A 59,038-nucleotide genomic window follows, 5' to 3' on the forward strand; every position below is an offset into this window, starting at 1 on the left:
TCCTAATGGAATCTCTCGATAAATTCTAAGCTCTCTGCCCTAAGTGCTCTGAAGTTCCTATAACTCTAGCACTTATTCAGCATCTCCGCTATTTCTCTATAAGAGTGACCTGATTTTGGCATCGGGAGACTGCTGCCCCACACTTTTTGGCAAGAGGGCTTTTTTGTGTTCCAGAATCTGGCCGATCATAATTTTGGTCATAGCTAATTGTGTACTTTAGGTAATACACAACTCAACTTTGAGTCATAACTAATTATTCATGCTCAGCAACCCACAAAACCAAAACAAATGTGTTCGTGCGCGGGGAGAAGGAAGCACAAGTACCACTGGCAGGCTGGTGAAAGGCAGACCATCCGGCGGCACAGCACCTCCTCTAGGACAAACATATAGCTTTTGGTCTTCTTCCATGACGTCTGATCAAATCTACCACACATGGAACACCATTACCGAAGAACACCCTGACAGCAAACGTTCCTGTAGATTGGCAAAAATCAGTGGCTCCATGGTTGGCATTCCTTGTGAAAGTAGACTCGGTGCTGCACTCCAATCCCATGAAGTCTCTAGGCTCATTCAGGCAAAAGATGAGCAAGGTTCGGGTTGTAGTAATCTGATGGCCCGCAGGCCCATGCAGGTTCATACGACATCGCAGAAACCGGGCGGTGAAGAGAACGAAACAAAAGAAACATTCGCAAATTAGACAGCAACTCCTACTTATTTTTCCCCTTATCATCAAGCAGCTTGCACGCTAATAACCATCATGGTCTCCGGGTCTGTAATTCCCCAAAATGTACGACTTGCTAAAGTCGCAGTGCCGGACTGCCCTTTGCTTGGTAACACCTTAGTATGCTAGGAATGAACATGGTTTTGGATCAACCTAAGAACCGAACAAATCAAATCTTCTTGGATTGGTTTGGTTGAGTTCTAGATCGATTACGATTACAAATTCTCTAAGCCCAATTGGATTGGATCGGGTCCGGTTTTAAGGGTCAAGTAACCTAACCTTGTGCACACTATCTGTTGGATCGGAGTTTGTGACACCAGAGAGAGCTCCCACCATTATTACATAGCATTCACCATTTTTTTTCTTTTTTGGATGCATGGTTTCAACTAAATATTTGCTTATGTCTAATCTAGATATTTGAATTGTGTCATCTATAATTCTCTTCTATCTATTTAGATTCTCTAGTAACTTTTAGACACATAGAAAATAAATTTTTAATTAAGCTAAAGGGCACATATTTATCTTTATTTATTTATTTTGATAGGATGATGCAATATATATTTATACTATTCTAGTATGAATACAATCAAGAATATTAGAAAATAAAACATAATGAAAACCACATGAAAATAAGGTCATATTAGTCCAAATCACATCTCCCAACTGCTCCATCCCAAAAGAGACAACTTAGTCTGCTACGGTGTTGGCCTTCCTGCAGACATGCTTGGTACATATGATGAAGGCCCCCCTCAGTAGCATTGCAATATCCCTCAGAAGCAGGTGAGCTGCATCCTTTCTATTCTGTGTTTGAATTCATCTGCCCATCGTGGCAGTCACCCTCAATGATGAGCTAATCTATCCTAAGAGCCAACCTCGCATAAATAATACTAGCCCATGCAGCCCGCAGTTTCACTCTCGGGACTGTAATGTCCATGAGACAGCTCCCGCCTGCTGCCATCAATCTCGAATCCGAACCAGGAATCATGAATCCCACTCCTCCCCTCGAGCTAGACACATAGCCATCAAAATGGATCTTGACGAATGTTGGGCTGGGGTGGAGGCTTCCAAGAGATAAACATTCGATGGGTCACTCAATGAGCCCAACAAAAGTTTCAGTAGTTCACCATCCTCAATGTCAAATCGGGCAGGGAAGAGTGAACAAACTCTGTTGCTTGGGCTAGAGCTATCTCCACCACAATAGCCACTGATGATTGTCTCGACTTGAACACCACATTATTCCTAGATAACCAGATATGATATGCAACATAAGTTATGCGGATCCTATCGAGCCTAGTCGGATCTGAAATCGAACTCTGCTAGAGAAACTCCACAAAGGACTAGGTTGGGGTCACAGTAAGAATAGTAGTGGCAATCAGATCTATCCGTTGCCAAATCTGGATAGCTCTTGAGTACTAGAATAGCACATGCTCTATAGTCTCCTTTGCTTTACAATGGAGACAAGTGAAAGAGAGATCTAGGCCTCCGTCCCTCAAGACTGCTCTTGAAAGGAGACAGTCCCAAGCCACCTTCCAAATGAATAGATGAACCCTCAATGAACAGCCATCCTCCAGATTCAAGCACCATCAATACATCGGATAGGCTCCCTTCGAAATATATCATATAAGTCTCTCATCGCAACCCTCGATCTGCATGCAGATCTCCACACCCGCACACTCGGGCTAGAATAGGTAGGGATTGCAATCGAGAGTACTTTATCCACCAAGTTAGCCCCAAAAATCTGGGCCACCACCTCGGAGCTCTAGGAGCTCTAGCCCTCACCTTCAGACCGAAGTAGATCGTAGATCCTCATAGATTCTTCCACCTCAACATTGACAAAAGTCGGCTACCTACTCAAGGAAAGGTCAGCCAACCAGGAGTCATGAAGAAAGCTCACTATACAGCTATCATCTAACACTCATCTGATCTGAGTCCCCATCGCAGAGGCATGGAAGGAGATCTCCTTCCAGATAGAACTTTGACACAATGATGTTGAACAGTGAATAGACTGACAGAGACTAAAAAACCGACCTAACCAAAATCGTCCTACCCATCATAAAAAGAGCCCATCCCTGGATATGATCACGAATCATTTGCACCATCCCGAAAAAGTATGCTCTCTTTAGCCTCCAACCTGAAATCAAGACACCCAGATACTGCCAGACTCCACTGCTCCGCAATACCCCCCCCCCCCCCACGCCCCCCCCCAATCAAGCTCCTGAATCGAGGCATATATCTTTCGAGACTCAAGAAACTATATTTTCTCGAATAATATTAATTATTTACTTAAATTTATAAAAAGGCATAATTTGATGAGCTACCCACCCGATTTTGATCAGGCTGGGTTGGATACCAAAATTGATTGGTTCACGTCCAGTACTGAAAATAAAAGATAAATGGAAGAGACACATCATGAATTAATACAATAATAACTATAAAAGTTCACAATTCTATGATTTCAGCATTTTGAACTTCCACTAGAAAACCAAACAAGTAATTCTGTAAAACCTTACCCTTGATGTCAGAAATTAATCTAAAATCAGAAAATTTCACGACTTCTTTACCTGTGCAAACGCACTCGCGGGAAATCATCTACCAGCAACAGAGCCAGGAATCAAGACAACCCATTAGCAGGCCAGGATACACATGATAACATCAAAACATCCAACTAAATTTCAAAAAAAAAATAAAAGGGAGAAAACAGACGATAAACTAATGAAGCCTACGAACACAGGAAACCCATAGACATTGCAGGTAACACACGAAACACCTGCTTGCTTCATAAAGCACGTAAAACAGAACTAACACATTCTATCCATAAAGGACGTACCATTAGTAATAGAGCCGAATTATTAGTCCCAGTAACGGACAACCAATAAACCAACTACTGAAGCAGCATACGTTTAACTAATAATAAAAAAATGCTATATAAATATGAGAATATGTTTTGATGTATTGAAACAGAAAAGAAAAAAAAGGGGGGTTTTCAAGCAAGTGCAGATAACGTCACCAATTCCAGCCCTCGACTCCCAACATGACAAAAGTATCCTCCTAAAAAAATGGAGGTTCACAGTGAAAAAGAAAATCTCAAGACAATAGTTTAACAGCCCAGTGACCAAGCATGGCAATGAGATATCACCATCAGTAACCAGCAGTCTAGCCAAGCATAACTACCACCTCAGACTTGTAATTCTTCCTACCTGTCTTTCTTTTCCTTTCTTTTTTTTCCTTCTTTCACTTTCGTTTCTTTTCATTTTCATTTTTCTTTTCTTTTTTTCTAAGCTGAGAATTGAACACTTCCATCTTTGGGCAAAGCAAGACATCTTACGTAGCAAACGAACCTTTGCTTCTCCCATGGACGGGTCCCTCCCTTGCATAAAACCTTCCCCTGGAGAAAATGGATTTCTATAATGTGTCACTCCTGACTAAACTTCTTCCTGGCTTGGAATAATCTGAATTGATGTGTCCAGTGACTTGGCCATTTCCATCTCCACTATGACTGCCCGCCACCTGCAACTGGTTATTCAAACTCCCAGATGCTGATCTGCTAAGAAATACCCCAGTATGAGTTGAGCCCCCCATGCTACTGTGGTTAGATGCCTCCTCAAGTCCAACAGTTTGCAACTGAGCCACCAGAGCATCATAGTCCGATGTTGCAGGATACTGCATACCAGAAACAGTTCCAAAATGATTGGGGGATGGGGTCAGCACCCAATTCATCCAATCGTTACGCTTCCTTATTTTCTCACCCTGCATCAAGGTACGCATAAGAGAGAAAAGGGGTAAATGGCAGTGAAATGTAAGGAAGAAAAGGTCCTGCAAGAGAAGTTTAGCTAATTTGAAAAGAAACAAAAGGAAAAAAGATCCAATCATTAGATGCAGGATGATGACATGTTTAGCACAGATTTAGCGATCCTTCATGGTCCACCACTCTACTTTTCTCTTTAGACAGTAGCACATCAACAGACTATAAGAAATAATTCGAATTTAACAAATTAAGCACTTTTTATATTATATTATATTTTGAGTGGAAAACAACTATTAGATCCTAATTAAACTTTAATAGGATATTTATATAAAAATGTACCTGTAATTCCACAACATCTGACAGCCGTACAGTATCCAAAATATACTGTTTGCTATTTGTTAATTGCTTGACCTGCACAAAATTGCACAAACATACATCACATAGAAATGGAAGATTTACCAACTTTACATAACAAAAATAACAAAATTGAAGCAGAGAGGTGGTTGTACCAATGAAAAAGAAATCAAACCCTGTAGCATAACACAAAACCTAATTAGATGATTGTGTATGGTTCACTAACCATCTTAAACAGAATGCCTCCATTGGGGAACATTTAAATGAATTCTGTCATTACCTGTATTTATCCTCTGCTCCATCAAAGTGAGAATCTTAATAACCGAAGCTTAGACTCATCAAGCTTACAAATATCTCACTGATATGCAATATATTTTATACCTCTTATCTTACTTCATATGGCAACACAACTGCCGTAGGAAAACATGTGGCCTAGCAACTTCCAGAACAGACAGCACTGATAGGTCTATAATATGTATAAAACCACAAAAGACTAATTTATGGATGTCCATATGGTGCCATGAAAAGTTCATGACACATAGATAGATTAAAAGATCACACTAAATAAATATAAAGCTCTTAATCAGGTTGACTATTAGTTTGAACAAGGAAATGACATTTCCAATTCAAAAACATGCTTTCCAAATCTAGTGAACAAATTAATATGTTCAAAACATTATAAGAAAACCATGAAACCTACAGACATCTAAAGTCAGCCAACCTGCGATTAAGATTTGAGACTTTCGTATGATCAAAGAACACCCACAGGTGACGATGAAAATGGCTGCTAAAGAAACTTCTGGCAGATCAGTAGGTAACAACCTTTGTACAGACAACATTGGTTGATTCACTGACAAAAAATACAAAGACAGAACAAAAGTTGTGTATGGATACCAAAACGATCAGAATTCCTTATTCAAACTGACTAGCACCTAGAGATTTCACCATGATACATATGCAACCACAGGATATCATAAAGTTGGCTTTTAAGATTACACATACCACATTAGCTATAAGCTAACAAATTTAAAATTATATTATGGGATTACAAATCTTGCAAACACAATGTCAATGTCATCAGACTTGTACAGAAAAACAAATGACCACTAAATACTAAAAACAAATAATACTCAGAAAAAATTGAAAAGCTCTTCCTGGGTATGACTCAGCATAAATCTGTGATCTTAACCATAAATGGGTGCAAAGAAATGAGAATATCTTCACAAGAGTGAAGTTTCGAGCAATTAATTATCCATTAGTATTCTGCTAATGTTAATTCTGTCAACATTGTAGAATACCAGATTCAGTGACGTCAAAAATGCTAACTAAGATACAATGATAAATGACCTGATACAGGCATGTAAAAACTGCACCATATAGTGTTGACAATCACAGAAAGAAAATGCAAACAGTTTGACAACTTGCAAGACTTTTTGAATGATGTTTATAGATGCACAACAAAATGGAATTACACTTTAGCACATGTAATATACAGGATTGTTCCAGATAGGAAGAGTAAGATAGGGTTATGAGTGACTCAAGATGCAAGGAACTTAACTACAAGCATGCTTAAAGACATGAATAATAGGAGTACCATGACACTGAAACACTGGAACAAAATTATCATTCCTTGTTGCAAACAAGCTTGGTACGTTAGAATTACCTATTACCATTAATATGTGGATGGACAAAGTATTGAAGCACATAACCATCCATAATACCATTCAAGCAACAATAATTGTGAAAACCATGCATTTTTTTTTTTTTTACTATTAATACATGGATGGACAAAGTATTGAAGCACATTACCATCCATAATACCATTCATGCTACAATAATTGTGAAAACCATGCTTCTTTTTTTTTTTTTGGGTTTGGGAGAGGCGGGGCCCAGGGGGGTTGGGGGGGGTGGTGGTTGTTGTGGGTTTTCAAGATAAAGCATAGTTAGGGTTTAGTAATTACAGTCTAATGAAGACAAGTGGTGATAGACATTGAAAGGATGTAGTTAATTTCCTTCATATTAAGCATTGTAGCTCTTGTATCTTCTCTATTCGCATTCCTTTCTAATATTTATTATTCTCTCTCATAACCCTTTTTCCTCAACTCTTCCACTGAATTTATTGTTTTGAAAGGCAAATAATTAGATAGAAAATTAATTTCAGCATTTTAAGTTGTCATTGCCATCTGATCATATGTCAGACTGCATCAAAAATTGGCACCTGAGAATCAACAATTCTTCACATGGCAATCATAAATCCAATTTGCACACCATGAAAACCAGGACAGACCACAACAAGCACATCCAATGCCATGAAGAATGTTCTGATCACACTAATCATGCAACTGGAGACCTCATAAGTGATATAAACATAAGAAACCCTGGAAAGTTTTTGAATGAGAATAAGCATTTTAATACTATTAGATATGCAAATAAATTGGGTCAATTACCAATTAAAAGATCTAGCTTGTATCAATCATTATTGGTTAAATAGCAACAGTGAAAATCTCATCAAATATAGAAGTTCAAGGTTCACAGAAACCCCCATTAAAACTTAAGAAATGAGGATTTACCAGACTTGACCTCTCAATTCTTGGGAAGGTCCCCTACTGATTCATGAAATTTGGAGCACCAATATGCTGATTTGCGTATCAGAAATCCATTTTATGCTGAGTATGAGATGCTTAGGCAGCAAAAAAAAGGGTTTCAAGCCTTATGGGCAGATAAATAGGGAACAAGAAAGGACACCGCGGCAAGCTAAAAATTTTAGAAATGTGAGATGCAGCTACTTATCCAGTCCATGTGGATTCCCAATCAACAAACTATTCAGGTTCACCTGACAATTTTTTGAGGGCTATCAAGAAGTAAAATTGAACACTGGAATTTTTTGGCACGGTGAATTCATAGCTCTTATCAGATTGGATAGGAAAATATTTAGGATCTTTTTTGATTGGCATCAGCATTTCAAAGCAGAAAGCTACTTTGCTTCTACAAAGTTGAAGAACCATTTATGTGTGGTGGACATGGCAGCAGGGCATGATCCAACGGTTGGGATATGATACATATAAAAGGAGATGAAAATGCTGAAAAGGAGGTACCAACCAAAGGATTATGAAACAAAACTAGTTAAAATTCATGGCTTACAACAATGCAAAGATCATGAAAAAATATATCAGGAAAAAAATGTACGAGTCAGCTTATGAGTCATACGAGTCAGCTTGAACACCTTTTCTTGGTGCTGATTCTGGCACCTTATGAATAGCTATATAGGTGATGGATGGCCCTTAAAATGACCGATGAATGCAGTAGCCCAGAGAACATAGGACTGAGGTGATAGATTTAAGGACAAACATATGCAAGTTCCATTGTGCCTTCACGCGTGCTTGCACATAAGCCCCATTGTCATTATCTACCTATCATACATGTATGTATAATTAGCGGTCTTCAAGTTTGACAAGTTAGAAGAACTTGTCAAGGGAGAGAGAGTCGATTAATCTTGGACAAGGGTTGGAATCAATCAAAGCCACCTAAAGCAAATACTGGTGTTCGCTCCTCCAAGTCATGTTTCCAAGCTAGGCTTTGATTTGCTCCATCAGTTTCTTCTTACTCATGCATGTTGTCCTTAAGATCTAACCTACTTGTGCTCCTTATTTAAACACGTGATAGTTGCCTTCCTGCTTCATTTCCCATACTTGGTATAATACACACACATATCCATATGTAACACACTAATATCAAGAGATTAGTTATGCAGGCAAGCTTGAAAAAAAATCCAGTCTCATAAACAGACATATACACTAAAATCTACAAAAAGCAAGCATCTACCAATAAACTACAGCACTTCTACTGAAAAAGTCAAAAGAAACCGATACATACGCATATGCTAGGGCAGAAGAGAAAGTGTCCCGAGATAACTCACTCTGTTGAATCCAGCAATCAAGGATATAGGAACCCAGCCCTGCTCGTCCATGTTCTGCCGCAAGAAAATATCTTTGCACAAATTTTCAGTACTGCATGGAAAAAGAAAAATGAAAAAGAAATACTAGCCTAACAAATCCCTCCCGTCACTAGAAAGATTACATATACGGATTAGAGTCTCACCTGAAGTAGTAGTTTATCTGTTTCAGTAACATAGCACGCTGAGGATCTATCGGTGGGAAAAACATTGCAGGGGGTGCTGCTGGATGAGCAACAAAAGGCAAACCCCTGAGAGTCTCAGGAGGTGGGGGTGCCGCGACATAATACACAGGAGGAATATCTAACAAGGAGACCAAGACCCATTTATAACAAGTGAATGTCAACACGACGGGGGGAGGATATACCGCGAAGCAACCGTGGAGAATGCATAAAACTCACCAGGGTAGCCGATAGGATTCACAAAAGGTCGGACTGGAGGAGGTGGGCCAATGAACGGCGGTGGTGCGACCGGCGGGGGCGGTCTGGGGTACGGTCGAACACCCCGCTGCTGGTGCTGCTGCACGCTGGCATCCCTGTTGCTAAAACCTCGATGATTCCACTCATAGTTCCCACGCTCCTGATCCCGTCGGCTCCCAAAACTGCCGTGGTGGGACGCACTGCCGCCACCCCTCCGGTTGCCACCGTAACCCCGGTGGTGATCATTTCCACCATGTTGCTGAGGTGTGAAACCACCGCCCCCGGTGCCATGCTCCCAGTTGCTGTTGCCGCTGTTTTTGTTGGGGACGTCTCTGGGAGATGGTTCTTGGGTAGTCTGTTTGGCCGGGGTGATCTGAGCCGCCACGGCCGAAGCCGGTGGCAGCGATTGCAATGCCGGTATACCATTGGCCGGTGTACCACTGCTACTGCCGCCACCGCCGCTGCCACGCTTGTTGGGTTTCTGGCGGGCAGGAGGAACCACAAGGTCTGGGGTTGAATTGAGGTTTATATTGTTCGAATTCCGCTTTGGAGAAGGAGTTGATATCACAGGTCCCTGATTCCAAACGATTATATATGTATATATACACACACAGAAACCAACATATAGAATTAAAAGAACAGCATACATAGCTATCGATCTTTATTTTTCTTTTTCCTCTGTGAAATAGCATTGAAATTTCAAGAAAGCTTAGAGATCTCACCGGGGGAGTAGAGATTGGTATATCGGAAGAGCCCTTCGAAGTATCGGAGGACGACGATTTGGGGAAGGCCTTGGTGGACAGGGAGAGAGGGGGCCAGGAAGCCTCCATGACAGGGTCGACCTCGATCCAGCCGTTGGATGGCCTTTGCCAGGCAGGCTTCTTTCCTCGGTTGGCCGCGGCGGCGGAGGAGGACGCGGAGGCCGCAGCATTACCGTTGCTCCCATGCTCGGAGGTACCCGATGGCATCGAGGACTGAGGAGCGGTACCGGACGATGAGGCCACGTTCTCGGGTGGCACCGCAAGGGAGCGATCGGATGGCTCCAGAGAGAGGATCGGGGCGGCTGGAGGCGGGGAAGAAGAGGGCGTCGCGGCGGCGGCGGCGGAAGCGGCGGACTCGGGATCGCCGCGGAGGACGTGGGACCATGGGGAGGAGGGGCCGCGCGAGGGGCGGGCGGAGCGAGGGGAGTGAGAGGTGGAGGAGGGATCGGCGGCGGAGGCCATGGAGCGGGCGGAGGCTAGGGTTATCCGATCGGGGAGCTCCGGCGAGGAGGGAAGGGAAGGGGGATTAGGGTTTTCGGGTGTCTTCTCTTAGGAATCCATGGTTTCCAAAGATACAAGGGTATGGATCCGAAGATCCGAGCGAGCGCGAGCGAGCGAGAGGGAGACTCTCTCTCACTGCCTCTGTCGCGTCTGCCCTCGCCCCCGTTTGTTTGTTCTTATATTTCGCTGTCCTGTTTGATGAAAAAAAAACTAATTAAAAATTTTCTATTTTCTCTTCTTTTTTTTTTTCAGTACAGTTTTATTTTCTCTTTTTGTTCGGGGAAACAACCTTATATTTTCCAGCTTATTACCACGAATTGTCGAAGCCTGCTTGGCCCGAGAGCAGTCGCTTTTTTGATCTTTTCCAGCTTGAAGAATTGATATTTTCCTATACTTCAAAAAAAATTGATATTTCTACACATGGCAGTGTATTTGCACCCATTTTTAAAGTAAGATTGGTTGACTGTTGATTTGATGTCAAATTCTCTATCATGTAAATAACATTTCATCTAGCCATCCAACAAATTTTACATGAGCGATAATTTTAAAAAAAATAATTATCCCAAGGCGAAGGAAAAAGGGCAATGAATGGAACAATTATAGCTTTGTCATTTTTTGAGAATCGCTGTGGGCTCTCCGAGTGCAAGTGTTGAGAACAAAAGGTGCCAATCAATGGACTGAAGTCCTGTGGGTGCAGCCCTGTTATTTATTTATCAAACATAAATGCAACATTATAAGTTGTTCAAGCAGCGGGACAAAATATTTAAGTCGATCCATCTTATGATTCAGCTCAAAATTAAATCGCATATTTACCAATAGAGCAAATCGATAGCATTCATGATCACCATAAGCAACACGGCAGTTTAAGAATCATCATCATCATCATTCTATGATATGATGCAACCAACGGAGCACAACTATGACTTGAGCAAGGGCATATATATTTTCATAAATAGTTATTAAGAAGATACTAACACTTTAGATATTGGTCCTGAATTCCTGATAAAAGCATTACTAGATCAGAAAATAGAGTAGTTATATCATGCTTAATTAGCAAATATGAAGTTCTATCTTCATGACCAAATTTAAAGCTCATTTAAAAAGGAATCAATTCTCCAAAGTTCTTTATATTCTTGATAGAAATGTGAGCCAGGAGGGAGGGTTATAGAGTTTGCCGGAAAAAAAATTTACGAGATAAAATGGCAAAAATTGAGTCAAAATATTAAAGATAACTTTAAGGGTATCACTTCCATTTATTAGAAAACCTTTATCTTCTATATATTCAAAATCAATAGCCCCTCTCCAATATAATCTTTTTAGCCCTTAATATGTTATACTTGCTAATTTTTGTCGATAAATTGACTAATCCTACTTGACTAATAAAAGGTTGCTTCTCAAAACTAATATTTTCTGCCATGATTTTTCATAGTTACTCCATATTGTACATACAAAATTTGATAGATATTGATCAATCGTGTTTATTATCTTATTTTATTCATCATTCGACTATATTATAATGGAGAAAATAATGAAAAAAAAATTGAATACAAAACAAATAGTAGAAGTTAGAAAGGTTGCGGCAAAACAAAGTAATAAACCAAACTTGATAACTTGATAAGCAATTTCATTGCATAATTGTATTAACTAAATTAGTCGACAAAAATTATAGCTATTTTAAGCAATCTGATCTTCCATTAATTGCAAGTGCATTATTGATGTCTCATCAAAGTTTGAAGTATTGGCATCTATATCGCATTCGTATATTGCCATAGTAAGGTGTGATATCTCCTCAATGCCAATATAATAGAATAAAGTTGAAATACGAGATGTTGATATGGTATGATTGCAAGAATATAATAATATTCTTAACTCATATTACGATCCAATACAGGCCAATACACATGATTGAAATCTTTGAGCTTTATTTTTTTCATCATCATTCACTTGGATCTTCATCAATCAAACATATGTTCTTAACTCTAAAAAAATAATAAAAATATATTTTCTCGACTTGATACGAAGCAAAGATCAATTATGCAAGCATTGTTATTGAATTCACAAGCAAAATAGGGCCAAGGTAAAAGCACACCACGGAATCCTAGAAGATTTATTACTATTTGCAGAAACAGTCCTTGAAGCTCGTGAAATAATAGCAAACCTTCGAGATTCTATATATAATAAAAATAATATACTGAAAAATGATAGAATTTGATAGGGGGATCAAGAGTAATTGACTTTGAGGCACAAAAACAGTATAATATGTCAAGAAGTTGATGTCCATCAGATTTGTTAGAAGGTCCAGAATAGATCTTTTGGGCACAAAAACACCATTATCGTGTGACCGTCTGATTGTTGCTCCCTGCTTCGAGAAAGTGGACCTCACATAGGAGGGAGTAGGAGTTTCGGGCATATGGATAACATCAGCAGGATAGAGGGGAGCGCGAACCTCAAAACACTCGGGATTTGGCGGCCATGCATGTGCGAAAGTCAATCATAGTCTCTTGCACGAATGACCTATTCCCAACCCTTGTGAAGAAGGGGCCTTGTTCCCTCAACCATGAGATTCTTATTTTAATTCGATCCCAGCCCATCCATAAAAGAACAAGTAAAGAAGGGAGAAACATAGCCATACTTGCACTGTTTGATCTCCCCGGTTACACTGCAAGCTCCCGAAGGATCAGAGGGACGCTATGCTTTGATACCATATTATTATATTTGGATGCATGTAGCAACTACTGACTTTGATTTGCACGCTTCCTTCTTTGGATAATTTAGGATTCGTATTGTATAAATTTGATGGATAGCAACATTATGTTTATGCATCAATGTACACATCAAGGATACTAATCAAAGCAACTCAATCATTTGAATTGTTGCATTTTGTAAATTTTTATCAATCATCAGCTCTATTTGATACTTAATAGTAGAAAGACATTAATAAGATGGTCAAATTTTGCAATATTGGCCTGATATCCCCAGAGCTCATTGATATTTATCAATATTTTTTATATGCTAATGTTTTAAATTGTATATAGTGTAAAAACATACATACATAGAACTAAAAATTTGCTGTAAAACATGTACGTACGGAAACCATAAAAATTTCTTCTTTGCTTTTATAAAACATCAGATTTGAATTTCACTGGAAGAGTGAGACGGGCTAAAAATGGTTGGAAACACATCATATGCTGTATTGCTAACTGCCAGCTTACAATATGTTTTTTGGGGCAATTTCTATGAGCAAGGCAAAGATTTCTTGGATGGTCAAACTTCTAAAAATATGCAGCATGTTTTGCTTTGAAGAATTATCCAAAAGTAATGGTTTGTGGCTCTCGTAAAATGTATAAAAAAATCTTCTTACCAACTGGCAAGGGAAGGATTTGTTGCCAAATATGATGATCGGTCGATTGTAAGTTGCTAACTCAATGACCTTGAGTTCAATGAATTTTTCATATATAATTTCTTTTGAGAGTACTTTTCATATATAACTTTTTTTTGAGCTCAATGAACTTTTTTTTTTGTTTTTTCGGCAGGGGTGGGGTTAAGCCGATGCATCAATTGAACTATACATGAATAGATATATAAATAAGAATTCAGAAATAAATAATTTAAAAATTGAATGGAAAGATTAGCCAAAAAAATTTATAATGTTAATCATGTATGGTAAAAGTTACATAAAATGTTATCCAGCCAGCAACACTATCAGCTTGTAAATATACGAGACATCAATAGCAAGCAACAAGCGTATCATTCTCCAATGATCAATGAATTTTTCTTGGATAATGCAATGAGCGCAACATTCTCCAACGTTCAATAAACTTTTCACGTATAATTTACAGGCACGGAAGAATTCTTATTCAAATTTTCTTTGGTGTTGTTTCCCAGCACCACTCGTCTCCCCACTGAGAGCACCAGTTCCCTGTGACAATCATGCACTGGTTCCAAAGATAGGCAGGCCCTCTGCAGTAGCCCACCAGTTACTGTACCCTTGGTGCTTTGATGAGGGAATGGAAAGTTTAATGAAGCTTTTTCCAATTTCCTTTGCCACTATGTCAAACATAGGATTGGTTAATGGACAGCATGTCCACAAGGATACCATGATCCAAAACAATGCGTTCAGAGGAGGCCCAGTTGGTGCCCAATGTAGAGTCCTTTGTCAAGGCCCAACCCATCATCGGATGACTCCGGTGGCTTCTTGACCTGACGTCGTGAACACTATAAAGCCAGAAGTCCACTCGCGATCGTTCGTCCCTTTCCTCCCTCACTTTTCTACAAGAAATCGACAACCCATCTTCTATTTCTTGGGAAAAAATTGGGATGGTTGCTTGATAGAACTTTTTAGCTTTTCTTTGGAGATTACAATGGATTTATATACTTCATTTCTGTTTCGTTCTGCCTAGTTTTATAACCTATTCTCATAAATTTGTCCCAGCAATCGTATAAAAAAATGGATGCCTTGTATATGTTTGTCATAATGACTCACTAACGTTTCCTTTGTGGTCTACAGTTGCGTATTGCATCGGTTCTAAAAATTATAGACGAGTCTTATTTTTTCGCTTGACTGCTTTCATTTTGCTCTGCATGTTATCATTTTTTGGTCTGATATTGATTTGTTGTGGATTCTTTGCTTTTGCCGTTACGCTTCTTTAGGCGTTTAGATCCTATAACAAATGCATGTCTTTCGTAAGTTTGTTGAAATACCTTGATCTTGAATTTTTCACTTTGAGTGGTTTATCTTCCTGGTTTGTAGCTGGCTTGAATTAGCAACCTGGGTTCGCATTGAGATCCATGGTAACATGCATTTTGGTTATTGTGGTTATTGAACTCATGGTGCAAAGAGCTGCCGCTGATTCTCAGAGGCTGCAAGCCTGCAACTTAACATATTGTTTGGATTGGAGATACATGGAGGTTCATAAAGAGAGGGAGGGGAGGATAAATAATAAACTTCTGTTTAGTAAAATTTTTTAAGAAGTAAAGGAGGGTAGAGAAAGATTCTTTCAATCTCTCCGTATCCTTCACTTAATTTTCTGTACCTCTGATTTGGAGTGTAACAGAAGAAAAGGTTCACACTTAATTTTTATTTTCTTAACTTATCTTTAATAAAATTTTAAAATTACAACTAGACCATTATATGCTTTATCTTCCCAACCACCCCTTTGCTTTTCACACAACTCAAAAACCCTATAGCTATTATAGATGAAATTGGATATGATCTAGGAGTGAAATTCATCATATTAAAAAGTTAAGTCGTGAATCAAAAAAAAAATGGACATTTGTCAAACAGAACGGGCATTTCAAAAAATTAAAATCATTCTCGAATAAATTCGTATGAATACCAAAAAAAAAGAAACTAAAAAGAACAGATTTGAAAAGCATATTTGTCAAAAGAGACAAATATTTATCAAAATATCATAAATATTAAATAATACATCTATTAATAAGAAAAGATATATTTGTCAAAATATATATAAAAGTTTTTCTATCCCTTTCTTAACCCCTCTATCCAAACAAGGGTTCATTAATTTTTTTACCCTCCTCTCTCTTCCCCTCCCCTTATGAACTCTCATCTACCCCCAATCCAAACAAAACGTAAGTGTTTGATAAGCATCCAATATTTTATGCATATAAAACTCATTGATGTGGATCTGTCATGGATTCTCAAGTTAGACGTGGCTATCCAAATAATGCAGGTTAAAATAAATCAGGACTTCCTGAATTGTGTTGAAATGTACATTCTGCTTCGGCATTTATTTTTCCAAATTTTGTTATTATTTATCTTTTAATTGTTTTGCAGACCTTGCTTTTTGACATGGCAATATGGCGAACCTTGATGCAGCATTCTTTGGTAAATTCAATCTGCATACCACTAAAGATAGAAGCTTTGCTTCTTTACCATTGCTAAGTAGCTTAGTGATATAATTTCTTGGTGACATTCATCTTTCTTGTGACAATATCTTCTTCTACTATTATTTTGTGAAGTCAGATTTGCGTTTGGAAGTGCTATTCTGCCTATAAGCATGAAATGATAAGCTTCTTGTTAATTAATACGAATTGTAAATAAAGATATTTAAAAAAAATGAATTTATTGTTAGTGATTGCTCTGATCTCATTCATAGTTATTGTATTCCAAAAACAAACAAAATGGGTGTAAATCTATAATTATAGGCATGACTGTATGAAGCATAATTTTCTACTTTGGGTTTAAGGGATTATGACTTTGCAGCAGTTTTTATTTTAATAATATTTATGCGCTATTAATAGTTGCCATTTGGCATCAACCTCTTGGCATGCATTTGGTTTATGAACAGAAATTTGGTGCATTTAGTTGAGAAATACTAAGATTGTATCTCCGCTCCCCCACACCCCCCCCATCCCCATCTCTCTCTCTCTCTCACCTTTTCTCCCTTGCTATTCCAAATGAAACATTTCAAAAGTTCAGCATGATGCAAATATATATCAGTATCAAGCATACGAAGAATTTGACATTTTGTATGTGGAACTTTCTCTTAGTGGTTATAAATTTGACCCATACCTATCAAACCAACCTAATCTACTTTTGACCAGCCTAACCTGACTTGTCTTGTTCACTGGTCAGCCATGGGTCGGTCAAGCCCGGCTAGCTGACTGGTTGAATCAAGCCTGGTTTTGATTATGCTGATTGTTTGGTCATAAATCATTTAAACAAAAATATATATATATATATATATATATATATATATATATATATATATATATATATATATATATATATATATATATATATATATAGATACATACATACATATATATATATATATATATATATATATATATATATATATATATATATATATATATATATATATATATATATATAATAATACATAATATATATATATATATATATATATATATATATATAATAATAATACATATATATATATATATATATAATATATATATATATAATATATATATTATATATATATATATATAATATATATATATAGATACATACATACATATATATATATATATATATATATATATATATATATATATATATATATATAGATACATATATATATTTATATTTATATATATATATATAGATATATATATATATATATAGATACATATATATATATATAGATACATACATATATATATATATATAGATATATATAGATATATATATATATATATATATAGATACATATATATATATATATATATAGATACATATATATATATATATATATATATATATATATATATATATATATATATATATATATATATATATATATATATATATATATATATATATATATATATAGATACATATATATAGATATAATAAAATATGGCTTTATTGGATCTTAAAGTTGACACCACCCCAATTTCTTCTTCTTTGCCAATACTTCTGTTTACTCTCATCTTCTCTAAACCTGTTTCTTCTTCCCCCCCCCCTCTTCTCTCTCTTCATCTCTACCCCCAACAACAATATTCTACCTGTTCCTATGTCCCATCACCTTGCAAAATCGACAGGTGCTATTGACAATGTAGTGATCTTGGTGTCATTTGCACTCTGACTTCATCATCCTACTACTCAACCACACTTTGTTCCCTCATCAACCTCATCACAGTGTTGCCGCTGATAATTACCAACCTGCCCTTTGCCCCTCTTTGTCAGGATTGGCATTGTTGACCCACCAATTATGTCAAGAGTAGAGAAGTTTGTGCTGCTGGCAAGTTCGTCAGATTCGGTTCATATAAAGTAAGCCTTGGTAGGCCACTTGTCCGACCCAGACATAATCCCATTGGTGTTTGTTGTTGTGATGTTAAACCATCGTATCTATGCTTTATTTCTAGTTAGCACTTTCATATTATCTACAACTTGAAATCTTTTTCAGCATATGACAAGAAGGAAAAAATTAAAAAGCTGTTTTGTTTTTTTTAGAAAGTTAAAAAAGTTTACTTTGAAAAAAATTTATTTTAAAATTTTTCTAAAAATACTTTCTAACTAATATCAGCAAACTGTTTTGATTTAAATAAAATTTTTTAATAACTGAAATGCCCACTAGTAAATCTCATAATTACATCTTATATTATATCATATCATATTATTATACTATAAATATAATATAATATAATAATAAATTAATATTATAATATATTATAAATATATAACATAATCTATTATAGTATTATTATATTAGATATAATAATATTTTAATAATATAATATAATATGTTATATTATAATTTATTATTAGATTAGATTATAATTCATTATATTATAATATAATATAATATTACATTATATGATAATCATATTATACAATAAAATAATTTTTTAAAATATAATAATATTTACATTATAGACATATAATATAATCTATTATAATATTAATATAATATAATAATATTTTAATATGTAATAATATATACTATTATATTGCATTATTTTTCATTATACAATATTACGCAATGTCATTTTTATTTTAGTCACCAAATATATGTTCAGCTTTTTGTAAAAGCTCTTATTTCCAAAAGCTCTACTTCTCGAAAGCTCTACTTTCAAAAGCTACAAAAGTTCTACTGCTAATAACAATCCCAAACAGATCCAATTAGAAATGACAAAAATCAAAAAGGAATGAAGTAAAACAAATGGGCTGAATCTACAAATATGTGTGAACTAAATTTTTACTTTGATAGCAATTCTTTACAAAGTTTGGCTTAATACAGGTGAGCGGCACTTGTTAGATGTGATCCATTAGTTTTAGTGATTATCCTATGAATTTATAACCTGTCTAATTTGCATCCCTCTGCATGTACTTCAATATTTCTTATCATGAGTATGATCATGCTCTTTTAGTAATGTTATGATGCTGGTAGACTTGGTGAATGTAGTTGCCTTGTACATATCCCAAATAATTCTGTGAACAACCTATCTTTCATTGGCCATTGTTAACACTTTCCCGGATAACCGCTCCTAGCCACTATCATGTTCTTCTATTTAATTTGCATTCCTGGAATAATTTGTAAAGCTTGACTTGAGAAAGTATAAGATAGGGTTGTTTTGGGTTGTTTCTGTTTCCTGTGATGCCTTAAAATCTTGTTGTACACTGCCCATAGGAAAGGCATCAGCCCATGAACTTTCATTTCTCTTTGAGGAAGTTATATATAAGATTTAATTGCATAAGGTTATTGCTAGGCCAAAATGGTGGAAGTTTGTCCTTCGAAACTGGCTTCAGATCTGACTAGGCTACGATATTGGTGGTAGGTAGTGGGGAGGCATTTAGTTTTGTTCACACCCATAGAATTCTTATGAGTCGGCCCACTCTCTTGCCAAGAGTAGAGTCGGGGGCATGAATTAGTATGTGCAATTGTATGCATGAAACCTACCATCTTTTGACCCCCTATGTTTGCCTTCTGCACCATTACATATATTCTTCTCAATTATGTCCATCTCTTTCCATTACAGTAAAGGCAGAAAAATTATTGTTGGTGCACTATTAGGTGATTGGTGTGAATATTCTTCAGTGACAACACCATTGGTTTGGCTGGAAACAGCCAATCCTGGCATTTCACTTTATTCAATAACATATGAATTTACTGGGTTCCTTCTGATAAAGGTCTGATGATTCCATACGGCCTGGCTTTTATTGCAGCCCTTTTTTCAATGCCCTCGAGAATGATGCTTATTATGGACTTGATTCTTAGGCTTTAGGCCCTAGTCTTCATTGCACTATACATCTAACATTGATATTTTTCATATATTATTGGTGAAAGACTTGAAGAGCTTTATAAATACATATTGAGAACATGGATAATCAAGATACTTTCAACAAGTAACTTAACAGAAGGCATCTCCTAGCTTCTCAATAGCAGCAGCATCATCTCCTTTCTGCACCCTATTCCATAAACTTGTACTGAACTCTTGGTAAGATGACATAATACTCTTACAACTAGTGAACAATGGGGGTAGTGCTAAAAGACTTGTCCTATTATGGCAACCTCTGCTGAATTATCTTTATTTGTGTTCTTACAGCTGAAATTTGCACAGCTCACCATGACATCCTATTATGCTGCTCCAAGTAAATTACACTGTATTATCACAGGTCACTTGATATGTGGAAACAACCCGTTCATCTCAAAATCTTCGTGACTAGCTTAGATGATTTTACTTTCAAAAAGGAAAAAAGAAAAAAAAAAAATCATGCTGCTTCCAATATAACTGGCTTTTATGTAGGGAGAGAGATCTTGGAATGGAAGGAATGAAAGCGATATAATTTCATCTTGGCCCTGCCTCATGCAAACATATGCAGGTATGACCACTACCTCAGTGATTGTTTGAGGCCCTAAAGCTTGGTAGGCCGGGCATCACCAATGGTCCTAGATTGCGGGCGATAACCCATCATATCACGCAGAATTGACTAAGCTATGCTAATTGGTATGGTATGTTAATCTATCAGCATTTCTAACCATTTTGGGCTTTTGCTTTGGCCTCGAGATCTTATAATATATATAAACTACCATGTGGAACTGAAAAAAAAAAAAAAAAATCAAAAACAGAGTATAGAATGAAAATAAATAAATAAATAAAGGTAAGAAGTAACAATAATCTATATGAAAATTTGATGCAGTAATTCTGTAAAGCTCAACCAGCATTTGAAACACCAGCCTTCCAGACAATTGTAAGGTTCCCTCCTCTTAACAAACAGAATGTTGAACAAAGTTTATATCAAAAAAATGTATATGCTTTCTTGGGACTTACAGGCAACTCCTAGCCGAGAAATGCTATCCCGGACGCACAGACACTTGCTAGACATGGTGTTTTGATGCATAAAATCGACGTAGCAGCTTGTCCTGGCACATGAATTTTGGTATGATAATGAAGGATCAAATTTCTGGTGGGTTACCGAGACAGCAATTCTACCACGTCTAGATTCATTTTGGGCCAGGCTGGTACCGGTTGAACCATTAGAAGGTCGGCAAAGATACAAGGAAATGGGTCCCGGAATTCCCGTCTGAATTTTAAAATTTACATAGAATTGTCAAAGAAAATCTGAATAGTATTTGTCAAGCAATGGATGATATCTAAGTTCACCACCTAGATTCATAGCCTCTACTGATGGGGTTTATGTTAGATTCATAACCTGCTGGATTCTTTCATGCCAGAGGTTTTGAACACACGAGTTCATGTAGAGCTGAATTATCTCCAGAACAACAGAGATGTCTCAGGTACCATCACAAGCTGAGTATACCAGAGAACAATTTGGCAAGGACTAGACAAAATTTCCATAATGATAGATTTCCCCATATAACCAGAAACGTGATGACCATTTTTTGTTATTATAACTAAGTTTAATATTCAGCTTTGGATTGGCGTAGATTATTTGAATTTCATTGACATGAAATGAGTGTGCTTACTTGAGAAATTCATTTAGCACAATCATTGGAACTAATTTGCTTCGATTGCCAACCATGGACACAACCGATAATTCCACAGCTAACAACCAAATAGATGGTCATGGTTCAATTGTAGGGCTGATCAAAACAGCAAATTGGAGTACATGGGCGTTCGAACACCTGTCCCAATACCCGATGAGATTGATGGTAAATTGGTAATGATCTTAGTCCTTCTCAAATGCTATAACACCTTGATCAGAAATTTGGACGAGTAGCCCTATAATCTAACAAACACTAATTACTCTTGCTCTGATTCATTCAAGCTTGAATATTCTTGGAATATTTGTGGCACATTAGCATCTGATCAGACTATATGTCTTGAGTTCACAACCCCAAAATGTAATCATAAACCAACACTAGATGGGACAAGTATAGTCTACCTACAAAAAAGAAACGCATTTTGCAATGGATTTTTCACATACGTGGCTACCTCAGAGAGAGAGAGAAATGAGTGACTTCGACGCCATTGAAATTACTTCATTTAATTGCTATTTGATTAGAGTTCAATCCGATTTAATTAAAATAAGATGGTGGTGGACGGCTTATGGCTAGTGGCCAACAAGGCAGCCAACCGACCACATCCGCATTACCTTCTGGCTTCCAATGATTGAGGAGGGGGCGGGGGGAAGCTTTTTATAATTATTCCATTAATCCAGTGAGGATATTCTTCTGGATGGAAGCTGCCAGAAGGGCTTGGTGTCCTTGTCTCATATCTTAAGAGATATGGTAGCACGGGAGATGACGGTAGCCGACCAAGGTTGATGCTTCATTGACTCGGCAACCATGTGCGGACGGCCTGTTAATACTGTAGACTTTTCCAACCTAATACGATCATAATGGATGAAAACCATTTGAAATTTTAGTCTGCAACGACCTACCCTTATATGCGCGGTTTGAAGCACCTGCTGCATCATTCCTTTTCCCAATGGGATGTATCGAGATCTTTTGTGTCGTGTATTTTGCATAGCCTTACGGCAATTAGCAGTCATCATGTCATCTTGTTGTGCAAATTAACGATTGTTTCATATCCTATTGCGATGCACTGTGTCTGACAACTCTTCATCATTATCATCCCATAATGTGGTAGCTATCCAAAGTTGCATAGCTGTATATAGTATGAAACAAGCACCACAGAGAATCCAAACTTTATATGTATGTGTATTTTGACATTGACATTATTACAATTAGTAGAATTATAAAGAAGCTGATCTTTACTTGGACAATGGTTAGTGAAGTGGTGGATGAAACTTTGTTAATTGGCATCCCTCTGCTAAATACAAATTTTGCATTAAGATGTGAAAAAAGGGATTTTTCTAGGATTTCTTCGAACACCATGAATCATAAAAATAAAAAGATGTAATCAAAAGATGAGTAAAAAACAATCCCAGGTGAATTTGTCTTATGTTATCAGAAAAAGAAATTAGATTTTTAACAAATTGCACAAAACCCCCCTCATAAAATTTGAGGAATGCCCATGATGGATAAGGATATGCGAATCATTACCGGAGACGTACATCTAGTTGTCCAGCTGGATTTCACCATCTCATTCAAACTATTCTTAGATTTAAAAAAAAATTAAATTTAATTCGTCTTTAATAGAATTAACTTGTGATCAAGATAAATAGCACCACAAGTGGCCCACGGAAGCGCTATGCTTTGCTAGTCGTTCCCCACCCATTTCAGTGCATATCCTTGTGCACGTGTATCGGCATCAACAATGTTTCACTTTTAAGGAGTATGTATTGAATAATCCTGTAATGTAGACAAAAAATTTACCCAGATGAAGCAGTTCAGGAAATATTGAATTCATGCATTCCGCATTAGTATCAAAAGTCAAGTAAATTTGAGCATGAAGGGAGGGTAAAGAGAGATGGTCCAACTTTTGCCAGACGCGGAGAAGGGGCAGGCCTTGCAGCCTGGCTATTACCCGACCCAGAGGCGTTTTGGGCAATATCTCGTCGTTTTGCGTACGGACACGTCCCGGAGTCAATACCCAACGGAAAAATTTAGGATCCGACGAACCTCGAGCTTTCTGGCAGATGTTTACTCCTGGACAGCAACCAGCCTTGTTTAGCGTCTTGTTGCGACTACTTTGAGCTTGAACTCGTCGGTGGGCCCACAGGACCCCCAAACACCAAACAGCCGCTCACGGACGCATCCCATGGCACCATCAACAAAGCGCCGAAAGGGAAAAAGTTCGCTCGACCGTTGTGAGTGGTGGTCGGACTTGGCGTGACACGCGTCGCGCTCGGCAGCACCTTCACGCTTGTGAACAACGACCGACCAGCGGAGATGCTGCCAAGAATGTTACGCGCTGAACCAGAGTTTGCTGTTCCGGACCGAACAGCGAACAAGCGACCGTGGTCTGGTGCCGCGGTTTTGGAAATTGGGAGGAAATTGTGCGCTGTCGAGATAGACGACAAGGACAGCTCAGCGGGAGACGGCGAACCAATGCCAACATGATGGGGCCCATACCTTTCCTTTCTGACCAATTTGGAATTGCCGCGTGTCGAACGTTGGCCACTCACTTGACGGGGCTTTTCCATCTCCAGACTTCTATACCGGTGGTGTGTGGTACCACCACTTTATAAGATCTATCGGACCGTTGGCTTTCTCTGTGTGGTTCGAAATTTAAATAATTTCTGAGCCAATCACCGTCCACTTTTATCTCAACGATCGTCGGCGAAATGGTTCAGTAACGGTCCAACGGAGCACGCGGAAGGGGTATATTTCTAGCTAGGAGCGCCGCTTTGTCCAACTCATGGTGGGCCGTGGCAGCAATAATTGGATACCCTAAATACAAAATGTGTTCGAATTGACTCGTAGAAATCTGACACGAGTCCGAAATTGCTTCCCTCGAACCCAACCTGGCATAACCGGCAGGCCTGTGCCTTGTTCGCATCTCATCATTAGTCCAGAGAACCCATTTGGTACGTAGTGTCGTCGAGTCTTTAATGAACGGTGATGATTCATGTGATCAGAGCTCGGCCGTCGGGGAGCGGGTAGACGGGGAGGCGTAACCGTTTTGGCATTGGCGTTTGGGAAGGGAGGGAACCTGATGGCTTTTAGACGCCAGTGTGACGGAATCTTCTCCTCCGTCTCATCCCGCTCTCCACCCAACGAACCTCGTGTTTGCTTCCCTACCTCATGATCTCATCACATGGTCTCGCTGTAACCGGGCCCCACACCCACCATTCTCGCTCTATCTTTCTCGCCAACTCCCCCCCGGGCCTTTCTGCAATTATCTGGAAAATAAAAGGATGCCAAAGAAGTTGTGGGTCTGATTCGGCTAACCCAGCCCTTGCTAACCATATGTCATAGCAAATCGCTCTATGATTTCATAGGTGAACTAGAAAATAATATTGCTTTAAATTCTAAAGAAACCTCTTAGGCTCCCACTAGTTTTCCATAAATCCCCCTGACGCCTTGGCACTTCCTTGTTCCAAAGAGAGAGGGTAAGAGGAAGAAAAGAAGCCAGAGCTAGCTGGTCTGGGAGGAGAGTAAGAAAGAGAGAGAGAGAGAAAGAGAGAGATGTCGAAGGAGGTGAGCGAGGAGGCGGCGCATCCATCGGCGAAGGACTACACGGATCCACCTCCGGCGCCGCTGCTGGACATGGGGGAACTCCGGCTTTGGTCCTTCTACCGGGCCCTGATCGCCGAGTTCGTGGCCACCCTCCTGTTCCTCTACGTCACCATCGCCACCGTCATCGGCTACAAGGTCCAGTCACAGAACGACCAGTGCGGCGGCGTCGGCGTCCTCGGCATCGCCTGGGCCTTCGGCGGCATGATCTTCATCCTCGTCTACTGCACCGCCGGCATCTCTGGTTAGTTGATCTCTTTCTCTCTCTCTCTCTCACACTTCCTTTCAAGTCTCTTGCCATGCACTCACTTCACCTTTTATCTTTTTTTTTTTTCCCCCTTAATACTACTTATTTTTTAAACTGGAAGGGGGTCATATTAACCCGGCGGTGACGTTCGGGCTGTTTCTGGCGAGGAAGGTGTCGCTGGTGAGGGCGTTGCTGTACATGGTGGCGCAGTGCGCGGGGGCCATCTGCGGGGTGGGCATCGTCAAGGGGATCATGAAGCACCCCTACAACTCCCTCGGCGGGGGAGCCAACGAGGTCGCTCCCGGCTACTCCAAAGGCACCGCCCTCGGCGCCGAGATCATCGGCACCTTCGTCCTCGTCTACACCGTCTTCTCCGCCACCGACCCCAAGCGCAACGCCCGTGACTCCCACATCCCGGTTCGTACTGATCATATATATGCTACTAACTACCTAGCGAGCACCAATTTTTTTTCTTTTAAAAAAAAAAAGATTCTGCTAACTTTTTTTCGGTTACCGCTAGGTCTTGGCTCCACTTCCCATCGGGTTCGCGGTCTTCATGGTGCACCTGGCCACCATTCCCATCACTGGGACCGGCATCAACCCGGCCAGGAGCTTCGGAGCTGCTGTCATCTACAACCAGGGCAAGGCCTGGGATGACCAGGTGATAAAAATTATGATGAGAAAACTTTAGAGAGTTTTACAAATTATAAACATTTTCAGTAATTTTCGGCTCAATTATAACGTTTTCTTTTTGCGCCTTCGCGGTGTGGCAGTGGATCTTCTGGGTGGGACCGTTCGTGGGGGCGTTGGCCGCGGCGGCGTACCACCAATACATCCTAAGAGCGGCGGCCATCAAGGCTCTGGGTTCCTTCAGGAGCAACCCCCACAACTGAGACTGCAAAGAGTACTTAGTAAACTACTGAGGTGGTGGTGGTGGTGATGTAAAAGGCTCTCTTTCTCGTTTGGCTTGTTGTGTATGGGAGGGTGAGAAGGAGGGAGAGTTGTTGGTTTTACTTTACCTTTTTCTTAGCTCGTTTTGTGCTTTTTCCCTCCTTCATGTGTAATGTACGGAGGGTGGATGTGTGTCTAATTTGTTTGATTAAGTGGGGGAATTAAATTAAATGATCCGTCGTTATCTTGTCCTGATGGTTGTTTATTACATGCCTCCACCAAGACGATTTCTTTTGGTTCACGTCTTGTGCTTGGGAATTCTTTTTCTAAAGCACTCATGCCAAGCGCCAACTTGACCTCCTTTCTATAATATTTTTTTAGCTCTCCATCTAATCCAGTATTTTACTAACTTTAGTTTCCTTCTTTTTCAAAGGCCTGGTTTGCTTCGTCTCTATCACAATGAGAAAGAGTGGAAGGTGATTAGAAGAATATAATCGGTAAAGCTGGTAACTAAATTGGGTATCCGGTATTCTATGAGTTTCGGGAAAGGAAGGAAAAGGGAGGAGGGTAGGTTATATCGGTTGGAGATTTGGAAGGGAGTGCGAAATTATGTGGTTGGACCCGCGGCCAGACTGTAAAGCTGAGGGATGCTTGGAAATGGGGTCAGGCCGGGGGAGAGTGAGAAAAAGGCGTGGGGCTGGGGAGCATGGTGGGTTTTGCTTGCGAGCCTGGAAAGGAGAAGACGGGGAGAGCACGGTCTCCCACCTGTGGGGAATACTGGTTATTACCAGAGGCCCGCGTGGATTCATCTGTCGGTTTACTGTTGGTTGGCATGATTACCCGTCACATTGGCACCGCAATTAAAACACAAGCTGTTCGGGATACTTGCGTCATTTTTGTTCTTTCTTTTTTTTTATTAACTTTAAAAAATTACATCATTCTAATATAAATATATTTATAAAAAATTAAAATAAAATATTCAAAAATTAAAGTAGTAGACCAACTATAGAACCTTACAATATAGTTTCAGTATAGTTTATTAAGTAAGGTGTTATTCAATCTCTTGCCCTCTTTCTCTACTCTTTCAAATGATCAAAATATATATATAATTTAATTTAATTTAATTTTTTTAATTTTTGACCACTTAAAGTATGAATTAAAAATTTTTAAATCATATGTTTTTTTTATATATAAATAATTTTGAAGTAGTATATATATATATATATATATATATATATATATATATATAAGATTTGGTTTGATTTGAATTGAATTTTTTAAAATTTAAATGAAGATTAAATTTATTTTTTTCAATTTTAAAAATTTTTAAACTAAAATTGAATTAAGTCTTGAAAAATTGAATTTAAACCGGATTGAGATTATTGGTTTGGATCAATTTTAGGGTTTGATCGATTTAATTGTACATCTTTATATGGTGTAGTCCAACGACCGATAATGTGAAAGAAGATGAATCATTCCCGAACCCTAAGAGTCCTTTTATTTATTATGAGATAGATGAGTAGCAAGTAAGACGGGGATAGGATTTAAAAAATGAAAGAACATAAAAAACTAATGCAATGATAGAAGTAGGTTTGAGAGGGGAATTGGGGTGCTTGATTACTCGAATCACAGTAAAGAATGGGGTCTGGATCCTATCATGTATGCGGTTCATGCATTATGCGTGCAACAGCCCGTGATTGAGCAATTGGTTGTCCGTAAATTGGAGAGAGGATGTTGACTCAGGAGGTTAAAGGATGGCGAGTGAAATGTACTCAAAAAAAAAAAAAGAACAAGATGGAAAGTGAAAAATAGGCCAGAAATGCCATGGTTCTCCCTCTTGAGTTCTTATGATGGATCCTAGGATCACCATCATTGACCAGGATAATGCAAAGATTAGCCCTAAGTTGTGTAGTTTGGCTTTGATTAGATTGTTGTTAAAATAAAGTAATAGAATTTGTCATAATCAGCCTTTATGATAAAGTAATCCTGAAAGAGAACAACATCATGTTACTTGATAAGATCATTTTTCTTTCGAGTAACTACTTGATAACATCATTGTCACCAGGATAAAAAATGTTATCTTTTTCAATTAAAATCTCTATAAGCTGCCATCCAAATTGAAATGTTCCAACTGTGATGAAAGGTGCAGGTCACAAAATAGTATACTAAGAAACTAATTAACTTAACATTAATTCACTAATAAAAGAAAACGGAGGAAAAGAAAAAAGTCCGAACTCTCGAGAACATGCACAGAACAAAATAAACTGTCAGATATTAGACCTGGAATCGAATTGCTAAGGATCTAACTTTGCAAATTGGATTTAGATGGAGTTTTGAATGATAGAAAAATATTGTTTGCTCAAAAGAAGAACAGTAATAATGTTGCATTCAAGAATATTTACAGCGGAATGGGATTGGTCATCTTCCCTGCCAACTATTCTCCCCCTCCTCAAGTTTTAAGATGATTATGATATCCTTTTAAGCCTTTTTAGCTTTACATCTCCACTTCAGTGCATGGGCTCTTTCCCGGAACATTGTGACCCAACGCTTCTTCATTACATTTCCTTCCTACTCAACCTTTTTTTATCTCAACCATTCTTTTCCAAAGTAGCCTCCTTTATCTGAAGAAAGAAAACTGAAATATAGTCAGAAAGTTTAATCCTTCATCCAAAACAGACGGCAGCATCTTTCTCTTAAAAAATTCTTTTCCACCAGAAAAGAAGCGCAGCATTTGGCCGTAGTTAGATAAGGTAAATAGAAATAAAAAAAATAGCAAATTTGCAACAAAAGTTCAAATAATTCAATATGTTGAAAAATAAAAGAAGAAAACATTTATTATTTATATATAAACGTATTTTTATAACAAAATATCAGACACTATAAATGTTGACGATTTATATAATAGCTTAACAAATTCAAAAGGATCAAAAAAAGAAAAAAAAAACTTCAAGAAAGATCACTAAATGAAAATATATTTTTTGAATATTCTTAATAAAATAGGATATGCATACCACGAGATAAATTTAGGGTTTGATAGGATATTTAAACATTCTATTTGAAGAAAAATTCTCCACAAGATTGAACTTTAACAGAGTGATAGCACCATAGAGAAATATTAGGCATCAGCAATAGGGAAAAAGGCTTCCAGACCATAGAACTCTAAACTATTAGGATATAATATCATTTCTTTGGTCCTGAAATCGTAGGAAGTAAAATTTTGTTCAATGGAAAATTTCGTTACTAATCTTCTCTCAATGCATCCAGTCATGCTATACTCTCCAGATAAGTTAGCCAAGCATCCAAACAGACCCTACATTATGCATGCGAGGAAGAACTATAATAGTTGCAATCTGCCATTTTATTAGAGATTTTTCAAATATCTAACAAATACACTTACATTTCAGGCTGGTCAAGAAAAAATGTTTCTATCACACCGATAGGCTGGTTGAGTAAATTTGTTTTTGCGGTGCATTTCTTCCAACTTAAGCACGACAAATCACGAGGCTGAAGTGATTGATGTTGTACTACTAGGGACATTTTAGAAAACAGAATTTTTATAATGAAACAATTATGTTTCTTAAATTAAGAACATTGTTTGCATTTGCGACAAACCATTGTATATCAATGAAGTGTACAAATGATAAGGAAAGCTCACATTGGAAGCTATAAATCTCAAAAACAAACCCAAAAGCAGCCACAGCTCAGAACAAAAATAGATGGAGACAAAACGTCTACCACATCCTTCGTTTAGCTTTTAGTTTATGGATTGAAGGGAGATATAGCAACATGACTCGCCAACCCCGTCTAATACTGTTACAAGGGAACCAAAAGCCTCAAAACTACTCCGAAACGTATACAAGCAGCCAACGTTCGGCAGAGAGTGTGACCAAGCATAGGCGTGCTCCAAAAAGCATAAAAAGAAGTACTGTTACGTACTGAAAAGCATCACAGCTAACTGGTTAACAACACGATGCTTAATTTCCTCTTTCAATCATTGTACTGACCAAAAAAGAATGATAGAGCCTCAGACTCTGTTGCCGTGCGGCCCGAGAAACAAGTGGGAAAGAGACGAAGAACATCAGGATAGAATTATTAACATATTTTTCTCCGTTCAAAAACCAATTTTTTTGGGCCTTTTTTCTTTCTTTCTTTCTTTCCTTCTTTCTTTCTTTTTTTTTGGAAATACTTGTTGGCCCGTATTTGAAAGATGATTAATTTTACTCTCTTTGATCCTGATCCCAAGTGTGTTTGGGTTGGCATATATCCATTCAAATTTATTGGTCTAAGATTTCTATCAGGTCCAACAGATTGATTAGGGGTCAGTGGTGGATCGTGTCCCTGTTTAGATTAAGCATAAATTTTTAAGGATAAATCTGTATCGTTGAAATCAAAATTTGCATGTCCAATCAGGTTGGATCCTATTTTATGAGGTTTATACCTGACCCAAGGGGTTTTAATTCTGCGTATTCATTGTCAAATCTTGTCCCTGCCACATTTGAACCTATTTCATGCACTCACACTCCTAATATTAATTGGTTGAGTCCTTGAGAGTTTTATTTATCTATTTATTTTGTTTAAAGTCCATGAGATCTTGAGATATCCCATGGATCTCAATAACTTTCGATCTTCTCGAATCTGAGATGAATGGAATGCTGATTTATCATCAAATAATTTCTCCATGCATAGAGATGGCCCAGGACATCAAGCTTTTAGAGACTTGCTTGCAGGTCATTTGTTTCGACATACGACTCTTGGTTCCTTGGATGATTTCTCATGTCAGTATACAGTTATACTGATAATTGTTTTGGTTGGCCATGTGAGTACCTTAGAGATTGGGTTAAAAGGACCACCACAAGGACATGATAAAACTATAGCCCATTATGTCAATCTTTTGTCTTGATAGAAACATGTGTATAAGCAATGGCCCATATAGCAGCGGTTGGTAGCCATTCTCCAATCACTCTCAAACCACCCAGCTGAGATGAAGGCAAGACTTGAAATTAGATCTTTAGGAAGAACAAAAACGTCTGTAGCAAATAAATTGTAGGCAAGTGCAACCAGTGAGAAACTGAAACCAGTAAACTGATCACATCAGAATAAACACCAAACACCGAATCAAAATTCAAAGTAAAACATTTTTTTTTTTTTGGAACTTTTGAACAATAATAAGTAAAACTAGGCAAGGAATTCCTGTTCCTATCTTATCACCCTCTTAAAAAAGAGATTATTAATTAGAACCATTCTGCAATGTGTATCTTGCATCATCTAATAAAAAGTGAGAAGGTACTGAAAAAGTTCGAAAGTGAGTCGCCAAATAAAGTGCCTGAACTTTATTCATGTTCAGTTTGCTTCTTCCCCTGTTTTGGCTTCATTTGATGCCGTCAGTTCTACTTCTGCTTCGGGTCACCGCTTCCATCGTTGGGAGCGGTGGCCTAAAAGAGCTCGGAGATTTGACGGTACCTCTGTCTCTCAGTTCGTGGGTCCGTTCCCGTCTCCTCCACCTCCTCCTCTGCTGTTGCTTTGGGCTTTGATAAGCCGTCTTTGCTACAGAGTTGAACGATCTCTTTCACTCCCATCTCCAACTCACTTTTTGTGATACCACCAAAGGTCTTGGATGGCTCAAGCCTTGGGTTGGCCATAGCTTTGTAGCTTTCTTTCTGGTGCTCTCTCTGCTTTCCTGTTGCTATATTGGCTTTGCTCTGGGATCCGGAAAGCCATAGGACTCGGGAAAACGATTTGGACAAGAACTTGTACTGTTATTGCTCTGCATGGGGATTTATACGTTGAGATGGTGAACGCACCGGGCGGGACGTATATAGTAATTTATCCAATTTGGGCCTTCCGGTGGATTGTTTTGGAGATCAGGCTAACCCCGAACCAGACTTCCTAGGCTAGAGACTTTGAGAGTCTATCGAATTGTCATCCGTGCGCTTGGTGAATTGTAACAAGCTCGATGGCCTTTTTGCCTAACGGTCCTCGAACAACAAGCCCATTTCAGAAGCTGGGTTTTTTACGGACCTAGTTTTTTTCTTTGGATACAAATGGGTGGTCATGCCACTCGGATACGAGGGCAGCCTATAAAATAAATTTATAAAATATCCTGCAAAGCCAGTCGGCAAGCGTCATCCTATCTCCAAATTCAATCTTTAGAATGCTCGGTTACAAAAGATACAACCTAATCTACTGCACTATTTGCCTCTCGATAAACATTCTAGATCGAAACTGTAGTGTCATATTGTTCCTGATCCAACCAATGACAGTAACAGAGTCATCCATGATGAAGATCTTCTCCACCTACACTTTCAGTCTGACACAAATGATATCAGTTCAAATGGCATGTAGCTCAGCTCTCAGGACTGAATGCTCAAAAAGATAATAGCCTCTGGCCGCCAGCATCCTGACATCAGAATCCTAGATAACAAAATTCACGCTATCTTTACCATGTCTTATATTATTGTGATGGCCTGGCCCGAACAAGAATTCCAGCCAAAAAAAAAAAAAGGAAGGAAAAAAGAGGAGAAGACTCCCTTTGGGAGTCTTCTTCCTCTTCTTGCCGGCTCCCAATCGGAGTCGAAGACGAGCTCTCTCCGGCCCTATTTAAGGAGGAGATCCCTCCTCTCTCCTTTCCATCGAAAATTCTAAGCTCAAACGGCGGTAATCACCAGAAAAATCCCGCAGAAGACCATCCCTATGCCGTCCAATTTCTCGTCGGAAAAGCTTCGCCGGCGATGGAGGTAAGCCTCCTCCCCTTCCTCTCTTCTCCCTTTTTCTTTCCGTGCCGATGTGCATGCTCGTCGGCGACCAGAGTCGTCGGATTTTGTTGCGAAAGAAATCTTTCTTTGCCATTTTTCCGACGCCGGTGGTCACTGTCGACCATCGGTTTGGTTCCCCTCTTGCCACCGGATCGCCTCCCCTCCTGCCGACGGCCGCCCCACGCCGGCTACGCCGCCGGCCGGTCAACCAATGAGGGGATTAAAAATCTCCTATTTCGGTCAAAACAAGCCCACGGGAAGAAGAAAAGAAAAAGAAGAAGAAGAAGGAAAAGAAAAAGAAAAAAAGAAAAGAAAAAGAAGGAAAAGAAAAAGAAAAAGAAAAGAAAAAGGAAAAAAAAAGGTGAAAAAGAAGCAAAAAAATAATATAATAATAATATAATAATAATAAATAAGATTATTTCTCTCTCCTAAGATTTCTAGAATTTTGAGAAAAATGATGATGAATTTAAATAATTCTCGTGATGGATTTTTGATCTGTGATCGTCGGACGGTATACCGACATCTACTTTGATTAGATCAGGTATTTTTAAATTTTATTTCTCATGATCTTATTGAATTATCCACATGATAATCTTAGCATGATTTGATCTGATCGATCGGATTTGTTGAATCATATTGTCTGAAGAATTTAAGATTAGCTTTCTCTCTCTAAAATTTTTTCTCTCTAAAATTTTCTCTCTCTTGATTGATTCTCTCTCTAAAAAGGTTAGTGAATGAAGAAATTTTTTTTAATAGTCTTGATCTTATTCTAATAAAAAATTCTGATCCATGATTATCAGACAGCGTACTCGCACCCACCTTAATCAGACCATGAATCTTTAGATTTGATTATCCATGATTTCGATCTAGCCATGACTTGATTTGATCATGTTGATTTCACCAATCGAGATATTGGACCAATCATAATGTTGAATTGTGTCATCTGATCAATTCGAATTATACCTCATTGATTTCTCTCTCCTCTAATTGTCTCTCTCTACTTGATTTTATGAAATCGATGAAAAAATCTCGGTCCTATCACTTTGAATCCGATTTGATCTGATAGTCAAACTTTGGATCGTTTAGGTCCTAATTAGATTTTGATTAGATGAAATTAGATGATCGAATCCAATCTAAACTACTGAAATATGGTATTCGTATTCCTTCTAATTATTGAAATTGATTCTGTATAGGATTGTGGATGTTTGATCATGGGATATCGCGATATGATCTACGAACAAAATTTTTAAAAAAAATTTATAGAATTATGTGGATTTATTAGAATACGTTCGAGGTAAGTAATGTTTCACTTTTTTTAGATTTATCGACAAATTATAATACATTTTTCTGACATGATTTGTGAAACGATGCATGAATTGGATGAATGGTATTTTGTTATTAAAATATCTTATTTGAAATGTTATGATAAAGCATGATTGAACATATTGATTCCATGATGCATTATATTGATTTATTTCGATACTACATGATTATATATTTTTATTATCGAAATTAGAATATGAAATATGATTTATGAAGAATTATGATATAAGAAATATTATGAATTGACAACCTAACTATGTAAAAGACCCCGTCAATGGGGGCATATACGTTGGCAATTGATTGTCCTGAGAGTTTATGTCGCCAGCGAGACCAGCGACATGTCGCCAGAGAGACCAGCGGTTCCAAAGGACATAGCTGCCAAATGATTCGCAGCCTACCGTAAGCAGATACGCGGTGTTGGTGCAAAAATCCGCTTGCGTCGGAGAAGCTGGAGTCGAAGGAGTCGCGGTCGCCACCGGGACCTGCAAAGGAAGTCTAAACCGGAGGTGGGGTTGCTCCGGCAAGACCCTCCGACGCTCAAGTCAGTTCTCTGCCTCAACAAGAATGGAGTGCTCGAACGAAGAATTTTAGCAGAGTTTCTAGGTAAAAAGAGAGCTTAGAGAATAACGTATCTGGGGTCCCCCTTATACAGGCGGTGGGCTCAACGGACTGATAGTGACGTTCATAACCATCGCGTAGTGGGCTGCCCACCATCAGGAGGAATTTGCTGCGAGGAGTAGTGGAGTAGACCCGTGGCCCTCACTGCAGCGCGCCATGTGGAGTCTGCTGCAGGGAGTGGAGCGGCGTCCGTTGTCGCGACTTGCCAGTGGATGGAAGGATCGCATAGTATCCGCTACAGGAGGTGGAGCAGGATCGTGAGCATCATAGCGGCATGCCCGGGAATAATGGAGCCGCGCGGAATCCGCCGCAGGAAGTGGAGCAGAGTCGTGGCCGTCATAGCGGTCTGTCAGGGGATGATGGAGCTGCGCAGAATCCGTCGCGGGAAGTGGAGCAGGATCACGGTGGTTGCTGGGTTGCGCCAGAAAGTATAGGTTCGTCGGCTGAAGTTCGGCAGTGGTCGGAACTGGTGACGGAGTCTGGCTCCCGTAGGATCCCGGGCGGAGCCCTCCCTGTGGTTGAGGTCGTGGACGGAGCCCGGCTCCCGTAGGAGTCCTGGCGGAGTCCTCCTTGAGGCCGGGGTCGTGGACGGAGCTCGGCTCCCGTAGGAGCCCTGGCGGAGTCCTCCTTGAGGTCGGGGTCGGAGACGGAGCTCGGCTCCCGTAGGAGTCCTGGCGGAGTCCTCCTGCAATCAAAGTCAGGTGCGGAGTCCGGCTCCCGTAGGAGTCCGGACGAAGCTTACCGGTAGTTGAGGCTGACGACGGAGCCCGGCTCCCGTAAGAGTCCGGGCGGAGTTGTTCTGTAGTCGATGTTGGTGACGGAGCCCGGCTCCCGTAGGAGTCCGGGCGGAGTTGTCCTGCAATCAAAGTCAGGTGCGGAGTCCGGCTCCCGTAGGAGTCCGGCTGAAGCTTACCGGTAGCTGAAGTTGGCGACGGAGCCCGGCTCCCATAGGAGTCCGGGCGAAGTTGTTCTGTAGTCGACGTTGGCGACGGAGCCCGGCTCCCGTAGGAGTCCGGGCGGAGTTGTCCTGCAATCAAAGTCAGGTGTGGAGTCCGGCTCCCGTAGGAGTCCGGCTGAAGCTTACCGGTAGCTGAAGTTGGCGACGGAGCCCGGCTCCCGTAGGAGTCCGGATGGAGTTGTCCTGCAATCAAAGTCAGGTGTGGAGTCTGGCTCCCGTAGGAGTCTGGCTGAAGCTTACCGGTAGCTGAAGTTGGCGACGGAGCCCGGCTCCCGTAGGAGTCCGGACGAAGTTGTTCTGTAGTCGATGTTGGCGACGGAGCCCGGCTCCCGTAGGAGTCCGGGCGAAGTTGTTCTGTAGTCGATGTTGGCGACGGAGCCCGGCTCCCGTAGGAGTCCGGGCGGAGTTGTTCTGTAGTCGATGTTGGCGATGGAGCCTGGCACCCGTAGGAGTTCGGGCGGAATTGTCCTGCAATCAAAGTCAGGTGTGGAGTCCGGCTCCCGTAGGAGTCCGGCTGAAGCTTATCGGTAGCTGAAGTTGGCGACGGAGCCCGACTCCCGTAGGAGTCCGGGCGAAGTTGTTCTGTAGTCGATGTTGGCGACGGAGCCCGGCTCCCGTAGGAGTCCGGACGAAGTTGTTCTGTAGTCGATGTTGGCGACGGAGCCCGGCACCCGTAGGAGTCCGGGCGGAGTTGTTCTGTAGTCGATGTTGGCGACGGAGCCCGGCTCCCGTAGGAGTCCGGGCGGAGTTGGCTTCTTGTCGAGAACTTCGGCTGAGGGTATTTTATACCCAACACCAGTCCCCCTATTTTCGAGTTTGAATTTCGAATGAAGGAAGTACAGAGAGACTGGCACAGCCGAAGTTGTCCCCTCGAATCCTGCGCGCGAACGCCTCCCGATATTTTGGCATTAAATGCGTGCGTGCTGGAGTCTTTTCGAATCGGGGCGATACGAAGGGACTCTTCGAAATTCCCACAGGTACACTGGCCCAGGTACGGTGCAATAATAGTCCTGCCAACCGTCAGCCGCTTTTAGCCGCCTGCCATGGTGAGTGGGACACATGTCGAGCGCGGGCTGGCCTGGGGGGATTCACGATCATTATAGCGCCGGATCCCAGGGTCTATTTAAACCCGCGCTCCCGCTTTTGGGGCCCTTACCCTGCTTCAGAATTTTAGCAGTGTTTGCCTTCCCTTCGAGGGCCCTGATTCAGTTGAGATCTTCTCGAGCCGTAGGCGCCCTCCAAATCGTCCCTGTCTTCGTCCCTCCTGTCCCTCAGAGCGATCTAGGTTAGTTCCAGCATCTTCATCTTTCTTCCCGCCGCTTAGGGACCTCTTTTTTGCTATTATTTTTTGGTGTTCTCCCCAGTAGTTTCCTGCGACCCCTCGCCCCTTGTCCCATCCGTCTTCATCAGGATCTTTAGAGCCCTCATTCGAAGTCGCTCGACATGTCGTCCGGCTCTTCCGCTCCGTGCAGTTTTGGGAGCTCTTCCGCCTCGAACCCCCAGGTCCCTTGCTCTGTGGACGAGCCTGCGTCTGGGACTGGGCTCCGCCCGATTTTTGCGTCGGACGTCGTTTCATGTTCTCTGACTCCGGAGGAACTCCTTCTGATAAGGGTTCAGTATGGGGTTCCTCCGAAGTACGACCTGGAGTTGCCTAGCCCTTCTGACCGGGCTAGCACTCCTCCACCCAATCGTTTTTCCCTGTACCAGGAGGCATTCCGTGCCGGGCTCCGGCTCCGGCTCCCATCCTTTGTTGTCGCCCTCTTTCGCTTCTTAGACATTTTCTTGGCTTCTGTGGCCCCAAATTCTTTTAGGTTTCTGATAGGATTTCTCTCCCTTTGCCACGTTGTCGAGGTCCAACCGTCCCTCTCTCTGTTCAGGCACTTCTATACTTTCAAGCGCCATCCTTCGACGAAGGACTGGTGGTACTTCTCCCCCCAGTTCGGCAAGAAGGGGTTGCTGAAAGGTGCCCCTTCTTCGATCCACAATTGGAAGGAAAAATACCTCTTCATCCACTACCCGACCCTGAGGCTGGGCCTGCCCCCTTGGGGCTCTCTGAGGGATTCTGTTCATCGGGCCCCTAGTCTGGGGGAGGATGACCTCCAGGCTGCCCGGAAGCTTCTTGCCTACTCCGCTCCTTCCCTTCCCAACCTTCTGAGGGAGCAATTTCTTTTCAACATCGGCCTGAGCCCCCAGGATCCTGTGAGTATTCATCTTTTCCTTTATCTTCTCTTTTCATGCCTTTCTTCTTTTTCTTTCCCTTTTTTACCTTTTCTTCCTTCTTTTTTTTTTTCCCCTCTGTTTCTTCTTTTTCTCTTCTTTTTCTTTTTCTTTTTCTTCTTTCTTTCTTTTTTTTTTTTTGACTCTTGATTGATTGGGTTGCTTCTCTTCTTTCTTTCTTTCTCTCTCTTTTTTTTTTTTTTAAGGGATGGACGCCGAAGCAGTGCGGATGCTTGCCAGGGGCCTCAGGACCCACAAGAGAAAGGGCATCACGACCTCCGGATCGGCGAAGAGGGCCAGGGCGGAGGAGTCGAGCCTGGCCGCACCCACCCAGGCGGCCCTAGCGATCGACATTCCCTCGGATGCCGAGGCAACGGCTCCCCGGGCCTCCTCGAGGAGTCCACCGACCGGGGCCCCTGTTCCGGGGGTCCACTCCGTGGAGGCGCCCGTAGTCGAGAGGGGGAAGAGAAGGAAGTCGGTGGCCCGCAGGGCGGGTAGCCGCCGAATTGCCGCCGACGAGTCCCTTTGCTCCAAAGAGGGGTCGGAGAATCCCTTCAACGACAGGGATTTGATCAGGCGGTTGATCGACGGCTGTATTTTGCCCGACGTCGTCGAGAGGATCGACCGCACCGATCCTGAGTAGCGGGTCTGGGACTCTTTGGGGTCCTTCCTTGAGGTAAGCAAATCTTTATTCACCTGGCTATTCGGCCTTGGTTCTGATCTCCCAGCCGCCCTTGCAGATTGGGCACCAGCTCCTTGCCAATATCGAGGTGGTGAACCGTGCAAGGAGGGACATCCTCCAGATGGAGGAGCGCTGTCGGGCCGAGGTTGCTCGCCTCCAAGCAAAGACGGCCGAAGTAGCCGCCCTCCAAGAGGCCCTGGAAAGAGAGAAACAAGCCTGGGAGGAGGAGAGGCAGATCTTGGAGGAATCGACGAGGAAGGCGGAGGCCGAGGTCGCCAATTTGATCGAGCAGACTCCAGTCCTGGTCTCGATCAGGGCTCTTGCAGTGGAGGAGTTCAAGGCCTCCGCAGAGATGAGGGACCTGAACGTCCAATTCGGTCAGGAGGCATTCATCAAGGGGTTCGAGCTCTGCCAAGAGAAGGTGGCCAGAAAATTTTCGGAGCTCGACCTCAGCTTCCTAGGCGAGGAATCTGAAGATGAGGCCGGTGCTTCGCCAGCCGCTGCTGCCATCACAGCCCCCCTACCGGCGACACCGAATACTCTAACCCCCGCCCCTGAGGTCTGAGACCTCCGATCTTGTATTTTTACTTCGTCGTAATTTTCTTTTCCTTCTTATTTTCAGAAATCCTCCGATCAATAAAGTTAAATTTCTTGTCGTGGGTGGTTTCTCCCTCCTTCCCTTCTTCTCTCTGCCTTTCTTCCTGTGATGAGTCGTGTTCTAACGCTTTCGCCTTTCGATGGCAGCGCCCTGCGGAAGCACTTCCCCTTCCCTTGGGGGTCCCGCTGAAGTCGACAATCCAGCGTCTGAAGAATGAGGTCCTTCACTTGACAAAGAAGTCGAAGAAGATGGAAGGCGAGCTTCGCAGATTGAGAGAAGGTCATTCTGAAGCCATCGCGGAGGCCACCCACTTTCAGAATCTCCACGTGAAGGGGATCATGGAGTATAGTCGGAGGAAGGCGGATTTCGCGAAGGAGCTCGAGGAATGCAAGAAGAGCGCCAGCGATCGAATTTGGGCTCAGACCGCCAAGATTAGCGCCTTCAAGGTGGATCTGTCGACCACGATGAGGAAGATCGGCCATCTGGAAGGAAGTTCGCCCCGGCCCTTGGCCCGGGCCGACGGTGACCAACAGTGGTCGAGGAAGGTCTCCGACCTTCAGCGGCAGCTTCAGGACGCCGAGGTGAGCCACGACGTGCATCGGGCCAGCTGGCGCAGGCAGGTGGAGGAATACAAAGGGAGGCTTAGGGCGGCGACTGACGAAGTCGCCCGTCTCCAAAGGCAGCTGGCCAACAGGGCTCAACTGACTTCCGCCCGGGATTCTGACAAGCTCCAGTCCCTGAGAGGAACCGTCGAAGAGATTTTCGTTGCCCTCGGAGACAAGACGGCTGAGTTGCAACAACTAAAGATCCAGCTGGTGTACGAGCAGCGGGCCGTCGTGGATGCGGAGGCAGAATCTGAGGTCTTGAGGAAGAGGCGTCGAGAGGCGGAGGTCGAGAGCCAGCGACTTCGTCGGGCGCTCCAGGACGCGCTGCAGAAGAGGGGGGAGCTAGAAGAAGAAATTAAGAATCTGAGACAGCACTGGATGAGGGACGGAGCAGGTAACTCCAGATCGGAGGGAGCAGAGCCTCCTTAGAGCTCTTTCCGTCCTTCCGTCCCTTTATGTATATGCTTTCCTCTTGATTGCTTTGTCCTGCCTTTGTCGTTTTGCTTTCCTTTTCTTGGCCTTCCGGGCTTTGTAATGTGTATCTCAGAAATGAAATGAAAATGGTGTTTTATGTTACCTCGTCCGCACGTTGTATTAGATTGTCGTCCTCCGAACTTTTCTTGTCGTTCAACCCGTCTGACGTTGGCGTCGCTAGGAGGTTTCAGTCGTCAAAGCGTTAGCTCGCCCTCTTCGTCGTACATGGCCTCAAGCCCGAGTTTGGCGGTCCACATTCATTTTTTTTTTCTCGATCTTGTCGGGCGGTCAGGTTTCGTCACCATTGAGATTCTCCTCCCGCTCCCGCGGGGGCGCGTAGAGGCCATTGCCTGGGCGGGCGGAGTCTTCCTTACTGCGGAAGTCGTGGGTGGAGCCCGGATCCCGTAGGAGTCCGGGTGGAGTCTCCCTCGCTGCAGAAGTCACGGACGGAGCCCGGCTCCCGTAGGAGTCCGGGCGGAGCCTCCCTTGCTGCAGAAGTCACGGGCGGAGCCCGACTCCCATAGGAGTCCGGGCGGAGCCTCCCTTGCTGCAGAAGTCACGGGCGGAGCCCGGCTCCCGCAGGAGTCCGGGCGGAGCCTCCCTTGCTGCGGAAGTCACGGGCGGAGCCCGGCTCCCGTAGGAGTCCGGGCGGAGCCTCCCTTGCTGCAGAAGTCACGGGCGGAGCCCGACTCCCGTAGGAGTCCGGGCTTTCGACCTTGCTCAAGTCGGGGCGGGGGCTCTCCTCCCGTTCTCGACATGGCCGCGGAGGCGCGTTAGGGCGCTGTAAGGCCTCTCCCTCCATCCGGTCTAAAAGAATCGGGCCTTCGACTTTGCTCATGTCAGGACGAGGTTCTCCTCCTGTTCCTGACATGACTGTGGGGGCACATTAGGGTGCTGTAAGGCCTCTCCCCCCATCCGGTCTAAAAGAACCGGGCCTTTGACTTTGCTCATGTCAGGACGAGGTTCTCCTCCTGTTCCTGACATGGGTGTGGGGGCACATTAGGGCGCTGTAAGACCTCTCCCCCCATCCAGTCTAAAAGAACCGGACCTTTGACTTTGCTCATGTCAGGACGAGGTTCTCCTCCTGTTCCTGACATGGCTGTGGGGGCATATTAGGGCACTGTAAGGCCTCTCCCCCCATTCGGTCTAAAAGAACCGGGCCTTTGACTTTGCTCATGTCAGGACGAGGTTCTCCTCCTGTTCCTGACATGGCTTTGTTTTGGGCATTTTGAAGGGGTCATATCCAGTCGTGACAAATCCACGCTAAATGGGAGGAACACGTTAGGTAGAAAGGAACTTAAATTCAAGGTGAAATCGTAAGTGATACATTTACAGATTTTTCGAGTTCCACAGCTGCGGGAGGTCTGCTCCTCCTTGAGGCCCTCCGGTGATGGAGTCGATGGTCCCGATGGGGGGCCGGTCCCTGGGTTGCTCCTCCCTTCTTGGCGGTTCCGACTGCGGAAGGGCCCTTGGCCGATCTCCTCTACCCTCAGGCCTGCGTCGGATGAACCTGTCGAGTCGACCTCGCCGGATGAGCTCCTCGATCTCGTCCCGGAGCTGGATGCATTCCTCCGTGTCGTGGCCGTGGTCGCGGTGGTAGAGACAGAACTTGTTGGGGTTACGCTTCCCAGGGTGCGTGCGCATCCTCTCCGATTGAGAGAGCTGCTCCCTGACCTCCATCAGCACCTGGGCTTTCAAGGCGTTGAGGGGAGCATAGTTGCAGAATTTTCCCGGTGGAGAACCCCGTCGAACCCCGCGATCCAGACTTCTCTGCCTGCGCACCTGGGGTGGAGTATGGGCACGCTTGTGCCCAGGAGGGGATCGAGAACGCGGCTGGGCTTCTCTGGGCCTTTTTTTGATGGCGGGCTTACTTGAGTCTCCCGCCTGCCGCTCCCTCGCTGTCTCTTCATCCTTCATTTTGAAGGCTTCCTCCGCTCGGGCGTATCCTTCAGTCCGAGCCAGCAAGTCAGCAAAATCCCTGGGATACTTCTTCTCCAGGGAGAACAGAAGGTCATTCTTCTGAAGGCCGCCCTTCAGGGCGGCCATTGCGACTGATTGGTCCAAGTTCCGAACCTCCAGCGCCGCGACGTTGAAACGGTTGATGTAGGCCCGAATGGACTCCCTCTCCCTCTGCTTAATATTGATGAGGGACTCCGAACCCTTCCGGGGGCGCCGGCTGCTGACAAAATGGGCCACGAATTGGTGGCTCATTTGATCGAAGGAAAAGATGATACCCGATTTCAAAGCCGAGTACCAATTTCTCGCCGCTCCCTTCAAGGTAGATGGAAAGGCCCGACATAGAATGGCGTCGGGGGCGCCGTGAAGCAGCATCATCATCCGGAAGGCCTCCAGATGATCAACCGGGTCTGAAGTTCCGTCGTAGCTTTCGAACTGGGGGAGCTTGAAGTTTGGCGGGATCGGTTCCTGCATGATCATTTGAGAGAAGGGAGGGTCAGTACAAATATTCTCACCATAAGCGGGGGGAGCGTGGCGGAGCTCTTCGATCCGTCGGTTCATCTTCTGGAGCCTTCGGTCCAAGAAATCCTCCCGACTTCGGGTCTCGAGGGTCCTCTGGCAGAATGGGGGCAGGGATCTTCCAGGGGTGGAGTCATGGTCCGATTGAGGGCTCTCCACCCTTGGATTCGCCTTCCCAGGGAGGACAGGGCAGCTGGCTCAGGTGGCCCGCCCCGTCGCCGGATTCTGGTGTTCCGGAGACACCCTTTCCAAGCGTTCCGATGCCTGCGGCTGCTGCTGCTGCATAGCCTGCACAGCTTCTGTGAGGCTTTTGACCTGCTGCGCCAGCAGGTCAAACTGCTCTGCGCCGATCGCCGTCGCCGGAGGAGGAGGAGGAGGAGGAGGTTGAGAAACAGGAGGGAAGGCCGGAGCCTGAGATCTGGCCACGGAGGCCATGGACCGTCGCGTGGATGCCTTGCGGGGAGGCATCAAGCAAGGATCCCACGGGGGAAGCAAGGAGCGGGTGCCGGAGGAGATGATCGGAGACGGCTCCGTTGAGCGCTCTTTTAAGAACAAAGGTACTACAAAGACACAGCCCCTTCCTCTAGCGTCAATCCTGTTGGTGCAAAAATCCGCTTGCGCCGGAGAAGCTGGAGTCGAGGGAGTCGCGGTCGCCGTCGGGACCTGCAAAGGAAGTCTAAACCGGAGGTGGGATTGCTCCGGCAAGACCCTCCGACACTCAAGTCAGTTTTCTGCCTCAACAAGAATGGAGTGCTCGAACGGAGAATTTTAGCAGAGTTTCTAGGTAAAAAGAGAGCTTAGAGAATAACGTATCTGGGGTCCTCCTTATATAGGCGGTGGGCTCAACGGACTGATAGTGACGTTCATAATCGTTGCGTAGTGGGCTGTCCACCATCAGGAGGAATTTGCTGCGAGGAGTAGTGGAGTAGACCCGTGGCCCTCACTGCAGCGCTTCACGTGGAGTCTGCTGCAGGGAGTGGAGCGGCGTCCGTTGTCGTGACTTGCCAGTGGATGGAAGGATCGCATAGTATCCGCTACAGGAGGTGGAGCAGGATCGTGAGCATCATAGCGGCCTGCCCGGGAATAATGGAGCCGCGCGGGATCCGCCGCAGGAAGTGGAGCAGAGTCGTGGCCGTCATAGCGGTCTGTCAGGGGATGATGGAGCTGCGCAGAATCCATCGCGGGAAGTGGAGCAGGATCACGGTGGTTGCTGGGTTGTGCCAGAAAGTACAGGTTCGTCGGCTGAAGTTCGGCAGTGGTCGGAACTGGTGACGGAGCCTGGCTCCCGTAGGATCCCGGGCGGAGCCCTCCCTGTGGTTGAGGTCGTGGACGGAGCCTCAAATTGAATTGACTTATAAGGATTTTTGGTGGAGCATCGAAGGATTTTTTTTTCATTGATTTGACTTATAAGGATTTTTGGTTTGAAAATTTATCGAATTGAATTGATATGAGAATTAAGATTTGATTCATATTGATTATAGTAAAATCTATATGATGGTTTAAATATGATATTGGACTCAAGGGTTAATCAAGATTTTTATACACCAGTAAAAGTATGAATGAGAATCAAAAGTTAATCTTTGACTTCAATTAAAATTTTAGATCTTTTCTATTGATAAGGTAAAGAAATAATTTGATCAAAAAAAAATTTTTTTTTTTGGTGAACCTAAGAAATTTTGATTGTTAGATCAGAGTGCGCAGCGGAAGCATGGTAATCTGGATTACTTTGAGTAAGTCAGGAATGTTGACTCTTTAAGTTAAAAAATTATGATAAATGATATAGTTTGATACAAGAAATTTATGGATATTAGAAAGAATAATATTTTAAAATTTTGAATTATTTTAGATATCCTAATGTGATTTTTAAAAGTAGAGCTTCCACTTACTATGCTACAAAAATAATTAGCATCCTAATTCTAGGATGAGTGGATCTTTGATTTTTTTATTTTAGATTTAGAATATTTAGAGATAAATTTTTTCTATCCTAGAATTAAATTTTATAATTCTCTATTTATTAAAAAAAATTTGAGATTATTTATCGAATGATGATTTCGATCTTAGATTATTATACTCAAATTATTTATCTCCAGAGTATAATAAAATTTAAAGTTTGAACTCTTTTGATTATTATTATTTCTCTGACTGAATGAAAAAGATTGAGGTTATCTATTGATATTGACGATTGTTCTACAAAAGATGGATTGGAGTTATTCATAATTTGATAATGAATCGATTAATTAAGAGTTGTTAATGTTTAGATAAAAAAAATTGATATACTTACTTAGAATAGAGACATTGATTTTGATTATAAGAAAAATATAATTTTGATTTAGATCAATTTTTGAGTTATTGATTTTATTATGGAATGACTTAATGATAAAATTTACTTTAAGAATTAGAATATTTAAGAGTTTGAGGGTTTGAGTAAGAAAATTTCGATGACTAGAAATAGTGATATTGATTCAATCAACAATGGTGATATTGATCTTTATGAAATGACTTAATGATGAAATTGTATCGAGAAATAAAATGTCAAAAGTTCGAAAATGAGATTGAAATGATAAATTTTCAACTTTTGAAAGTACGAATAAGAGAAAATATTTTTTGAATTTTGATTGATTGGGATGTCATCATATGATTCATAGAAGTATGATTTCCTATCTTATGATGGATTGAAATTAAGAGTGGTTAATATTTTGAAATAAATAAATAAATGAATGATGATGATGAATGAAGTTCTTATGCAAGAATAGAGATATTGATCTTCTTCTATTCACATGAGATAGATTTGATTTTAATTAGAGTCATGAGATATTGAACATTGATTTTTATAAGAAATGAGATCATAAATTCGAAATCTTGAAACATTGAAAATCTTTGAGATGTTGATTTTGATAAATAAAAAAATGAATGGTTTCGTTTCAGATAGATATTGATGTACTGACTTTTTTTCTTATGAAATGATTTAAGAATAAATTTATATCAAGAATTAGAATATTGAAATATTTATGGATGAGATTCAAGTAAGAAACTATGAAGACTCAAGCAAGAAAAATTTCGAGGATGAAATTTTTTTTAGAGGGGAAGAATGTGATGGCCTGGCCCGAACAAGAATTCCAGCCCCCCCAAAAAAAAGAAAGGAAAATAGGGGAGAAGACTCCCAAAGGGAGTCTTCTTCCTCCTCTCGCCGGCTCCCAATCGGAGTCAGAGACGAGCTCCCTCCGGTCCTATTTAAGGAGGAGATCCCTCCTCTCTCCTTCCCATCGAAAATCCTAAGCTCAAATGACGGCAATCACCAAAAAAATCCCGCGAAAGACCGTCCCTGTGCCGTCCAATTTCTCGTCGAAAAAGCTTCGCCGGTGACGGAGGTAAGCCTCCTCCCCTTCCTCTCTTCTCCATTTTTCTTTCCGTGCCGATGTGCACGCTCGTCGGCGACCGGAGTCGTCGGATTTTGTTGTGGAAGAAATCTTTCTTTGCCATTTTTCCGACGTCGGTGGTCACTGCCGACCATCGGTTTGGTCCTCCTCTTGCCGTCGGATCGCCTCCCCTCCTGCCGACGGCCTCCCCACGTTGGCTGCGCCGCCAGCCGGCCAACCAATGAGGGGATTAAAAATCCCCTGTTTCGGTCAAAACAAGCCCACGGGAAGGAGAAAAGAAAAAGAAGAAGAAGGAGGAAAAGAAAAAGAAAAAAAGAAAAGAAAAAGAAGGAAAAGAAAAAGAAAAAGAAAAGAAAAAGGAAAAAAAAGGGGAAAAAAGAAGCAGAAAAATAATATAATAATAATATAATAATAATAAATAAGATTATTTCTCTCTCCTAAGATTTTTAAAATTTTGAGAAAAATGATGATAAATTTAAATGATTCTCATGATGGATTTTTGATCTGTGATCGTCGGACGGTACACCGACATCTACTTTGATCAGATCAGGTATTTTTAGAGTTTATTTCTCATGATCTTATTGAATTATCTACATGATAATCTTAGCATGATTTAATCTGATCGATCGGATTTGTTGAATCATATTGTCTGAAGAATTTAAGATGAGCTTTCTCTCTCTAGAATTTTCTCTCTCTAAAATTTTTTCTCTCTAAAATATTCTCTCTCTTGATTGATTCTCTCTCTAAAAAGGTTAGTGAATGAAGAAATTTATTTTAATAGTCTTGATCTGATTCTAATGAAGAATCCTGATCCATGATTGTCAGACAGCGTACTGGCATCCACCTTAATCAGACCATGAATCTTTAGATTTGATTATCCATGATTTCGATCTAGCCATGACTTGATTTGATCATGTTGATTTCACAAATCGAGATATTGGACCAATCATAATGTTGGATTGTGTCATCTGATCAATTCGAATTATATCTCATTGATTTCTCTCTCCTCTAATTGTCTCTCTCTACTTGATTTTATAAAATCGATGAAAAAATCTCGGTCCTATCACTTTGAATCCGATTTGATCTGATAGTCAAACTTTGGATCGTTTAGGTCCTAATTAGATTTTGATTAAATGAAATTAGATGATCGGACCCAATCTAAACCACTGAAATATGGTATTCGTATTTCTTCTAATTATTGAAATTGATTCTGTATAGGATTGTGGATGTTTGATCATGGGATATCGCGATATGATTTACGAACAGAATTTTTGAAAGAAAATTTATAGAATTATGTGGATTTATTGGAATGCGTTCGAGGTAAGTAATGTTTTATTTTTTCTAGATTTATCGATAAATTATAATACATTTTTCTGACATGATTTGTGAAACGATGCATGAATTGGATGAATGATATTTTGTTATGAAAATATCTTATTTGAAATGTTATGATGAAGCATGATTGAATATATTGATTCCATGATGCATTATATTGATTTATTTCGATACTACATGATTATATGTTTTTATTATCGAAATTAGAATATGAAATATAATTTATGAAGAATTATGATATAAGAAACATTATGAATTGACAACCTGACTATGTAAAGGATCCCGCTAATGGGGGCATATACGTTGGCAATTGATTGTCCTGAGGGTTTATGTCGCCAGCGAGACCAGCGACATGTCACCAGAGAGACCAGCGACAAACTGTCAGAGAGACCAGCGGTTCCAAAGGATATGGCTGCTAGATGATTCACAGCCTACCGCAAGCAGATACGCGGTATTATGACCCTGCCACAGAAAAAATATGGTCATAGCTCATGGTTGACGAAAAGAATTTAAGAACAAAAGAAATTGAAATCTGGAAAGAAACTTGAATTTTTGAAAAAAAAAATAAATTTGATATGAATTATATTGCATAATTGAAATTGATTTCGAATTGATGAACTCTATATGCTTATTTTTTATAAATGATTATTTACTTAAATGTCTGATGAAATCTGTTGAGAAGTGATCATTGCTTACTGGACTGTCTAGCTCATTACCTCCTATTTTACTGTTTTTACAGATGTTGAGGAATTTAGATGATACAAGATATGAATGGAAGAGTGATCAGAAGCAGAATCTCTATACTTTTATTTTCGATTGAAAATCTTATTGAATTTGATGTAAGGACTATGAATCATTATTGAATTTATTGAGATATTAAAGAAAAATTTAAATCGTTATATTTTAGATTTAAATTATTGTCTAATTATTTCGCTGTTGTTTTAAGATAGCATGATAAGATGCCTTGCATGCTTATAGGATGAGTTTTCTATAAGTATGCGGCGGTTGTCATGACCCTCGATTCACAATCTCGATTCGGAGCGTGATAATTATCGTCAAAATTTATTTGACAAAACTTCGAAGAAAGAGGCTCTCGGGAGATGAGGATAATTTTTTTTTTTTTTGTTGGGTAAAGTCATGACTACCCCTTTGCCCCGTGACCCAGCATGCGAGTAGTTTGCACGTGAACATGCGAGCCCTTTATACAAGCCCATATGATTGCAGCAAGGGCCCTTCAATTTGAAGCATCTGGATTGTTATTGCTCGACTGGGCAACCTCAACGGCAGAACCCACCTTTTACCAGAAGGCTGCTGCACAGCACGTGGTGATGCTATCCTAAAGTTCAAGTGCATCAAAAGCGGGTTTTACCTTCTAGGTCAGGCACAAACGACAATAAAGAACAATATTATCATCAAAAAGAAAAAAAAAGACAATAACGAACAATACACTGAAATTAATGGCATTATAGATGAATAATGTTTTTTCTACTTTGATAAACAACTTAAGCATTCATAGCTACATATAATATGACTTGTTATAACCATGATTACCATCAGCTCACTCTTTTTGAACTTTTACAACCCGTGTTAGCATCTCACATCAATAGTGTCTCCTTATGATATAAGTGCAATGGTTGAATGCTAGTCGAATATTATCAGATCTGTGGAAGACCAATATTGATTGTGGTTAGAAAAAGCTACCACAACATGCAAGGTCCATTCCTCTATATTTTGGTGTGATTCACATTGTTGGGAAATACCGACCGACCCCACTCATGCCGACTCATCATCGGGCCTACATGTTCAACGCCCGACTTTATCGACCGACCGACTGAAGGGAGCCGTTACCGACCGACCGACGGATGCCGTTACCGATCGATCGACGGCTACCGACCGATCTAGGATACGTCGGTCGGGCAGACTTTTTCCGCTCTCCCAACCGACTGCACCATGGAGTCCGATGCTCGACTCCTGCAACGTGCCCGACTGACTGTCGGAAGGACCCAAATCTTCACCCGACACCCCTCAGCTGGCCGCCGATCTATGGTCGGTCGGCTCCTCCAATCGCCGTACTACTGCCAGAGACTGTCAGTTCTGACAACGGCATGCGGCACTGCCGCCTAGGGGCATTATCCCATCTAAGACATAGTCAACCCTAGCAATTTGACAGCGCCACGGTGATTTGACACCCTCACGGCGGCTCTGACAGTCCTCAGTGAGTTGACAATACTTCAATTGTCCGCGCCATTAATGACGGTGCCATACCATACTCCACTATATATATCGAGGAAGGTAACAGTGCTAGAGGTTGATTCGAAACCCCTAAACTCCCTCCTCTCTAGCTCTCTCTCTCTCGTTGAGCTCTCTGTTTTCATTTCACTGTTGCCTAGTCTCCTCTCTGACTTGACCGTCGGAGGGTTCCCACCGGAGCCGCCTCCGGTCAGTGTGGACTTTCTTTTGCAGGCGCTCGTTTCCGACGACCAGGCGACGAGGAGATTGGCCGCAACAGATTGGTGCGCCAGGTAGGGGCGGGTTAGCAACGCTCACAGTGATAAGTTAGTGCTTCATTGACAGCACGAGGGACAGTTACCCCCACAGAATTCAAGATGACAGACAAGAGCTCAGCGTTCGAGGGTCACCGGATCGGCGAGGCGCTCTTCCCGCCGGGAAGAGGCCTCTCCTCCACCCTTCGCGACGGAATCTAGCTCTCCGCACCCTGCGGTGACCACGGAGGCGCAGATCACGGCGATCGTGCGGTAGATGACCGTACTGACGGACGCGGTTAAAAGCCTTCAGCAACAACCGGTCTGACCACCGCCATCACCGATCGGGCAACCGGCGGCACGTCCGATGCCCTCCAGGAGTAGCCGCCGATGCCCGCATCGGTCTCCGTCGTCTCCGCAGGAGCACCAGCCACAGCGCTCCTACCGAGAGGAGGAGGGGCGGCCGCGGCGCGACGCCCATCGGTCCCGACGGCATTCTCCCTCCCAGCTAGAACGAGCGAGGAAGGAGAAGCGGCTGCGGACGCCGTCCGCCTCTCTCTCGGACTCTTCAGGAGACTCCACTCCTGGGGTCTCCCAGCACCGACGGACCGACGACTACGAACGCAGGTTCGAGAAAATCGACCGTCGGCTTGCCCAACTGCAGGTGGACGGGCAGAAGTCTTCAAATGACGTCGACTTTCAAACTGCCCAACCTCTCTCCCGACTCATCCTCGATGAACCGATCCCCAGTCGGTTCAAGATGCCGCACGTGGAGCCCTACGACGGCTCCACCGACCCGATCGACCACCTGGAGAGCTACAAAGCTCTCATGACGATTCAAGGGGCAATCGACGCTCTCTTTTGCATCGGCTTCTCCGCTACGCTCTGCAAAGCTGCCAGGGCCTGGTACTCCGATCTTCGATCGAAAAGTATCCGCTCCTTCGGACAGCTCGAGCACTCCTTTGTGGCCCACTTCAGCACCAGCCGGAAGCCGCCGCGAACATCGGACAGCCTTTTCTCCCTCAAACAAGGAGAAAATGAGATGCTTCGACACTTCATGACGTGATTCAGCATGGCAACGCTTGAGGTACGGGACCTCAATGGAGACAAGGCCATCTTGGCCACGAAACGGGGGCTAAGGACATCCCGGTTCACTTACTCCCTGGACAAGACCCTCCCCCGGACGTACGCCGAACTATTGGAGCGCACGTACAAGTACATGCGCGCGGACGAAGGAGCCTCCGACCGGCATTTGATCGAGTTCAAGGGCCGAAGGAGAAACGAAGAAAGGGTCGGGACCCCGCCGAACCTAGCAGGCCCCCGACCGACGGTCGGGTCTCACCCCCGCGACGGCAGATTCCAAAGCCGACACACCCCAGGTATGACTCCTACACTCCTCTCTCTGCTCCTCTGCACAGATTTTGATGGAGATTGAGGGGGAAGAGTACCTGCGATGGCCTCCGCCTCTGAAGGCAAAAGGCCTCGACCGACGGAAGTACTGCCGATTCCACCGGGGCCACGGCCACAATACCGAACAATGCATCCAACTTAAGGATGAGATCGAAGCTCTCATCCACCGGAGGTATCTCGGTAAGTTTCGGAGGAACCCACCGACTCAACCAGTTGCCGACCGTCGACCCCAGCCGACTGAAGAAGCGACGGCTAACCAGCCAACGGCCGGGGTCATCAACGTGATTTCCAAGCGACTGGGCCCGGGGACGTTTGCTGGGGGGAGCCGACGAAGAAGCTACGCCCAGACAATGTAATTACTTTTACGGAAGAAGATGTTCGGGGCATCCAAACTCCCCACGACGACGCTGTTGTTGTCTCGGCAACAATAGCAAACTATGATGTAAAAAGAATCTTTGTAGATAACGAAAGTTCGACGAATATTTTGTTTTATTCGACCTTCTCCCGGATGCGACTGTCGACAGACCGACTCAAGAATGTCTCTACGCCCTTGATAGGCTTCGCTGGGGACGCTGTCACGACGGAAGGAGAAGTCACTCTGCCCGTGACGGTCGGCACCGAACCACGACAAAGCACGGTCCACTTGACTTTTGCAGTCGTCCAAGTGTCTTCGGCCTACAACGCCATACTTGGAAGGCCCGGACTGAACGCCCTTAAGATGATCGTCTCAATGTACCATCTCTTGGTTTGATTTCCGACCAAAAATGAAGTCAGAGAGATGCGCGGAGACCAACAGCTCGCTCGTCGATGCTTCCAGATCTTCGCCCAAAGCGAGGAGTTGAAGGGCCCCCTGACGATCGATAAGCTAGACCAACGGGAGGAGGAAGAACAGGGTGAACCGGCCGAACAGCTCATTCCCATCCCGATAGTGGAGAATCCCGACCGAAAGGTATGGGTCGGGTCTCAGCTATCTGACCCAGAACGACGATGATTGGCGGAACTGCTGAAGGCCAACACCGATATATTCGCTTGATCGGCAGCAGATATGTCGGGCATCCCTCCGGAGACAATAATGCACTGACTCAACATCGACCCGACGATGAGGCCGGTGAGGCAGAAGAAAATATCTTTTGCTCCTGAAAGACAGAAGGCCATCGACGAAGAGGTGGACAAGCTACTCGAGACGGGCTTCATCAGAGAAACTACATATCCCGATTGGCTCGCCAATGTTGTCATGGTGAAGAAAGCCAACGGGAAGTGGAGGATTTGCATCGACTACACCGACTTGAATCGGGCCTGTCTGAATGATAGCTTTCCACTTCCAAAGATCGACCAGCTGGTGGATGCGACGTCCGGTTATCGACTGCTCAGCTTCATGGATGCCTTCGTCGGGTACAATCAGATTCGGATGGCATCCGAAGATGAGGAGCACACTGCCTTCGTGACCCCCAAGGGCCTCTACTGCTACAGGGTGATACCCTTCGGGCTGAAGAACGCTGGAGCTACCTACCAACGACTCGTCAATAAGGTCTTTAAAGATCAGATCGGGCGCAACATGGAAGTATATATGGATGACATGTTGGTGAAAAGTGCACGGACTGCGGACCACGTTCGAGATCTCGAAGAAGCTTTCTGCACTCTACGACAACATCGAATGAAGCTGAATCCGACTAAGTGCGCTTTTGGAGTGACCTCGGGGAAGTTCCTCGGGTTCCTCATTTCTCAGCATGGAATCGAAGCCAACCCCAAGAAAATCAAAGCAATCATCGACATGCAGCACCCGAACATCAAGAAGGAAGTCCAGCAGTTGAATGGGAAGATCATCGCCCTCAGCCGGTTCATCTCCCGGTCGGCTGAAAGATGCCTCCTGTTCTTCAAGACTCTGAGGCAGGTGAAGGGTTTCTCTTGGTCGGACGAGTGCCGACGGACCTTCGAAGATTTGAAGGAGTATCTGGCTTCTCCGCCACTGCTTGTGAAGTCGGAGGACGGAGAGATGCTGTACCTCTATTTGGCTACTTCCCTCGAGGCGGTTAGTTCGGTGCTCGTCCGAGAGAATGGGAGTCGAACCCATCAACCTATCTACTATACCAGCAAAGTGCTCCGCGGTGCTGAAGTTCGATATTCGGAGATGGAAAAGATGATTTTCGCCCTGACCGTCTCTGCAGAACGACTCCGCCCATACTTCCAGGCGCATGCCATTGTGGTCCTCACCAATCAGCCCCTGAGGGCGATATTGCGCCAATCCGACACATCGGGGCGACTGGCGAAGTGGGCAATGAAGCTCAGCGAGTTCGACATACAGTACCGACCGCGACCTGTCTTAAAGGCTCAGGTCCTGGCCGACTTCATCGTAGAATGCCCGACGACCCATCGAAGATCGAAATGCGAGAACCCCGGAGGAGCGACGGTCCCTGAGCCTGACCCGGTGTCCACCTGGGTACCGCACATCGACGGAGCTTCAAACGCTCAAGGGAGCGGGGCTGGATTCCTGCTCACCAACTCAGATGGGGTAGTCACCGAGTATGCCCTCCGATTCGACTTCAAAGCCTCCAATAACCAAGCCGAGTACGAAGCGCTCCTCGCCAGCTTGAAAATGGCAAGGGAACTTGGGATCGACAGCCTCCGGGTATTCTCCGATTCTCGACTAATCGTGGGGTAGGTCAAAGGCGAATTCGAGGCGCGAGACCCAGCTATGGTGAAATATCTCCAGAAGGTGAAGGATCTCGTGGCGTGCCTCGGATATTTCGAGATCTCCCATATCCCCAGGTCGGAGAACGCCCGGGCCGACGTACTCTCCAGGCTGGCGACCTCGGCTTTCGACTCTTTGGGCCGGACGTTCGTGGAAAATCTCGAGCACCCGAGCATCGACAAGGTCGAGGAGGTGCTACAACTAACGGCCGAACTAAGCTGGATGGATCCGATTGTTTGGTACCTGACCGACGGGATCAGCCCAGAAGATCCCGCGGAGGCCAGATGGCTCCGATGGTCGGCCTCCCAATATGTGATCATGGATGGCCGACTCTACAAAAGGTCATTCTCCCTTCCCTTGCTCAGGTGCTTGGGACCGACCGACGCAGATTACGCGCTCAGAGAAGTGCACGAAGGGATATGCGGGAGTCACTTGGGGGGCAAGTCCTTGGCTTACAAGGTCCTGCGGCAGGGTTACTACTGGCCCACCATGAGAAAGGATGCGGCTGAGTTGGTCTGAAAGTGCAAACCATGCCAGAAGTACGCCAACGTGCAATACCGACCAGCCAGCCAAATCACTCCTATTGTCGCCCCATGGCCCTTCGCTCAGTGGGGGATCGACATTCTCAGTCCCTTCCCTCCGACATCGGGCCAAAGAAAGTTCATAGTCGTTGCCATCGACTACTTCACCAAGTGGGTGGAGGCTGAGCCCCTGGCACAGATTACCGAGTGGAAGATGGAGGATTTCGTTCAGAAGTCCATCATCTTCAGGTTCGGGCTGCCGCATACCATTATCACCAACAATGGGTGACAGTTCGACAATCAGGACTTCAGAGACTTCTGTGCGAGGTTTCACATCACGCACCGACTGACTTCGATCGGACACCCACAGTCCAATGGCGAAGTCGAGGTGACCAACCGGACTATACTACACGGGCTCAAAACCCGACTGAATGAAGCCAAAGGCCTCTGGGTCGACGAGTTGAACTCCGTCCTGTGGGCTTACCGAACGACCCCCCGCGTTCCGACCAGGGAGTCGCCTTTCAGTTTGGCCTATGGGATGGAGGCAATGATACCACTCGAGGTCAGGCTGCCATCAACTAGGGTGGAGCAGTATCAAGAGCCGAACAACTCTGATTGCCAGAGAGCCGACCTAGACCTCCTCCCCGAACTACGGAACGAGGCTCAACTCCGCATGGCTTCATACCGATAGAAAGTAGCCCGATATTACAACGCCAAAGTCAAACCAAAGCTCTTCAGGCCTGGGGACCTAGTCCTAAGAAAGGCAGAAGTCTCGAAGCCCCTAGACCAAGGGAAGCTAGCTCCAAATTGGGAAGGGCCCTACATGGTAGCAGACACCTACGGGCCAAGGGCTTACCGACTGAAAACCCTGGAAGGGAAACCCATTCCTCGGATCTGGAATGCTGACTACCTGAAGTTGTATCACCAATGAACTTTGTACCTGTTCATTCGAAATACAAATCCAGTTTCAAATTTTGGAGTCTTAACTCTTCGACTGATGATCGGCGCTCGCCAAGAAGGGCGAGTCCCGACGTCCTGACTTGGACTTAATGTCCACATGGAACCGACGGCCCGATCGCCGACGATGTATCGGGCGCTCACAAGAGCCGAGCCGTCCATGACAACGGGAGTTAACACTCCTTCTACGGTCGAAGTTTCGGGCCAAACGATCGGCTAATTTGCCGACTGAGCCCCGACCAAAGAAAGGCAAAATGCATGCGTGACTGCCGTCGCAACTTACCGACCGAGCCATGGCCGGTCGAAGGATATTCGGCTTGTCACCATCTATCACACGTCGCGACCACTGTCGCATTCATTACTCACCAACTGAGCTACGATCGGTCGAAGGATATTCGGCTTACCACCGTCTATCATGCGGTGCAGCGTAAGTACCCGACGTAGGGGTATCAGTCGGTCGGCTTTCGACTCAACGAATACGCCCGACTCACAACCGGGCGAAGGACGCCCGACTTAAGCCCTCAACCGTCGGAAGATCGATCCAAAGTCGGGACTTGCTCCGCCATCGTGGCGGCACGCATTACCGAACATCCTAACTGATCTATCGGACTAGCGACTTATGTGTTCGAATGCATTCTTCAACACATGAAAAAAGAAAGACATGCGGAAGAAAAAGGTTCAAGTCCAAAAACTTTGACTTCATTGAAGATCAAGACAAGTTTACAAACTGGGCCGAGGCCCGACTACAAGTATTATAAGCCGAAGCAAAAAGAAATGGAGAAAACCGACTAGTCTTCAGAGTCGGCCTCCTCCACTGGATGACGGCCCGGGATGGTTGGCGAACCCGCTCTGGCTTCGGCAGTCGGGGCCGCTTGATCTTCGGTGGCTTGCTCTGCAGCTTCTTCGGCTTCCGCCCTGGTGGTGAAACCTTCCGATGCTGAGTCGGCCGTCTCCTCCGCAGCTGGGGCCTCCGACTCCGACAGAACAACGCCGCTGAGATCAAGCTCTGAGTACAGGTGTCGAACGGCTTCTCGAGCTTCCTCGTACCCCACCCGGTACGAAAGGAAGCCGCTCTCCATAAGCTCTTCTCGGTACTCTTTCAAGTCGCGGAAGTCTTCAACAGCCCGACCCATGGCCTCCTTCGCCGACTCCGCTTCTGCCTTCGCGATGTCTGCGTCGGCCTGGACGATGGATAGACCTTCTTCGGCCTTAGCGAGGTTCCCGAGGCTTACTCGGAGCTGCTCGCGTTCGTCCTTCAGCTCCTTGGCGAAGCTGTCCCGCTCGTGCCAAAGCCGACGGACGGTCCGGGACTTCTTCTTCGCGTCATCCCGGGCCGACTGCAGCTCCGACTCTGATGTCGCCAAGGCTCCCATGAGTCGGGAGACCTCCTCTGTGAGTCGGGTGACCTCCCTCTCAAGTCGGCCCTCCCGGTCGACCGACTGTTGCAGCTGGTCGACCAGAATGACCCGGTCGGCTTCGGTGGCCGCGACTTTGTCTCTCCAAGCCGCACGCATATTACCGAACTTTTGATATCCGGCCTCTAGCTCGGATATGTTGTAAACCAGCTGCACAAGACAAGACCGACCATCAGGAGACCGAACTCACGAAAGCAATATTGAAAACAAAAAAGAGAGAAACTCATCCGGATCATCATCGGGTAGAATGAAGACAGCATGTCGGAGACACGCTGATTCTTCATCGCCTCGATGTCGGCTGGAAGAAGGAGCGCCTGGCACAGCCTCCTGGCCAAGTCGTGGTTGGCCAGGCCCGACGCACCTTCGGGGAATGGGGAGTCGGTCGACCCCCCACCACCGGCCGACCTTCCTTCATCGCCCGACGCCATAGGGGCCTTCCCTCGATCGGATATTCAGGCCTTGACGTCGGAGAAGGACGACAAGCTTGAGCCCGACCGAGTATCGACCGAGGGCGCGGCAGCGGCGAGCGTGGGTTGCTCGGGCTCGTGCGCCTCCTCCCGATCCTCCTCTGCCGGCTGAGCAGCCGGCGCGCCGTCGACCGATTCATCGGCCGCCCTTCTCTCGGGCGAGGCTGCGCCCTCGCCCGACGGTCCCTCGGACGGGACTTCAACGAGCACTGTCAGTGCCGACAGTGCGATGACGGGCTCCGCCCCTGACCGAGTCGGCTCGCTCGGCGGAGCTACTTGGGGCCTCTTGGGAGGCCGCGATGGCCCGGCCCCTTGCGTCGGCCTCTTCCGAACGGCGTACTGACGTACGTCGGCTGCCGTCAGTCTTGACCTCGGTGGCATATTTATAAACGAGGATGGATGGTCAGCACCATAAAGGAAAGACAAAAAAAAAGGGAAAGAAAAATGAAAAACCGACCTAAGCGAGGGACCGGTCTGAGGCCGGTGTCGTACAGGGCCTGCTCAGTGACGAGCTCCCTCTACTTCAGCACCGAGATGTCTTTCAGCCGGTGGAAGTCTTCTCGGTCCTCGGCTTCCACCCGGCTGTTCTCGTTTGGTTCGGTTCGGGGATTCCCCCAACGGGTAGGGAACTCCCAAGGAGTAGAAGAAGATGCGAAAAAGAACTGGTTCTTCCATCCGTGAATGGACGATGGAAGATCAGTGATGAAAGAGAGCCCCTTTCGAGGATTGAAGTACCACCACCCTCGAGCTTTAGGGTGGGGTCGGAGGACGAAGAAAGCTCGAAAGAGGGAGATCCGAGATTCAGTCAGTAAAAGCCGACACAATAGAGCAAAACTGACTATTAGCCAAACCGAGTTCGGCGCGAGTTGCACCGGGCATAGCCCGTAATAGTCAAGCACGTTTCGGACGAACTCCGAAATCGAGAAGCGAAGGCCGGCCCGGAGGTCCTCAACGTAGAAGGCCACCTGGCCCTCGGGCAGGCTATTGACCCGACCATTGGCACCAGGGGCAGACAGCCAAAATTGCTCCGGGATGCAATATTCCTCCCGGAGCCGA

At 43.7% G+C, this 59,038-nt stretch overlaps 2 protein-coding genes across 2 annotated transcripts; one reads left to right on the forward strand and one right to left on the reverse strand.

Annotated features, from left to right (window-relative positions):
• Window positions 1-3,908: 3,908 nt before the first annotated feature.
• On the reverse strand, window positions 3,909-10,595 carry LOC105044024 (la-related protein 1C). The gene is made up of 6 exons (XM_010921796.4): window positions 9,914-10,595; window positions 9,174-9,765; window positions 8,919-9,075; window positions 8,737-8,827; window positions 4,806-4,877; window positions 3,909-4,468 (listed from the first exon to the last, which is right to left on the reverse strand). Exons 1-6 carry the CDS (start codon window positions 10,412-10,414, stop codon window positions 4,124-4,126), a joined length of 1,758 nt encoding a protein of 585 aa, XP_010920098.1. The 5' UTR covers window positions 10,415-10,595; the 3' UTR covers window positions 3,909-4,123.
• Window positions 10,596-25,320: 14,725 nt separating this feature from the next.
• LOC105044023 (probable aquaporin PIP2-6) lies at window positions 25,321-26,878 on the forward strand. Its single transcript, XM_010921795.4, has 4 exons — window positions 25,321-25,732; window positions 25,857-26,152; window positions 26,256-26,396; window positions 26,509-26,878. Exons 1-4 carry the CDS (start codon window positions 25,441-25,443, stop codon window positions 26,626-26,628), a joined length of 849 nt encoding a protein of 282 aa, XP_010920097.1. The 5' UTR covers window positions 25,321-25,440; the 3' UTR covers window positions 26,629-26,878.
• Window positions 26,879-59,038: the final 32,160 nt, after the last annotated feature.

This window comes from Elaeis guineensis, chromosome 4, assembly GCF_000442705.2.
Source record: "Elaeis guineensis isolate ETL-2024a chromosome 4, EG11, whole genome shotgun sequence".
NCBI lineage: Eukaryota > Viridiplantae > Streptophyta > Magnoliopsida > Arecales > Arecaceae > Elaeis > Elaeis guineensis.

Coding starts and splice junctions, on each gene's coding strand:
- LOC105044024 (XM_010921796.4), bottom strand. CDS start 10,414: ATGGCCTCCGCCGCCGATCCCTCCTCCACCTCTCACTCCCCTCGCTCC. Junction 4,878..8,736: donor TGATTGCTGGATTCAACAGA/GTGAGTTATCTC, acceptor AATTTTGTGCAG/GTCAAGCAATTAACAAATAG. Junction 4,469..4,805: donor CAGATGTTGTGGAATTACAG/GTACATTTTTAT, acceptor ACCTTGATGCAG/GGTGAGAAAATAAGGAAGCG.
- LOC105044023 (XM_010921795.4), top strand. CDS start 25,441: ATGTCGAAGGAGGTGAGCGAGGAGGCGGCGCATCCATCGGCGAAGGAC. Junction 25,733..25,856: donor CTGCACCGCCGGCATCTCTG/GTTAGTTGATCT, acceptor TTAAACTGGAAG/GGGGTCATATTAACCCGGCG. Junction 26,397..26,508: donor GCAAGGCCTGGGATGACCAG/GTGATAAAAATT, acceptor GCGGTGTGGCAG/TGGATCTTCTGGGTGGGACC.